The 72,089-nt window shown below is 46.8% G+C and overlaps 1 protein-coding gene across 1 annotated transcript; it reads right to left on the bottom strand.

Moving 5' to 3' along the window:
* Positions 1–22,158: 22,158 nt before the first annotated feature.
* On the bottom strand, positions 22,159–46,745 carry LOC138785113 (dynein heavy chain-like; the record flags this gene model as incomplete). The annotated part of the gene is made up of 6 exons (XM_069960689.1): positions 22,159–22,251; positions 22,452–22,505; positions 22,849–22,988; positions 26,966–27,191; positions 45,862–46,230; positions 46,380–46,745. Coding segments are annotated over 6 exons (1,248 nt in total), but the record flags the coding sequence as incomplete, so codon positions are not given.
* Positions 46,746–72,089: the final 25,344 nt, after the last annotated feature.

The following is a 72,089-nucleotide window of genomic DNA, read 5'->3' as shown; positions in this document are numbered from 1 at the left end:
GAACTGGGGTATATACAAGAACCCGGATATAACAGGGTGAACTACCGCCATATGACTCATGTTATTCTCTCAAAAAGACCAAATGTCGCCCTCCGCAGGGTATGAGGACTCCACCATTCTCTCTTAACAGATTACCTACAGTATACCAGGGCTGACATTGTCCAGCTACATGGTGCTCCGTGGTGTCCCCCAGCCTCCAGCTACATGATGTCCCCCAGCCTCCAGCTACATGGTGCTCCGTGGTGTCCCCCAGCCTTCAGCTACATGATGTCCCCCAGCCTCCAGCTACATGATGTCCCCCAGCCTCCAGCTACATGATGTCCCCCAGCCTCCAGCTACGTGGTGTCCCCCAGCCTCCAGCTACATGGTGCTACGTGGTGTCCCCCAGCCTCCAGCTACATGGTGCTTTGTTGTTTCCCCCAGCCTCCAGCTACATGGTGCTACGTGGTGTCCCCCAGCCTCCAGCTACATGGTGCTACGTGGTGTCCCCCAGCCTCCAGCTACATGGTGCTACGTGGTGTCCCCCAGCCTCCAGCTACATGGTGCTACGTGGTGTCCCCCAGCCTCCAGCTACATGGTGCTACGTGGTGTCCCCCAGCCTCCAGCTACATGGTGCTACGTGGTGTCCCCCAGCCTCCAGCTACATGGTGCTACGTGGTGTCCCCCAGCCTCCAGCTACATGGTGCTACGTGGTGTCGCCCAGCCTCCAGCTACATGGTGCTACGTGGTGTCCCCCAGCCTCCAGCTACATGGTGCTACATGGTGTCCCTCAGCCTCCAGCTACATGGTGCTACGTGGTGTCCCCCAGCCTCCAGCTACATGGTGTCCCCCAGCCTCCAGCTACATGGTGCTACGTGGTGTCCCCCAGCCTCCAGCTACATGGTGCTACATGGTGTCCCCCAGCCTCCAGCTACATGGTGCTACATGGTGTCCCCCAGCCTCCAGCTATATGGTGCTACATGGTGTCCCCCAGCCTCCAGCTACATGGTGCTACGTGGTGTCCCCCAGCCTCCAGCTACATGGTGCTACGTGGTGTCGCCCAGCCTCCAGCTACATGGTGCTCCATGGTGTCCCTTAGCCTCCAGCTACATGGTGCTACGTGGTGTCGCCCAGCCTCCAGCTACATGGTGCTACATGGTGTCCCCCAGCCTCCAGCTACATGGTGCTACGTGGTGTCCCCCAGCCTCCAGCTACATGGTGTCCCCCAGCCTCCAGCTACATGGTGTCCCCCAGCCTCCAGCTACATGGTGCTACGTTACGTCACCCAGCCTCCAGCTACATGGTGCTCCGTGGTGTCCCCCAGCCTCCAGCTACATGGTGCTACATGGTGTCCCCCAGCCTCCAGCTACATGGTGTCCCCCAGCCTCCAGCTACATGGTGTCCCCCAGCCTCCAGCTACATGGTGCTACGTGGTGTCCCCCAGCCTCCAGCTACATGGTGCTACGTGGTGTCGCCCAGCCTCCAGCTACATGGTGCTCCATGGTGTCCCTTAGCCTCCAGCTACATGGTGCTACGTGGTGTCGCCCAGCCTCCAGCTACATGGTGCTACATGGTGTCCCCCAGCCTCCAGCTACATGGTGCTACATGGTGTCCCCCAGCCTCCAGCTACATGGTGCTACATGGTGTCCCCCAGCCTCCAGCTACATGGTGCTACGTGGTGTCCCCCAGCCTCCAGCTACATGGTGCTACGTGGTGTCCCCCAGCCTCCGGCTACATGGTGCTACGTGGTGTTCCCCAGCCTCCAGCTACATGGTGCTACATGGTGTCCCCCAGCCTCCAGCTACATGGTGCTACATGGTGTCCCCCAGCCTCCAGCTACATGGTGTCCCCCAGCCTCCAGCTACATGGTGCTACGTTACGTCACCCAGCCTCCAGCTACATGGTGCTCCGTGGTGTCCCCCAGCCTCCAGCTACATGGTGCTACGTGGTGTCCCCCAGCCTCCAGCTACATGGTGCTCCGTGGTGTCTCCCAGCCTCCTCCATAATATTCAGCGCTGTATATTACATCTTCATGCACCCCTCTATAGTGCTTTGTTTCCCCAAAAATAAGAGAGTGTCTTATATTAATTTTTGCTCCCAAAGATGCACCAGGTCTGATTTTCAGAAAACGATGAGGAAGAAAAATTCCCAATTCACATGTGACATGCACAGCAGTGTGTACGGTGTACGGTATGGCGGCTGTTTGGGGGCGACCTTCTCCGCCGGCGGTGCTGGCCGGGTTCTGGTGTGGTGTTTTTGGGTCTGGTCCTGTGGCATGGGGGTCGCAGGGGCGTCCCACAGCCCCCGTTCCCTGACTGTGCACGCCTGCGGGGTTGGTGGCCACTGACTGGCACGGTGTGGACTTAGTGTAGGGACCCATGTGTATCAGATACCGGCACGAGGTACATGGGGCAGTATGGCTTGATCAATTCACATACAGAATTCTGATGTGTTTTTTTTATTTAGCCGAGAGGTACTAGTATCAGCCATAGGTGTGAGGTGCAGCGCTATTTTTCTTACCTGAACCGTTTTATATGGAGAATATACGGAGAATATATTATATGAAGAATATATGATATGGAGAATATACGGAGAATATATTATATGGAGAATATACAGAGAATATATTACATGAAGAATATACGGAGAATATACAGAGAATATATTATATGGAGAATATACAGAGAATAGATTATATGGAGAATATACGGAGAATATATTATACGGAGAATATACAGAGAATATACAGAGAATATATTATGCGGAGAATATACAGAGAATATACAGAGAATATACAGAGAATATATTATATGGAGAATATACGGAGAATATATTATATGGAGAATATACAGAGAATATATTACATGAAGAATATACGGAGAATATACAGAGAATATATTATATGGAGAATATACAGAGAATAGATTATATGGAGAATATACAGAGAATATATTATTTGGAGAATATACGGAGAATATATTATACGGAGAATATACAGAGAATATACAGAGAATATATTATGCGGAGAATATACAGAGAATATACAGAGAATATACAGAGAATATATTATATGGAGAATATACGGAGAATATATTATATGGAGAATATACAGAGAATATATTATATGGAGAATATACAGAGAATAGATTATATGGAGAATATACAGAGAATATATTATTTGGAGAATATACGGAGAATATATTATACGGAGAATATACAGAGAATATACAGAGAATATACAGAGAATATATTATATGGAGAATATACGGAGAATATATTATATGGAGAATATACGGAGAATATATTATACGGAGAATATACGGAGAATATATTATATGGAGACTGTAAGGAGATTATGTAAAAGTGACAGATTAACCCCTTCGTGACATTTAGGTCCTGACTGCTACAATCTATCTGCAGTCACTCTGGTGCCGTCACTTACCGCAACTGTCAATAACAACGGCAGCATCCATCGAGTTAGATGACAGTTTTAGCTACTATCCCCTCACTGTCATTAAAGCGACTCTGTACCCACAATCTGACCCCCCAAACCCCTTGTACCGTCAGATAGCGGCTTGTAATCCCAGATCTGTCCTGCGGTCCGTTCGGCAGGTGATGCAGTTATTGTCCTAAAAAACAACTTTTAACCTTGCAGCTCTGTGTCATATTGGGGTGGCCTAGAGTGTGTGTGCCCTGGGCCTGCACCGCCCTCCGTCCATCCTCCCTGCCCTCTTCATGATTAGGAATGCCACTGGGTAGGATTTCTTTGAATCATCACCAGTCTGAACTCCCATCCAGCCCATGTGCAGTGTTCAGAAAGGTGATAATTAGGAGAAATTCTACCCAGGGGCGTTCCAAATGATGAAGAGGGCGGGGAGGAGGGACGGAGGGGCGGTGCAGGCCCAGGGCACACACACTCTAGGCCACCCCAATATGACACAGAGCTGCAAGGTTAAAAGTTGTTTTTTTAGGACAATAACTTTGGCCTTGAAGACGACTTCCATCATTTCACAGAACATTCTAGAACAGACCCTGTGATACCTGTACAGAACCTGTTCAGACTCACATCACTAATTCCATGAGAACATTCTGGAACAGACCCTGTGATACCTGTACGGCTGCTGTAGGCCCCGGCATCGCTCCTTACTCACTACAGCAGGCGTTCCGGCACCGGCTCACATCTTTATTTCCACGAGAACAATCGGAAAGGTTACTGCAGCCTTTGTGTGCGCCGGTTACTATTTCGTCAGGTAACTATGTCCTTTGTTCTGAGGGTCTGTGAGGGTCCGCGCTTGTTCTGTTCCCCCATATGCCCTGTTAAATGAATATACTGAGGTCACGCATCATTACATTCTTCTTAATCGAATATTTTACCGACTACAGGAAGATTTTGTATTAATCCTGAAATGTAATGTAACGCTGGGAGGTTTCGTTTCCCCTTTAGTGATGGGGATTCGCTTCATACATTCGATAGGAAATCCACTCCCACTAACAATCTCATCACCCAGCGGCTCATGATGGTTTATAGATACTGGGAGGTGACTTCTAATATCGGAGAATAGTCCATAGAATTTTCTGTTTATCAGCCGGCACCAAAGTCTCTCTTAAAGGGCCGGTACTGGATTTGCTCTTAAAGGGCCGGTACTGGATTTGCTCTTAAAGGGCCGGTACTGGATTTGCTCTTAAAGGGCCGGTACTGGATTTGCTCTTAAAGGGTCGGTAACGCATTTGCTTGTGAAAATGAAGGCACCTTAAATCACTGGTGCAGGATTCACTCTCGAAGGGCTGGTATACATTTTGCTAATAGAAAAATGACATAAAATTAAGCTCTGTGTGTTCCAGAATAAAATGAAACTGAATGGAAAGAAACTTTGTAGCTTATAAAATCTGCTTGTAGTAAAAAAAAAAAGTCGCAAACGGTCTAGAAGTGGTAAAAACTAGAGATGATGGGACAGGGCCGAGGTTAAGGATCGTACAAACCCGAACCATCAGCATTTGAATCCCGCTGCCTGGGTAATAGGCTGTATCCCTGTTCTCCAGGCGGCACCCGGCCGTCTCCACCTTCCCCACGGAACGGGAAGACTGCGGGAGGCAAATGCCGATGGTTCGTGTTCGTACGATCCTGAACCTCGGCCGTGTTCGATCATCTCTAGTTAAAACCAGAAACCTTCGGCTCTCCAGCTAAAGATTTGGCTCTCCAGGCATGATGGGAGTTGTAGTTTTGCCACAGCTGGAGAGCTGAGGGTCCCCGTCCCTGTCTCAAGGTGTCAGGGTGTAATACAGTATACACACAGGTTTTAGTTGACCTTGGGTCCTAAATTACAGTCTATCCCCGCACCGGTCAGTCGGCCCTCCTTTGTTCGGTCCCTATGCTGCAGTATACATTGCTGTATCTCACATTTATATACTGTCGGCCGTCGTCATTACTGTAAAACCTGAACAATAAAAAGGCGTTTTCTTTCATTAGAGACGGTGGACTCACTCCTCTCTATAATAGATGGCCGTCTTTCATCTTCTATGATTACGCGGTAAATGAATGGGCAGCCTGATTATCCCTGATTAATAGAAGTTGTGTGTTTGTCGCCTCTATGATACAGAGTGATCACTTACGACTAATAGCGGAGACGGTAATTACAATGTGCTGGCGTCTCGTCAGCTGCTTCATTAGGACCATGGTCCCTGTAATGTGCCGACTCTCCTCACAATAAGAAGCTCTTCATCTCCGAGAGTTTCATCATGGACGGTCACAGAAGCTATTACTGATATACAACTGGAAAAGGAAGAAATCCCTCATATCCGACAGAGGAGGCTCCAATGGGTAAGTTACCATTACTGAAAGGAGACCTGCAGATATACCGGGTAACCGCCTGTGCGGCAAGCTATGAGGCAAGAGGCACGTGGCCGAAGAAAACTGCCGGGAGTTCTCTATGCTCAGAATTACCGGGGAATCGAGGCACACGGTGAATAATCCAAAGAATGAGAAGAAACAATTCACACCTGACAAATCTGCTGTACACCAAACCAAAAAGAAGGTGGAATGATACCCCCAGAAAACTAATGCAAGGAAATATATCATTTCTCTTTTAGTCACATATATGTAGAAAAATAATATACAAAATACTTTAAAAACAGTATAGGAGCTGATACATGAACAGATCCCCAGGAATTGGTGGTAGTAGATATATAAACACAATAAATATCCACGATACAAAAAATGTATACAGTAAATGGTTATTAATCTATATAGGCAGAGCACTGGGCATTGGGCATATTATATGAAGTGATATGTAAAACAAATACAAAACCAATGTCTATAGCCATAAATACTACCCATAGAAGTTGTCCTTAGTGCAATGACCACCATACCACTCACCTGACGCGCGTTTCGCGTATTAGCTTTATCGAGGGTGATGAAGTCTGCTGTACAATAAGATGCCAATAAATTATTAAAGGAGAAGTCCGGCAAAAAATTTTATTAAAATATTGTATTGCCCCCCAAAAGTTATACAAATCCCCAATATACACTTATTATGGGAAATGCTTATAAAGTGCTTTTTTCCCTGCACTTACTACTGCATCAAGGCTTCACTTCCTGGATAACATGATGATGTCACTTCCTGGATAACATGATGATGTCACTTCCTGGATAACATGGTGATGTCACTTCCTGGATAACATGGTGATGTCACTTCCTGGATAACATGATGATGTCACTTCCTGGATAACATGGTGATGTCACTTGCTGGATAACATGGTGATGTCACTTCCTGGATAACATGGTGATGTCACTTCCTGGATAACATGGTGATGTCACTTCCTGGATAACATGGTGATGTCACTTCCTGGATAACATGGTGATGTCACTTCCTGGATAACATGGTTGATAACATGATACAGTGCTCTCTGCTGCCACCTCTGTCCATGTCAGGAACTGTCCAGAGCAGCAGCAAATCCCCATAGAAAACCTCTGCTGCTCTGGACAGTTCCTGACATGGACAGAGGTGGCAGCAGAGAGCACTGTGTCAGACTGGAGAGAATAAACCATTTCCTGCAGGACATACAGCAGATGATAAGGACTGGAAATTTTTAAATAAGAGTAAATTACAAATCTATATAACTTTCTAACATCAGTTGATTTGAAAGAAAATTATTTTTCTGGAGTACCCCTTTAAGTTATAACTCTTATAATGTGACAATAAAAAAATGACGAAAACTGGGCTGTAAGACTGAATAGTCGGAGACCCCCCCTTCACACACACACACACACCTGTTATATGCTGAGGGTCTTTTACTGTGTCCAGAAAGTACAAATATATAGTACAAATAACTGAATCCTATAAGAAGGCGGCCATAATGGAGCCTGGTGTCAGTCATCCTATAGTTACACATGTTCCAGGATGCGGATTGTGTTTCCCTTGTTCTCTCAACCAGAAACATCCGAATAATTGCAATGATTTCATATGGAACTGGCTGCTGTGTGTGCAAATCCATGTAATGGGGAAATTAGACCGGGGCGGGGAGTGTGAATGCACAAGCTGCTCACTGCGTTATAGAATATGTCAGTACAGCAAAGCTTAAAGGGATAAAAGGGGATAAAAAAATTAATAATAATAGTAATAATAATAGTAATAGTAATAATAATAGTAATAATAGTAATAATAATAGTAATAATAATAGTAATAATAATAGTAATAATAATAATAGTAATAATAATAGTAATAATAATAATAATAATAATAATAATAATAATAGTAATAGTAGTAATAATAATAGTAATAATAATAATAATAGTAATAATAGTAGTAGTAATAATAATAGTAATAATAATAATAATAATAATAGTAATAATAATAATAATAATAATAATAATAATAATAGTAATAGTAGTAATAATAATAGTAATAATAATAATAATAGTAATAATAGTAGTAATAATAATAATAATAATAGTAATAGTAATAATAATAATAATAATAATAGTAATAATAATAATAATAATAGTAATAATAATAATAATAGTAATAATAGTAGTAGTAATAATAATAGTAATAGTAATAATAATAATAATAACAATAATAATAATAATAATAATAGTAATAATAATAATAATAATAATAATAATAATAGAAGTAATAATAATAATAATAATAATAATAATAATAATAATAATAACAATAATAATAATAATAATAATAGTAATAATAATAGTAATAATAATAATAATAGAAGTAATAATAATAATAATAATAATAATAATAATAATAAAGTAACCTCTATAAATTACACCTAATTGCCTAGTTTAACTATTAACACACTGAATTTGTGCAAAGTTAATAGTTCCGATGATGACTGATAAGCACGAGATTAAAATCATATAGAGAAAGAAGTCAAATTGAGCGATGAGCGATGCTTTTAAAATATTTCGGTTCAGCAGGTTCGGTAAACCTAGAAAACTGTGTAAGTGCAAAAAAGCCCCAAAGTGGGACCGGGGAGGACGTGGCCAAGGGAAAAGATGTCCACTCACCTCCCCGGTTCCAGCGGCAGGTCCCGCATCGCAGCGCTCCGGTTCCAGGCCGCTTCCGGGTGTCTGACGCGGGCTCAAGACGTGACGTCTCAGGTCCGCTCAGCCAGTCAGTGAAGGAGGCGGGATCCGTTTCAAGTCCGCTCAGATCCCGCCTCCTTCACTGACTGGCTGAGCGGACCTGAGACGTCACGTCTTGGGCGGCGTCAGACACCCTGAAGCAGCCGGGAACCGGGCAGCGGAGCATCGCGATGCGGGACCCGCCGCTGGAACCGGGGAGGTGAGTGGACGTCTTTTCCCCCCCACTGGACGTCCCAGCAAAAAAGTGCCCCCATGCTGGAGTACCCCTTTAAAAAGGTTTTACGCAGCAATAGAGCAATTTAAGCACATTTCTTTTAAAGGGAAATTCAGCAGGAAAAAACTAAATTTCAAATTAATTTGTACCAGAAAGTTATATAGATTTGTAATTTACTTCTATTAAAAAATCTCCAGTCTTCCAGTACTTATCAGCTGCTGTATGTCCTGCAGGAAGTGATGTAGTCTCTCCAGTCTGACACAGTGCTCTCTGCTGCCACCTCTGTCCATGTCAGGAACTGTCCAGAGCAGGAGAGGTTTTCTATGGGGATTTCGCTCTGGACAGTTCTTGACATGGACAGAGGTGGCAGCAGAGAGCACTGTTTTAATTTTTTAAAAGTAGTAAAATAAAATAAAAGATGTATAAATAAAAAAGTGCAGAAATAAAAATATGTGCTCAGTCCTTAAGGAGTTAAAGAAACTGCACCGTGAATGGGACCCACATTGTACAATCTGATGGCTATAGATGCCAGGATGGAGCAGGATGAGTTTCATGAACAGGTGACATTGCATTTTAGAAAAATTTTGAAAAAAAAAAATCAACCTAACACCCATGTTTTCCCAGTGAGTGGTTGACGTCTAAGCGGATGGGTCACATGGCTAATGGTTAATCGCTGACGTCTCTCTGCAGCGTATTAATTATGTATTGTGCCCCCAGGCTCTCGGTATATAAAATATATCAATTTCCTCCTCAGGAAGTCTTCATGTCAGATACAGAATACAGCGCTTATATTTTTAGTAACGTTCTTTACGTTTTATACGAGGCACAAAAACATCTAGAAAATATAGAACTGATAAATTATGTAAAAAAAAGAGAAAAATAAATGATTCCTTATGCAGTCTACTTTTCCTGACTGCGGCTTTTGTTGACTATTTTTTCGCCTCTGTTTTTTGATGGATCTGTGCACCAATGAGAGTTCTTTCTTTTTCAAATCTATGATCTTTCTCTTTACATCTTACACAAGCACTCCTCACCCACTCACAGCACACCTTACACATGCTGTAGAAAGGAAGTCACATGGGTAGAGGAAGTGTGAGGTCTTCTTGCCTTGGATTCTGTAGAGGAAAGAACGCAAGATAGGACGCTCCCTACAGCAGTCATGTTGGGCCCTGGCTCGTGACAGGTCCCCAGTGCAGAGGTTGTGGTCTAGATGTTGAGCAGAGCACATGTATAGGCGAGACCTAGACACAGTTTTCCCTCAAGCAACCTTATTACACACAATGCAGTTTTAAGTCACTACTAGATAGGACAAGTCAGGGATTATCCCAACCCACGCCGTGGACATCGTAACACAGTGCAGGACAGTATCCACAAGAAGTAAAGGAACTGACTTGGATAGAGCAAAGTTGCTAGAAGCCTAAGCACTCTATCTTGCAGCGCAGGTGTAATCAGAGAACTCTGACCACTCTGCTCATCCCAGGTAACAAGGTCTGGGGCTTGTGTCACCCACTAGGACGGGTCACCCAAAACTGGTGGGCAATAGGTGGTGCAAAGACCAAGGAATCAAAACATGGGCACAAGTATTCTCTCTACTGTAAAGTATTCTACTTATTCTACTTATAAAGTTCCAGCAGAGCACAGTACTACAGTACTACCTCTCTACTCTTCTGAGCTTCTTCTATCTCTCAGCATGCAATCCAGCCAGCACAGCTGTATCATCCTCTTCACTCTCAGTACAGTTCTGTTCCTGTTTCAAGTCTAAAAGTAACTTATCAAGACAAAAGTATACTGTACTCTTCGGTATCAAGTATCTTCACAGTAAACAAGAGTATATTTATTTTAACGGGACTCTGTGGTTCTTCATCAAGCACCAACACAGTAACCACACTTTCCTTGGGTCATCTCCCCTGTCTGTGGGTGGCAGTGCCAATAGTCCGGGTGGGTCACTACTCCACTCCAGACCACCATGACAAAGGGACCTCAAACAGCCTGGCAGGTCACTGTCCACAGGGGAACAGGTATAGCCAGCCCACTGGTGGTGCACCACATAAGCGCTTGCACCTGTGGGTTGCTGTTGCATTTTTTTTTTTTTTGTCTGTACTTAAGCCACATGCAGCGTGCAACCTACAGTGTGAACAGAGGCCGAGAGGTGCGACCAATTGCTGTTTTCTCTGGTTTTTTTTTTTCTGTTTTTCTTACTGGCATCATCCCTGCTGGTAATGATTGGCAGCAGCCGTTCTGTCTCGGTAGGTTTCACCGTCACTGCTGGCAGGGAGGATCATGGGAGTGTTGGCAGCAGAGCAGCAGGGGATTCAGCAGGTGGGTAATGTGTGGTTTTTATCTTATTACACATTCTGCTGGCAGCTTTATAATAAAATAAAATAAAAAATGTACTTCAGAAATGATGCAGACGGCACTGAGTCACGCAGCGGCAGACATCACCACCTCGTAGATGCCGCATGGCGCTCGCAATCGTCAGAAAACCTCCATGCCGAGACCCAGCGATAAACACCGAGTGACATTATTGTCAGGAGCCAATTACAAGGACTGGGTGTCAGACATGACGTCTGGGGTCAACAAACACGAATGTGCAGAGCCAACTGGTAGCGTCCGTACTGGTGCCACATCCTATATACTAACCCCGCGCCAAAGTACAGGGCTGAGAGGCGCAGACGCCATCACTCTGCTGGATGATACCTGATCCCTACAACTAATAGATTTCACTTGCCAGCTTCCCTGTGTACAAATATTCACTTGTTTCTACGTCCTATGCTTCATTACGTGCTGCACATTACCCAGCAGATCGCTCGCTTCTCATCCGCAGGATAAATGGCTGGAAAACGTAACGGCGGCTGCCAAATGTCCTCCCTATCAAATACGATCCCCATTGTGAGGATGAAATCTTTCTTATTGTTATGTCGGCCTCTGGGCGATTATAGACAAGAACTTCATCTCACGTTCTCTGAGTAGAGCGATGTCTTCATAACATCACATATACGGCCGCTGTAACGGCCGCCCAAACGTTTTATCGTTCCATCCAGTGAATTTCCAGTCACCGCGTAAAATAAAGGAATAAAACAGTGGAACAAACTTCTTATCGCCAAGGTGCCAGAATTCTGATGTAATTTGTCCCAAAACCCATAACTTGACTTATTATGATTTCTTATAAGTTTTGACCCGTTTTAGGTTCCCCCCCCCCCCTCCCCCTCCTCGCCTAATAACTGGGTGCAGCTTATTGGGAAAAAGGGAGTGTTAAAGGGAATCTGTCAGCAACAAATCATGTTACAAATTGCTGAAACTGTTAGATCAGGGAGACACCTGGTACCTCTCATATATCTGTCTGTGCTTCCTAAATACTAAAAATAAAATGTCAAAGAGGCTTTCCTGGGCTCCTGAAATGCAGCAAACTGTAACACCTCCTCCCTCCCCTTCCCATCCCTGACCCTGCTGTAACACCTCCTCCCTCCCCCTCCCATCCCTGACCCTGCTGTAACACCACCTCCCTCCCCCTCCCATCCCTGACCCTGCTGTATCACCTCCTCCCTCCCATTCCTGACCCTGCTGTAACTCCTCCTTCCTCCCCCTCCCATCCCTGACCCTGCTGTAACACCTCCTCCCCCCCCTCCCATCCCTGACCCTGCTGTAACACCTCCTCTCTCCCCCTCCCATCCCTGACCCTGCTGTAACACCTCCTCCCTCCCCCTCCCATCCCTGACTCTGCTGTAACACCTCCTCCCTCCCCTTCCCATCCCTGACCCTGCTGTAACACCTCCTCCCTCGCCCTCCCATCCCTGACTCTGCTGTAACACCTCCTTCCTCCCCCTCCCATCCCTGACCCTGCTGTAACTCCTCCTTCCTCCCCCTTCCATCCCTGACCCTGCTGTAACACCTCCTCCCTCCCCCTCCCATCCCTGACCCTGCTGTAACACCTCCTCCCTCGCCCTCCCATCCCTGACCCTGCTGTAACACCTCCTCTCCTCTCCCTCCCATCCCTGTTCCTGCTGTAACACCTCCTCCCTCCCCCTCCCATCCCTGACCCTGCTGTAACACCTCCTCCCTCCCCCTACCATCCCTGACCCTGCTGTAACACCTCCTCCCTCCCCCTCCCATCCCTGACCCTGCTGTAACACCTCCTCCCTCCCCCTCCCATCCCTGACCCTGCTGTAACACCTCCTCCCTCCCCCTCCCATCCCTGACCCTGCTGTAACACCTCCTCCCTCCCCCTCCCATCCCTGACCCTGCTGTAACTCCTCCTTCCTCCCCCTCCCATCCCTGACCCTGCTGTAACACCTCCTCCCTCCCCCTCCCATCCCTGACCCTGCTGTAACTCCTCCTTCCTCCCCCTCCCATCCCTGACCCTGCTGTAACACCTCCTCCCTCCCCCTCCCATCCCTGACCCTGCTGTAACACCTCCTCCCTCCCCCTCCCATCCCTGACCCTGCTGTAACACCTCCTCCCTCCCCCTCCCATCCCTGACCCTGCTGTAACACCTCCTCCCTCCCCCTCCCATCCCTGACCCTGCTGTAACACCTCCTCCCTCCCCCTCCCATCCCTGACCCTGCTGTAACACCTCCTCCCTCCCCCTCCCATCCCTGACCCTGCTGTAACTCCTCCTTCCTCCCCCTCCCATCCCTGACCCTGCTGTAACACCTCCTCCCCCCCCTCCCATCCCTGACCCTGCTGTAACACCTCCTCTCTCCCCCTCCCATCCCGACCCTGCAGCAATTGTACCACACGCAGGGGTTTTTTTTGCGTTTGATTTTCTGCGGATTTTCGTGTCTGTTTATAAACTGGGAGATAAAAACATAAAAAACAGCACCACAAACCAATAGTCATCGACTATGTAAAAAAAAGAAACCGTGTAATGTAAATGATAAATCACATAATGTCCTTCACAGGAAACGATATATAAAAACACGACAATACATCGTAGCGTCATATGTACGGGGGGGGGGGGGGGTGATTAATACGCAGACTGATCAGTCATAATGACTTCTCCAGAATGCAGATAATAACAATGACTAAACCCACGGCCAGTGATGGAACACGTGGGGGGGGGGGGGGGGACGCTGAATACATTGACGGGATTAATAAGGAATTAGCTAATATGGATATAAATACTCAGCAAATTAGATGCAAACAATAAATCCAATTTACATTTTAATAAAGAATTCTTCGATTCTATAAATGAGCGAAGCGAATACACAGCAATTAATTCAGAAATTTACTCAATATGGCGGCTGATTTGATGCCACTGATGAACGTCCACTACTGTCCATGGAGAAATGGAATGATTGACAGGATGATTGATATATTTTTTAAAATTGTGCTCAGCCAATCGCGGCTGAGCAGCTGATGAGGTGGCAGAGGACGGCTGGAGCGATAACGCTGTCGACACAAGATGGTGGCCAGAGTCGACAGCGAACACGTAAGTATAATGCAGCAACACTTCCGTGGTGGGGGGAACCCGGGGAAGGGGGCCATTCACCTAAATAACACACATTACAAAGTTGTATAACCTTGTAATGTGTGTTATTTAGTGAATAAATGTTACACACCGCACTACCCCTTTAAGCATAATCTTTGTAGACCACCTTTGAGGAGACAATGGCCTGAAGAGAGGACAACAATGGTGTCGGAAGCTTCCACACTTCTAGTGTTCAAGGGAAAGAAGATGGTGAGATCCAAATCACTGAGATTGTACAGAAATGGGGGAATACACGACATACAGGACGCTACTGGGTGACAAATTTCCTCATTTCTCCAATGTTCACAGATTTCTTTTATTAAACACCATCTGAGTAAACACAAAATGCAATGTTTAAAGGGGTATTCCACTCATACATAACTGTTGATATGTTTCTGCCCAAGGTGAGAGTAACAATTCCTTCCATACTTGTTATTTTCTGTTCAGTCTCCTTCCCCCAGTTCTCAGCTGCTGCTTTCTGCTGAAGACACAAAAATCTGTGTGTGAGCTTTTCTCTCTGTCTCCCCCTACCTTCTGAGACGGCTGATGTAAATAAGTCCCTGGCAGGCTGTATCTGCAACATTGTAGCTTCTTTTTAATGCTGGGAGGGTTATTCTGAGGTCAAGTTGCTAACGAACTCACTGTAATTAACCCTCCCAGCATCAAAATGAAATTACAATGTTGCAGATAAAGCCTGCCAGGGACTGAATTGCATGAGGAGGAGGAGTAGAATAGAGGATCAGAAGAGTAGAGAGGAGGATGACAAGAGAGTCCCAACCCAATGTAGTGTTGTGCTCTGCCGGAACTTCGGAGGTAGAAATAGAAGAATACTTAAGAGTAGAGAGAATACTTGTGCCTGTGTTTTGACTCTTTGGTCTTTGCACCACCTATTGCCCTACCAGTGTTGAGTGACCCGTCTTAGAGGGTGACACAAGCCACAGACCCTGTTACCTGGGATGAGCGGAATGCTGAGGGTACCCTGCTTACACCCACGCTGAGAGATAGAGTTCATAGGCTTCTAGCAACTTTGCTCTATCCGGATCAGCTCTTTAGTTCTTTGTGGATACTGTCCTGCACTGTGTTCCTCCTTGTCCACGGAGTGGGTTGGGTTGATCCCTGACTTGTCCTCTCTAGTGGAAGCTTAACACTGCATAGTGTGTCGTGAGGTTACTTGAAAGAATACTGTATCTAGCTGCATGTGCTCTGGTCTACGCCTAGACTGCACAACATAGACTTGGGACCTGGCAGGAGCCAGGGCCCAACATGACGGCAGTGGAGAGCGTTCTAGCTTGCGTCCTTCCTCTACAGAATCCAAAGGCAAAAAACCGTACACTTCCTCTACCCATGTGACTTCCTTCCTACAGCGCATGTAAGGTGTGCTGTGAGTGGGTGAGGAAAGCATATACAGAAGTAAAGAGAGAGATGATAGGTGAAGAGGAGAAAGAACTCTCATTGGTGTGCAGATCCATGTGGTACACAAACAAACAATAACCCTTTGGGTACTACAGCCGTGCAATATCTAGGCATACATACTTGTAGTAACGACATATTGTGGCAAAACTCTGGTACTACTACATCACCACTTACTCTGAAAAGTACATGCTTTTACGAAGGGTGTAACCAATAGCAACACCCGTGGTGGGACACCACTCATGACCTTATATGTTACCATGTAAAAAGTGCGCTGATCCCCATAACCATATTAGTAAGAATACGATTCAACTCAGGTAAGGGGGATGATATACACTGTATTTTGGGCTGAGCTGCTGCAGAACACAAAGGTGTCCAGGTGTCAAACTGCAGTCAACATCAGAGACTTAGGGCCCTACTCCACAGGACAATTATCGTTCGCGTAATCATTAACGATAAACGATCCAAACGACCGCTATTGTGAAAGACCTGAAATGACAATAATCGTTACTTATGATCGTTCTTGCGGTCGTCTTGTCGTTGCTATTGCGAATGACCAAACAACGTCTTATTCAATGCGAACAATTTGCGAACGAGCAACGATAAAACTAGGTCCAGGTTTTATTAAACGATCAACGATTTCTCAATCGGTCGTTAATCGTTAACTGCTATTCAACCGAACGATTATTGCTTAGATTCGAATGACTTAACGATAATCTGAACGATAATCGTCCCGTGGAATAGGGCCCTAAGGAAACCTGGCAATAACTTTTCCCTTAGATATAAGCAGTGTAATTCCATGTTCTTCTGGAGTTTTTGCGGTTTCACCAGCCTCCACCTCCTCATTTGTACATATACATTTTTTACATGGAAAGTAGAATTTTTATTATAATTATTATTATTATTATTGTTATTATTATTATTATTATTATTATGATATTGTCTCCGTAACATAATTACCTTATATCTATACAAAGTCTTCTGTAATAGACGGAGAAGATCCAGGAGATGTTACTAGAAGAAGAAAAGCTTTTTCCAATGAGAAAAGTTTTGTGACTTCGAAATTAGACCCAAGCGTTGTCCTATCGGAGGGATGATTCATGGCGGCACATTACCTGGATGCATCCAATGGGTTATATATAGAGAGCGATTCTCACACAGCAGAATAACAAGACCGACATGACATAATTCCTGCACACCGACAGCATTAAGACAATGTGCTTAAAAAAAAAGAAAAGGGACTTGCAGAGTTAGGAGCGCAGAGTTAGGAGCGCAGAGTTAGGAGGGCAGAGTTAGGAGGGCAGAGTTAGGAGGGCAGAGTTAGGAGAGCAGAGTTAGGAGAGCAGAGTTAGGAGCGCAGAGTTAGGAGAGCAGAGTTAGGAGAGCAGAGTTAGGAGCGCAGAGTTAGGAGAGCAGAGTTAGGAGCCCAGAGTTAGGAGAGCAGAGTTAGGAGCGCAGAGTTAGGAGCGCAGAGTTAGGAGAGCAGAGTTAGGAGAGCAGAGTTAGGAGAGCAGAGTTAGGAGCGCAGAGTTAGGAGAGCAGAGTTAGGAGCGCAGAGTTAGGAGAGCAGAGTTAGGAGAGCAGAGTTAGGAGCGCAGAGTTAGGACAGCAGAGTTAGGAGCGCAGAGTTAGGAGCGCAGAGTTAGGACAGCAGAGTTAGGAGAGCAGAGTTAGGAGTGCAGAGTTAGGAGAGCAGAGTTAGGAGAGCAGAGTTAGGAGAGCAGAGTTAGGCGCACAGAGTTAGGAGCCCAGAGTTAGGAGAGCAGAGTTAGGAGCACAGAGTTAGGAGAGCAGAGTTAGGAGCGCAGAGTTAGGAGAGCAGAGTTAGGAGAGCAGAGTTAGGAGAGCAGAGTTAGGAGCGCAGAGTTAGGAGAGCAGAGTTAGGAGCACAGAGTTAGGAGAGCAGAGTTAGGAGCCCAGAGTTAGGAGAGCAGAGTTAGGAGCGCAGAGTTAGGAGCGCAGAGTTAGGAGCGCAGAGTTAGGAGCGCAGAGTTAGGAGAGCAGAGTTAGGAGCGCAGAGTTAGGAGAGCAGAGTTAGGAGCCCAGAGTTAGGAGAGCAGAGTTAGGAGCGCAGAGTTAGGAGAGCAGAGTTAGGAGAGCAGAGTTAGGAGAGCAGAGTTAGGAGAGCAGAGTTAGGAGCGCAGAGTTAGGAGAGCAGAGTTAGGAGCGCAGAGTTAGGAGAGCAGAGTTAGGAGAGCAGAGTTAGGAGAGCAGAGTTAGGCGCACAGAGTTAGGAGCCCAGAGTTAGGAGAGCAGAGTTAGGAGAGCAGAGTTAGGAGCGCAGAGTTAGGAGAGCAGAGTTAGGAGCGCAGAGTTAGGAGAGCAGAGTTAGGAGCCCAGAGTTAGGAGAGCAGAGTTAGGAGCGCAGAGTTAGGAGAGCAGAGTTAGGAGAGCAGAGTTAGGAGAGCAGAGTTAGGAGAGCAGAGTTAGGAGCGCAGAGTTAGGAGAGCAGAGTTAGGAGCGCAGAGTTAGGAGAGCAGAGTTAGGAGCGCAGAGTTAGGAGAGCAGAGTTAGGCGCACAGAGTTAGGAGCCCAGAGTTAGGAGAGCAGAGTTAGGAGCACAGAGTTAGGAGCCCAGAGTTAGGAGAGCAGAGTTAGGAGCACAGAGTTAGGAGAGCAGAGTTAGGAGCGCAGAGTTAGGACAGCAGAGTTAGGAGCGCAGAGTTAGGAGCGCAGAGTTAGGACAGCAGAGTTAGGAGAGCAGAGTTAGGAGTGCAGAGTTAGGAGAGCAGAGTTAGGAGAGCAGAGTTAGGAGAGCAGAGTTAGGCGCACAGAGTTAGGAGCCCAGAGTTAGGAGAGCAGAGTTAGGAGCACAGAGTTAGGAGAGCAGAGTTAGGAGCGCAGAGTTAGGAGAGCAGAGTTAGGAGAGCAGAGTTAGGAGCGCAGAGTTAGGAGCGCAGAGTTAGGAGCGCAGAGTTAGGAGAGCAGAGTTAGGAGCGCAGAGTTAGGAGCGCAGAGTTAGGAGAGAAGAGTTAGGAGAGCAGAGTTAGGAGCGCAGAGTTAGGAGAGAAGAGTTAGGAGAGCAGAGTTAGGAGCGCAGTGTTAGGAGAGCAGAGTTAGGAGCGCAGAGTTAGGAGCGCAGAGTTAGGAGCGCAGTGTTAGGAGAGCAGAGTTAGGAGCGCAGAGTTAGGAGCGCAGAGTTAGGAGCGCAGAGTTAGGAGAGCAGAGTTAGGAGAGCAGAGTTAGGAGCGCAGAGTTAGGAGCGCAGAGTTAGGAGCGCAGTGTTAGGAGAGCAGAGTTAGGAGAGCAGAGTTAGGAGCACAGAGTTAGGAGCGCAGAGTTAGGAGCGCAGAGTTAGGAGCGCAGTGTTAGGAGAGCAGAGTTAGGAGCGCAGAGTTAGGAGCGCAGAGTTAGGAGAGCAGAGTTAGGAGCGCAGAGTTAGGAGAGCAGAGTTAGGAGCGCAGAGTTAGGAGAGCAGAGTTAGGAGCGCAGAGTTAGGAGCGCAGAGTTAGGAGAGCAGAGTTAGGAGAGCAGAGTTAGGAGCGCAGAGTTAGGAGCGCACTTAGTAGATTGCAGACATAGTGTGTCATTGGAAATGTCAGAGATGCGGCTGCAGCTGCACGGATGGGATTTGAACTCCCGGCTCATTATTTCCAGAAATATCTTCGTTGTACTTAAATTTCACATTTTCACAAACTACAGTCATTTCCATCCTTCTGTCTCATGCAAAGAAACTCACATGTATTGTGGTGCTCGACCAGTCACGTATTAAGGTGTTACTGGTGATGCCACTTCTGTGGTGGTTGGCCGGTGTAGTTGTACAGCTCAGAGATGTTATAGTCGTGGCGCCAGTGCTAGTCCAGCACACAGGTATGGTGTTGGTACCTGCTTTGTGTTGTGGCCGGCTGTATTGCCCAAAATAGTCGGTGACCTGCCGGGCTGTGATGGGTCCCTTGGGCTCCTGTCACGAGTGGCAATTGACCCACCTGGACTATCGGTACCGCCACCCACAGGAAGGGGAAAAATAACCCAAGGAGTGCGGCTAGTGTGTATAGGTGCTGGTGCGGAGGAAAGGATGACTGAGTCCCAGTGAAATAAATAGAACAGCTTTATTGTACAGTCTTTGAACAATATACAACACTTTGGCAGCAAATAGGTAATCTTGATACAGAGTTCAGTGCCTAACTGGGTTTGTGTTGTGGAGATTCTTGGAAGAGCAGGATATAGTAGAGGTAGTTGTAGCGGTGCTTGAATAGTTGAGAGTAGAGTGGAGCAGCATAGAGGAGAGGAGTTTGTCAAGGGAGTCCCAACCAGATGTAGCACTATGCTCTGCCGGAACTTTAGGAGAATACGTCAGAGTAAGAGAGATATTTGTACCTATGTTTAGACCAACGTCTGACCACCTTCTGCCCTACAGTGTCAAGCTACTTGTCCTACTAGGGTGATAGAAGCCTCAGCCGTGGTTACCTGGGTGAAGCTAAGTGTCCGAGAATGTTCCGGGCTTACTTGCACTGCGAGACAGAATACGTAGCCCTTCTGGTATCTTTGTTCTATCCAGGCTAGTTTCTTTGGTATTGTAGGAAACTGCCCTGCACTTTGTAAAGTGGTTTTTCGGAGTGGGTTAAGATTATGCCCGACTTTCTCCCTCTTGTAGTGAATAGCACTACATAGTCGATATAGTGAATAGAATGTAAGAACTGAGTGTCTCTGGTTGCTTTATACACGTGTCTAGGTTAGACTGTCCCGGACAAGGGACCTGGCAGAGCCAGGCCCTGACTTGGCTACAGCAGGGACGTCTGCCCTGTGTGTCCTTCTCCCACGAGTATCTGAATAGACCTGACGCTACACCTCCTCCCACCAAGTGACTACTTCCTACAGGAATGTGTAAAAGACCCTGTGAGTGATGGAAACGAATGTGTATATAAGTATATAAGATATAGGAAATAGTAACCCTTTGCTTACTTCAGCTGCGCAACAGAAAAGAGCTCATATAGAAAACACTTTGAGAAAAGAGCGTTTACGACAGGTGTGAAACACAAAACACCTGTGATGGCACACCGCAGTATAACGTTTCCTATCATAGACCTGTAGTAAATCAGAATGACGAAACAAACAAAATGCTGATAACTCAGTTTAAGGTAATCTGATTATAAACCAGGGCTTATAGTTTGTCTGACAATTCAGTTAATAGTCAGATGGCCGGGAAATTTCAATAATGGGAGAGAATTATACAGTCAGGGGGGAGAATGTTTTACACTGAGGGACATATATACCTTATACACCCCCCCCCCCCAGACTGTGTAATCCCACTCCAATCTGTCCCCTTCATCCATCTCCAATCACTCCAATTCATCATCCATCATCTGGGGATAAAGGGAGATCTTCATCCATCATCCACCCCCCTTCTCTTCATCCATCATCCACCCCCCCCTTCTCTTCATCCACCATCCACCCCCCTTCTCTTCATCCATCATCCACCCCCCTTCTCTTCATCCATCATCCACCCCCCTTCCCTTCATCCATCATCCACCCCCCTTCTCTTCATCCACCCCCATCCCTTCATCCATCATCCACCCCCTTCTCTTCATCCATCATCCACCCCCCTTCCCTTCATCCATCATCCACCCCCCTTCTCTTCATCCACCCCCCGTCCCTTCATCCATCATTTACCCCCCTTCTCTTCATCCATCATCCACCCCCCGTCCCTTCATCCATCATCCACCCCCCTTCTCTTCATCCATCATCCACCCCCGTCCCTTCATCCATCATCCACCCCCCCTTCTCTTCATCCATCATCCACCCCCCCCTTCTCTTCATCCATCATCCACCCCCCCTTCTCTTCATCCATCATCCACCCCCCCTTCTCTTCATCCATCATCCACCCCCCCTTCTCTTCATCCATCATCCACCCCCCGTCCCTTCATCCATCATCCACCTCCCCTTCTCTTCATCCATCATCCACCCCCCGTCCCTTCATCCATCATCCACCCCCCCTTCTCTTCATCCATCATCCACCCCCCGTCCCTTCATCCATCATCCACCCCCCCTTCTCTTCATCCATCATCCACCCCCCGTCCCTTCATCCATCATCCACCCCCCTTCTCTTCATCCATCATACACCCCCCTTCTCTTCATCCATCATACACCCCCCTTCTCTTCATCCATCATCCACCCCCCTTCTCTTCATCCATCATCCACCCCCTTCCCTTCATCCATCCTTGATTGAATTTGACAGCCATGTGTCTTTATTATTCATGTTCTCACAATGTAAAAATAAGGACAAATAACGGTTATTATTAATGATCACGATTACTAATAACGGACATTGTTTGCGATTATTTGCCCCTGAGCTAGTGGGTAAAAGCTAGTTATGGTAATGTCTCCCATACACCGCACACAGGAGAGAAGCTCCTGCTTCACTGTGTCTGTGTAGTATGCCCATAGGAGTATCAGCTGCATAGAGGACGTCATAGAGCAGAGAATCCAGAATTGTGGTGAGATACAATAGTACAAGTTGATGGAGTCTCTCCCTGTGTCCTTCTGCTGTTACTCCACCTTCCTGCTCCATAGACTTTCATGGGCAGCTATAACCTTATGCTTCAGTGACCTGATCCGTCTCAAGATGAACTTTCTGTCATTCTGGAGGAAGGGGATGTCTGTGATCTAAGATTTCTCACATTGCCTTGTACTATTATTGTGAAAGGTTTGTTGAAGGTTTATGTCTATTTATGATGAAGAATAATAGCGCTGGTTCATCAAATTTTAGGAGCTGAAGAAAATAGTGTTATTCAGCACTTCAAAGAATAAACCAAAATGATAATTTTTAGATACTGACTCACATATTCAAGATGGTAGAACTGATTGGGTCTCCGTGAGTCGGGATGATTCGCCTCCTTTAGAATAAAAACGGGAGAATGTATAATGAGTAACTCATCACCCGTCATTAGAGGCTACGGAGATGGGGAGGGGAGGACAAAGCGCTGCCTTCTACCATGGTAAGTACTCAGCCCTGACCATATAATCAGACCAGCAATCATGGAGGCAAATGGAACGTGTTGGTGCAGATTTATCATTAGATTTACTATTGTTTTTGGAATGTATACACTAAAAAATATAGGGGGGGGGGATTTACTAAGACCAACATCTAACACCCCGAGCTATAGTAAACTCCCACTGCCATTGAATTTAGCAAATTAAGAGGCGCGTGCCTTAATCCCTTCCTGCATAATCACTTACCGGCACGTCCATTTCCCATTCCCACATATGGATGTGCCGGTACGGCCTAAGATGAAACGTTGTAGCATGTATAAGGTTACCTGCTGAGATCCGAGTGTAGAAGGCGCTCCAACCACTATGGATGCTGTGGTCAGTGCAATCTATAGGGGAGAACAGAGGGAGAATTCTCCCACTGTTCACCATCGGGGCTCTGTAAAGTGATGGTAGCTATAACAACCAGGGGTCTCCAGTGTCACAGCTAGGGAGGCCAATGAGACTCTGCCCTAAAGCTGATCAGCTATGGCTATGTCAGGCATAACACATGGCAGCTGACATCAGCACTACGGTGTATTATGACTGGCATCAGGCAATCAGACTGGGAAATTCCCAAGGTGGGAAAGTAAAAAAAAAGGGAAAAGTAAAAAAAAACCCACAAAAAACATATCATGACAGTATCTAGGCTGTACTATGGACACTACACTAGTGCTGCCATAGTTACAGTAGGGTGGTGGGGCCCTGGCTTGGTGAACAGCCCAAGGCCTATGGTAAAGTTAATCCGCCCCTGAGCATGGGGGTGCAACAACAACTTCTTTCCCTCAGTATAAGCAGAGAATATGGTGGTGGCCGGGTCTTTCAGCTGACAATGACCCGAAACAGCCAGGACAACTAAGGAGGAAACACACAACCGGGACAACTAAGGAGAAAACCCACAGCCGGGACAACTAAGGAGGAAACCCCCCAGCCGGGACAACTAAGGAGGAGACACACAGCCGGGACAACTAAGGAGGAAACCCACAGCCGGGACAACTAATGAGCAAACCCACAACCAGGACAACTAAGGAGGAAACCCACAGCCAGGACAAATAAGGAGCAGACACACAGCCGGGACAACTAAGGAGGAAAACCCAGCCAGGACAACTAAGGAGGAGACACACAGCAGGGACAACTAAGGAGGAGACTCACAGCCAGGACAACTAAGGAGAAAACCCACAGCTGGGACAACTAATGAGCAAACCCACAGCCAGGACAACTAAGGAGGAGACACACAGCCGGGACAACTAAGGAGGAGACACACAGCCGGGACAACTAAGGAGGAAACACACAGCCGGGACATCTAAGGAGGAAACCCACAGCCGGGACAACTAAGGAGGAAACCCACAGCCGGGACAACTAAGGAGGAAACACACAGCCGGGAAAACTAAGCAGGAAACCCCCAGCCGGGACAACTAAGGAGGAAACCCCCAGCCGGGACAACTAAGGAGAATACACATAGCCGGGACAACTAAGGAGGATACACATAGCCGGGACAACTAAGGAGGAGACCCCCAGCCAGGACAACTAAGGAGGAAACCCACAGCCGGGACAACTAAGGAGGAAACCCACAGCCAGGACAACTAAGGAGGAAACCCCCAGCCGGGACAACTAAGGAGGAAACCCACAGCCGGGACAACTAAGGAGGAAACCCACAGCCGGGAAAACTAAGGAGGGAACCCACAGCCGGGAAAACTAAGCAGGAAACCCACAGCCGGGACAACTAAGGAGGAAACCCACAGCCGGGACAACTAAGGAGAATACACATAGCCGGGACAACTAAGGAGGATACACATAGCCGGGACAACTAAGGAGGAGACCCCCAGCCAGCACAACTAAGGAGGAAACCCCCAGCCGGGACAACTAAGGAGGAAACCCACAGCCGGGACAACTAAGGAGGAAAGCCCCAGCCGGGACAACTAAGGAGGAAACCCACAGCCGGGACAACTAAGAAGGAAACCCACAGCCGGGACAATTAAGGAGGAAACCCACAGCTGGGACAACTAAGGAGGAAACACACAGCCGGGACAACTAAATAGGAGACCCACAGCCGGGACAACTAAGGAGGAAACCCACAGCCGGGACAACTAAGGAGGAAACACACAGCCGGGACAACGAAGGAGGAAACCCACAGCCGGGACAACTAAGGAGGAAACCCACAGCTGGGACAACTAAGGAGGAAACACAGCTGGGACACTAAGGAGGAAACACACAGCCGGGACAACTAAGGAGGAAACACACAGCCGGGACAACTAAGGAGGAAACACACATCCTTGACAACTAAGGAGGAAACCCACAGCCGGGAAAACTAAGAAGGATACACATAGCCGGGACAACTAAGGAGGAAAAACACAGCCGGAACAACTAAGGAGGAAACCCACAGCCGGGAAAACTAAGGAGAAACCCACAGCCAGGACAACTAAGGAGGAAACACACAGGGCAACTAAGGAGGAAACCCCCAGCCGGGACAACTAAGGAGGAAACCCACAGCCGGGACAACTAAGGAGGAAACACACAGCCGGGACAACTAAGAAGAAAACACACAGCCGGGACAACTAAGGAGGAAACCCACAGCCGGGACAACTAAGGAGGAAACACACAGCCGGGACAACTAAGAAGAAAACACACAGCCGGGACAACTAAGGAGGAAGCCCACAGCCGGGACAACTAAGGAGGAAACACACAGCCGGGACAACTAAGGAGGAAACCCACAGCCGGGACAACTAAGGAGGAGACCCCCAGCAGGGACAACTAAGAAGGAAACACACAGCTGGGACAACTAAGGAGGAGACCCCCAGCCGGGACAACTAAGGAGGAGACCCACAGCCGGGACAACTAAGGAGGAGACACACAGCCGGGACAACTAAGAAGGAGACCCCCAGCCGGGACAACTAAGGAGGAGACACACAGCCGGGACAACTAAGGAGAAAACACATAGCCGGGACAACTAAGGAGGAGACACATAGCCGGGACAACTAAACACAAGGGGAGTGTGTAGTGTCCCAGCACAAGGTAAGTGTGTAGTGTCCCAGCACAAGGGGAGTGTGTAGTGTCCCAGCACAAGGGGAGTGTGTAGTGTCCCAGCACAAGGTAAGTGTGTTGTGTCCCAGCACAAGGTGAGTTTGTAGTGTCCCAGCACAAAGTGAGTGTGTAGTGTCCCAGCACAAGGGGAGTGTGTAGTGTCCCAGCACAAAGTGAGTGTGTAGTGTCCCAGCACAAAGTGAGTGTGTAGTGTCCCAGCACAAAGTGAGTGTGCATTGCAGTAATCTACATCTGCATCACTCTCCCAGATTATTCACAGCAAAAGGGTGGAACTTTTACATATACATAAGTCAAAAATAAGACATAAGACAAAAATATTGAGTAGGTGTCAAACAAGCCAAGTAACATAAAATGACGGATAACACTATAACAGCTGCTGTCCACCTCTGTTGGGAAGGACCCAAGTCCTGGAAAGGCCAGTCCCGAATGAAGACAGACCTTTAAGTCTGGTGCAATTTTGATCGCAAGTCATTAAGAGCTGCACAGCGGAGTTTACATACAACGTCCCTCATTATATGCTTAGACAATTTGCAAAACAATCTAGGATGAGCATGCCCAAAGGCGATGTGTAGCATGGTCAACAGCTAAACAGATTGACATCCAGTAACAATAACAATAAAGCTTCTTTCAATTGTAAAAACAGACAATTATTCTCGCTAACCCAGTGTGTGCCACAAGGGGGGGGGGGGAGCGGAAAAAGGGGGGGCAGCTAGTATTTCATGGTTGTGTCAGAATAGAAGCCCTATGAGTCATGGAGCCCGAGTTTTCTGAAACTTGGTTCTCGTATGGCTTAGTATACTTGTCAGCTCCTCTAAGCGACAAATTGGGGTAACCTTGTCCACCCATTGTCGCGACGGGGCCACCTGGCTCTGCAAGTGCAATAGGATCAGAAGTTTTGCTGCCGATAGTAAATGTGCCTGCAGCGAATTTTTATGGAGAGGAAAAGCCGAACTGGGAAGGCCCAGGGCGAGCAAATCCATATTTAACTTAGTCTGAGAAACCCATACTTTGTTTACTTCACCCTCAAACTGGGACCAAAAGGGGGCGATATCCGGGCATGACCACCAAATGAGGCCCATGCGATATAAGTGTTCTGGTGTTTTATACCACCTAGTTAGCTACTTATAGTGGTTTTCTTGAATCTTAACACACTTGGAGAAGCCATGAGAAATAGTCAGTATCGTAGCTCTCTCTCTCTGTAAATTATCTTTGTAAGTCTATTTCCCATGACAGGAGGAATAAGGGGGGGGGGGGTCCCTGGGAAAGTTCTAGATGGTCAACATACCTGTAGAGCTTATGCTTAGTGGTGACTCTGGAGGCGAGAAGGCGTTCCATCCAGTTGAGTTCTCTCCATTTAGTAAGATTTTGATAATGTGATGTGTTTGGAGGACATTTGGCTTAGGCAGGGATAGACGTGCTGGTAGGGCGTCTAGGGGTGGAGGTTCAGCGTCCTTGAGCAGGGTTCCGAGTGTAACATGATTCAGTCTGTCCCAAATTGTGTGACACCAGTTCTGGATAAACCAAATACGGCAATAGCGAACTCAGCGCCAATGAAGGAAGAGACGGCGAATGCGGAAGTGAGGAATGAGCGTTACCGTCTCTGCTTTTCTGCATGTTCCCAGGAGCAATGGTTTGCTGCACTTTCTGATGACTTCTGTGAGTTAGTGAGAACTTGCAGAACGATCTGAGTAGTAATATAAAGAAGGTCAGGGTCGGTGAGAAGGTCAGGGTCGGACTGGGCCACCGGGGGACCGGGGAAACCCCCGGTGGGCCCCAAGCAGGAGTAGGCCCTGCTCCCCAGTCAGGGAACACGCAGCAGGGGCCCCCCGTGCTCCTGGGCGGCCCACTCAGCCTCCGATTGCCGGCCCGCACCTTCCCTTTTAACTGCAAGCGATCGCAACGATCGCTTCCAGTTAAATCAAGCAGTGTTCCCAATGACAGGGCAAGAAGCCATAGGCTTCCCGCCCTGTCAATCACGGTTGTGACCGCAAGCAGCACCTTGCTTGCGATCACAAGCGTGCCGGTGCTGCCGCCGCCCGGACAGATAAACAGCTGCTTTTCCTGGCAGCGTCATCACCACTGAGCTCTGTGCGCGGTCCGGCAGCTGGGACTTCCGGTTCACGTAGCGCATACCGGAAGTCCCAGCCGCTGCGGCGCGCGCGCGAGCTCAGTGGTGATGGTGCTGCCCGGTACCAGGAGCTGCTCATCTGTCCGGGAAGAGAGGAGAAGAGGCCCGCGACCGACGGGGGAGCGTGGTGACAGGTGAGTTGGGTTTTGTTTTTTTTTCATAGGGGGGAGATGGACAACATGGGGGGGGGCTGGCTATGGGGGAGATGGACAACATGGGGGGGCTGGCTATGGGGGAGATGGACAACATGGGGGGGCTGGCTATGGGGGAGATGGACAACATGGGGGGGGGGCTATGGGGGAGATGAACAACATGGGGGGGGCTATAGGGGAGATGGACAACATGGGGGGGGCTATAGGGGAGATGAACAACATGGGGGGGGCTATAGGGGAGATGGACAACATGGGGGGGGCTGGCTATGGGGGAGATGGACAACATGGGGGGGGGGGCTGGCTATGGGGGAGATGGACAACATGGGGGGGGCTGGCTATGGGGGAGATGGACAACATGGGGGGGCTGGCTATGGGGGAGATGGACAACATGAGGGGGGCTATAGGGGAGATGAACAACATGGGGGGGGCTATAGGGGAGATGGACAACATGGGGGGGCTGGCTATAGGGGAGATGGACAACATGGGGGGGGCTGGCTATAGGGGAGATGGACAACATGGGGGGGCTGGCTATGGGGGAGATGGACAACATGGGGGGGCTGGCTTATGGGGGAGATGGACAACATGGGGGGGGGCTGGCTATGGGGGAGATGGACAACATGGGGGGGGGGCTGGCTATGGGGGAGATGGACAACATGGGGGGGGGCTGGCTATGGGGGAGATGGACAACATGGGGGGGCTGGCTATGGGGGAGATGGACAACATGAGGGGGGCTAAGGGGGGAGATGGACAACATGAGGGGGGCTATGGGGGAGATGGACAACATGAGGGGGGCTATGGGGGAGATGGACAACATGGGGGGGGCTGGCTATGGGGGAGATGGACAACATGGGGGGGCTGGCTATGGGGGAGATGGACAACATGGGGGGGGGGCTGGCTATGGGGGAGATGGACAACATGGGGGGGCTGGCTATGGGGGAGATGAACAACATGGGGGGGGGCTATAGGGGAGATGGACAACATGGGGGGGGGCTGGCTATGGGGAGATGGACAACATGGGGGGGGGCTGGCTATGGGGAGATGGACAACATGGGGGGGCTGGCTATGGGGGAGATGGACAACATGGGGGGGCTGGCTATGGGGGAGATGGACAACATGGGGGGGGGCTGGCTATGGGGGAGATGGACAACATGGGGGGGGGGCTGGCTATGGGGGAGATGGACAACATGGGGGGGGGCTGGCTATGGGGGAGATGGACAACATGGGGGGGCTGGCTATGGGGGAGATGGACAACATGAGGGGGGCTATAGGGGATGGACAACATGGGGGGGGCTGGCTATGGGGGAGATGGACAACATGGGGGGGCTGGCTATGGGGGGAGATGGACAACATGGGGGGGGGCTGGCTATGGGGGAGATGGACAACATGGGGGGGGCTGGCTATGGGGGAGATGGACAACATGGGGGGGGGGGGCTGGCTATGGGGGAGATGGACAACATGGGGGGGCTGGCTATGGGGGAGATGGACAACATGGGGGGGCTGGCTATGGGGGAGATGGACAACATGGGGGGGGCTGGCTATGGGGGAGATGGACAACATGGGGGGGCTATAGGGGAGATGGACAACATGGGGGGGGCTGGCTATGGGGGAGATGGACAACATGGGGGGGGCTGGCTATGGGGGAGATGGACAACATGGGGGGGGCTGGCTATGGGGGAGATGGACAACATGGGGGGGCTGGCTATGGGGAGATGGACAACATGAGGGGGGCTATAGGGGATGGACAACATGGGGGGGCTGGCTATGGGGGAGATGGACAACATGGGGGGGGGCTGGTTATGGGGGAGATGGACAACATGGGGGGGCTGGCTATGGGGGAGATGGACAACATGGGGGGGGCTGGCTATGGGGGAGATGGACAACATGGGGGGGCTGGCTATGGGGGAGATGGACAACATGAGGGGGCTGGCTATGGGGGAGATGGACAACATGGGGGGGCTGGCTATGGGGGAGATGGACAACATGGGGGGGGCTGGCTATGGGGGAGATGGACAACATGAGGGGGGCTATAGGGGATGGACAACATGAGGGGGCTATATGGGGGAATGGACAACATAAGGGGGATATCTATATTGAAGAAGGACAACAAGAGGGGGCTATATATATGGGGATGGACAACATAAGGGGGTACCTATATGGGGGATGGACAATATGGGGTGCCATTTATAAGGGGGACAACACAGGGGAGGCCATCTATAATGGGGACAACACAGAGGGGACCATATACTGTAAGGGATATTATATATATATACTAGAGATGAGCGACCCTGGAGCAGCTGGAGTCCATCCGAACCCAAACGTAGCAGTGGCTGCTGAAGTTGGATAAAGCCCTAAGGCTATGTGGAAAACATGGATATAGTCATTGGCTGTATCCATGTTTTCCAGGCAACCTTAGAGCTTTATCCAAGTTCAGCAGCCCCCGCTAATCAAATGCCGAGAGTTTGGGTTCGGATGGACTCGAACCCGAACCCGGTTCGCTCATCTCTAATACATACATAGTGTCAGGGCTGCCGACTAAATGAGGGTGTAAAGGGGCCAATACAGATGTGCAGTGTGTAGAGAGATGAGGATGGTGCCGGAGTGAGGAGCCTAATATATTTCTCTAGCAGATTCTGTGGCTTCGTGGCTCATAGAAGTTCTCATAATGGCCCAGGACAGATGGAGAAGAAGATGAAAATGGAAGAACTCTGATCAGAGAAGACGTCCCCTGTGAGTCACCTGATATAACTGCACTGTAATGTATATGGTGTATAGAACCTGTGTACAGCTGCATCCACCTCTATATGACTGGATGAGGTGATGGTGATCTGTGTACAGTGGATTATTCAGTAGCAGTGGTGGTGTTAGTCAGTATGTGGTGGTGTTAGTCAGTAATGTGGTGGTGTTAGTCAGTAGCAGTGGTGGTGTTAGTCAGTATGTGGTGGTATTTGTTGCTTGTAATCCGGTACTGTGTTTTATTGGTCTTAGTATACTGGATTTGGTCAGTAACAATATAGTGATGGTATTGGTTGTGGTGTGGCGGTAATATTTCCCCCTTGTATACTGCTATTATTGGTAATATTGGTATACAGGATTTGGTCAGTAACAGTATGGCGGTAATATGTATGGTGATAATATTTCCCTCTGATATACTGGTAATATCACTCTCAGTATACAGGATTTGGTCAGTAACAGTATGGCGGTAATATGTATGATGATAATATTTCCCTCCTATATAATGGTATTATTGGTAAAATCAGTCTCAGTATACAGGATCTGGTCAGTAATAGTATGGCGGTAATATGTGTGGGGATATTTCCTGCCCTGCTGATTAGCAATCATTTGCAACCCTACACTGCCCCATATCACACCGTGTTAATGGACCCTTATTAATGTTACCATAGATAAGTGTGGTGGCTGAAGGGTGGGCCCCAAGAATGATTTCCCCTGGTGGGCCCAAGGCACTCCAGTCCGACACTGGAGAAGGTTATGTATCCTCGGATATCTACGCTGCTCTCTGCAATCTTACAACTTTCTGTCACTGCTGCCTCTGCTGCCTCTGCTGTCACTGCTGTCTCTTCTGTCACTGCTGCCTCTGCTGTCTCATTGTCTCCTATGTTGCTGGGATTAGTTTATAGTTTATATTATATCATCGCTGATTGTGTTAGTTTTAGTTTTTACTAAAGAACAGAATCCTTTATCGACTGTAACCGTTTTGTCTCTGTGCGCGGACGTTCTATAAATCTCCAGAAACGGGAGGAATTATTGCCGCAATAAAAGACATCTCATTGTTTCTTAATGCACTCGGAAGCTCTTAGTCGGCCCAGTTGTTTGCAAATACTATAATAATGGGATAATGAAGAGATCTCCAGTCATCGCCACATCTATCGCTATTAATGCTATGAAGCTTAAATCAGTTTTATTTATTATTATTATTTTATTTCTGTTTTAATGTGATGCACATAATTAATGTAATATAGATTTATATTTATTTATTGGGGGATATTTTGTTATTTTGTAAGGTGGAATTTCATATTGCAGTATAGTTGCTTATTAAGTCAGCAGTGTAAACTACGTACAACATGGAATTCATATGTTTTTCTATATATTTTTATATGTGGATAAGCAATACAATAGCATGGCTGTGGAGAGAACGGAGTCATACGGGAACAAAGCCCTATAGCTACAGCTACTAACACAACCTCCCAGCGGAGCAGACGCCCGAGATGGAGTCACCCCACTCCCTACTCAGTTCTTTCTATATAGATGACTGTGGTCATTGTCTCCTATGTATGTGTCCATGCTAGGTTTCTGTTAATATCCCGGGTGGGGACGGCAGGGACACCTTTCTAATAGCTGATAATTCTCACAGACAACAGTTCCTTTGTACACATTGATGTCGCGGGAGCTGTGTCTGCGCCATCTCACATGGCGATCGGCTGTATTATAAACCAATGCTCTCTGCTCTCCATTCTGACTATTCAGAAGAATTATCATTATAAAAGCTCACAAAGCTCCTAGAGAAGAGTCTGACAATAAACTTTTAAACAATTTTCAAACAGCAGAATTGTGAGTTCAGCTCTGGACTGGGTTATGTGTGGTGTACTACTGCATGGGTCCCTTGGGCTCTTGTCACGGGGGGTCCTAAGTGGAAAAACGACCCACCGGCACTATCGGTACGGCCACCTACAGAAAGGGGAAAATAACCCAAGGTGAGTAGTGGAGGTGTGTAGGTGCTGGTGCAATGATGACCGAGCCCCAGTAGAATAAATATAGCGGCTTTACTGAACAGTCTCTTGGAATACAGGACACTTTGGCAGTAAATAACTTCTCTTGATACAGACTTGTGTTCACCGAATCTGTGCTTGGAGATACTTGTAAGTGCTGATATAATAGAGGTAGATGTAGCGGTACTTGTATAGCTTAGAGTTGAGCAGTGAAGAGAAGAGGAGAGGAGGTTGTCGAGGAAGCCCCAACCCAATGTAGTTGTGTGCTCTGCCGGATCTTTAGACAGAAGTACACTTGAGAGATACTTGAGAGATACTTGTGCCTGTGTTTAGACTATGTTGTCTGACCACCTGTTGCCCTACAGTGTCGGGGTACCCGTCCTTCTAGGGTGACACAAGGCCCAGTAGTGGTTACCTGTGCGAAGCTAGGTGTCCAAAATTATACCTAGACCTTCTTAACGGTAACTTTGCTCTATCCGGGTCAGTTCCTCCTTAGCTAGGATACTGCCCTGCAATTTTCAGAGACGTTCTCGGCATGAGCTACGTTATTCCCCGACTTTTCCTCCTCGTAGTGTCATAGAATGAAAGAGTAGGTAGACTGAAGAAGTGGAGTGTCTGTCATTGCTTCATACATGTATGTCTTGGCTCACTTACACAGCTGGACTGTTCGGAACAGGGGTCCTGGCAGAGCCAGGCCCTGGGTTAACTACAGCAGGGATGCCTACTGTGTGTATGTCTTCCACCCATGAGAATCGGAGGGAATTTACACTAAACTTCCTCCCACCAAGTGACTTCTTCCTTCAAGGGTGTGTAAGAGCCCCTGTGAGTGGTGGAGAAGAGTGTGTGCAAAGAGAAAGAAGAATAGGGATAGGCAGAAGAGAAAGAGGTATCTCCATTGGACAATAAATACAGAAGGAGCAGTAACCATTTGTGGCAGCAGAGAGCACTGTGTGAGACTGGAGAGAATACACCACTTCCTGCAGGACATACAGCAGCTGATAGGTACTGGAAGACTGGAGAACAATACAGGTGACTGTCCACCATCACAGGGAGAGTAGAACAATACAGGTGACTGTCCACCATCACAGGGAGAGGAGAACAATACAGGTGACTGTCCACCATCACAGGGAGAGTAGAACAATACAGGTGACTGTCCACCTTCACAGAGGGAAGAGAATAATACAGGTGACTGTCCACCATCACAGGGAAAAGAGAACAATACAGGTGACTGTCCACCATCACAGGGAGAGGAGAACAATACAGGTGACTGTCCACCATCACAGGAAGAGGAGAACAATACAGGTGACTGTCCACCATCACAGGGAGAAGAGGACAATACAGGTGACTGTCCACCATCACAGAGAAGAGAACAATACAGGTGACTGTCCACCATCACAGGGAGAACAGAACAATACAGGTGACTGTCCACCATCACAGGGAGAGGAGAACAATACAGGTGACTGTCCACCTTCACAGAGGGAAGAGAATAATACAGGTGACTGTCCACCATCACAGGGAGAAGAGAACAATACAGGTGACTGTCCACCATCACAGGAAGAGGAGAACAATACAGGTGACTGTCCACCATCACAGGAAGAGGAGAACAATACTTGTGACTGTCCACCATCACAGGGAGAAGAGAACAATACAGGTGACTGTCCACCATCACAGGAAGAGGAGAACAATACTTGTGACTGTCCACCATCACAGGGAGAAGAGAACAATACAGGTGACTGTCCACCATCACAGGGAGAGGAGAACAATACAGGTGACTGTCCACCATCACAGAGAGTGGAGAATAATACAGGCGACTGTCCACCATCACAGGGAGAGGAGAACAATACAGGTGACTGTCCACCATCACAGGGAGAGGAGAACAATACAGGTGACTGTCCACCATCACAGGGAGAGGAGAACAATACAGGTGACTGTCCACCATCACAGGGAGAGGAGAACAATACAGGTGACTGTCCACCATCACAGAGAGAAGAGAACAATACAGGTGACTGTCCACCATCACAGGGAGAGGAGAACAATACAGGTGACTGTCCACCATCACAGGGAGAGGAGAACAATACATTTGGACTGTCCTTTCCACCCATCACAGGAGAGGAGAACAATACAGGTGACTGTCCACCATCACAGAGAGAAGAGAACAATACAGGTGACTGTCCACCATCACAGAGAGAAGAGAACAATACAGGTGACTGTCCACCATCACAGGAAGAGGAGAACAATACAGGTGACTGTCCACCATCACAGAGAGAAGAGAACAATACAGGTGACTGTCCACCATCACAGGGAAAAGAGAACAATACAGGTGACTGTCCACCATCACAGAGAGAAGAGAACAATACAGGTGACTGTCCACCACTGCAGGGAGAGGAGAACAATACAGGTGACTGTCCACCATCACAGAGAGAAGAGAACAATACAGGTGACTGTCCACCATCACAGGAAGAGGAGAACAATACAGGTGACTGTCCACCATCACAGAGAGAAGAGAACAATACAGGTGACTGTCCACCATCACAGAGAGAAGAGAACAATACAGGTGACTGTCCACCATCACAGGGAAAAGAGAACAATACAGGTGACTGTCCACCATCACAGAGAGAAGAGAACAATACAGGTGACTGTCCACCATCACAGAGAGAAGAGAACAATACAGGTGACTGTCCACCATCACAGAGAGAAGAGAACAATACAGGTGACTGTCCACCATCACAGAGAGAGGAGAACAATACAGGTGACTGTCCACCATCACAGGGAGAGGAGAACAATACAGGTGACTGTCCACAATCACAGGGAGAGGAGAACAATACAGGTGACTGTCCACCATCACAGGGAAAAGAGAACAATACAGGTGACTGTCCACCATCACAGGGAGAAGAGAACAATACAGGTGACTGTCCACCATCACAGAGAGAAGAGAACAATACAGGTGACTGTCCACCATCACAGGAAGAGGAGAACAATACAGGTGACTGTCCACCATCACAGAGAGAAGAGAACAATACAGGTGACTGTCCACCATCACAGAGAGAAGAGAACAATACAGGTGACTGTCCACCATCACAGGAAGAGGAGAACAATACAGGTGACTGTCCACCATCACAGAGAGAAGAGAACAATACAGGTGACTGTCCACCATCACAGGGAAAAGAGAACAATACAGGTGACTGTCCACCATCACAGAGAGAAGAGAACAATACAGGTGACTGTCCACCACTGCAGGGAGAGGAGAACAATACAGGTGACTGTCCACCATCACAGAGAGAAGAGAACAATACAGGTGACTGTCCACCATCACAGGAAGAGGAGAACAATACAGGTGACTGTCCACCATCACAGAGAGAAGAGAACAATACAGGTGACTGTCCACCATCACAGAGAGAAGAGAACAATACAGGTGACTGTCCACCATCACAGGGAAAAGAGAACAATACAGGTGACTGTCCACCATCACAGAGAGAAGAGAACAATACAGGTGACTGTCCACAATCACAGGGAGAGGAGAACAATACAGGTGACTGTCCACAATCACAGGGAGAGGAGAACAATACAGGTGACTGTCCACCATCACAGGGAAAAGAGAACAATACAGGTGACTGTCCACCATCACAGAGAGAAGAGAACAATACAGGTGACTGTCCACCATCACAGGGAGAGGAGAACAATACAGGTGACTGTCCACCATCACAGGGAGAGGAGAACAATACAGGTGACTGTCCACCATCACAGAGAGAAGAGAACAATACAGGTGACTGTCCACCATCACAGAGAGAAGAGAACAATACAGGTGACTGTCCACCATCACAGAGAGAAGAGAACAAAACAGGTGACTGTCCACCATCACAGAGAGAAGAGAACAATACAGGTGACTGTCCACCATCACAGAGAGAAGAGAACAATACAGGTGACTATCCACCATCACAGGGAGAGGAGAACAATTCAGGTGACTGTCCACCATCACAGGGAGAGGAGAACAATACAGGTGACTGTCCACCATCACAGGGAGAGGAGAACAATACAGGTGACTGTCCACCATCACAGGGAGAGGAGAACAATACAGGCGACTGTCCACCATCACAGGGAGAGGAGAACAATACAGGCGACTGTCCACCATCACAGGGAGAGGAGAACAATACAGGTGACTGTCCACCATCACAGGGAGAGGAGAACAATACAGGTGACTGTCCACCATCACAGGGAGAGGAGAACAATACAGGTGACTGTCCACCATCACAGGAAGAGGAGAACAATACAGGTGACTGTCCACCATCACAGGGAGAAGAGGACAATACAGGTGACTGTCCACCATCACAGAGAAGAGAACAATACAGGTGACTGTCCACCATCACAGGGAGAGGAGAACAATACAGGTGACTGTCCACCTTCACAGAGGGAAGAGAATAATACAGGTGACTGTCCACCATCACAGGAAGAGGAGAACAATACAGGTGACTGTCCACCATCACAGGAAGAGGAGAACAATACTTGTGACTGTCCACCATCACAGGGAGAAGAGAACAATACAGGTGACTGTCCACCATCACAGGAAGAGGAGAACAATACTTGTGACTGTCCACCATCACAGGGAGAAGAGAACAATACAGGTGACTGTCCACCATCACAGGGAGAGGAGAACAATACAGGTGACTGTCCACCATCACAGGGAGAGGAGAACAATACAGGTGACTGTCCACCATCACAGGGAGAGGAGAACAATACAGGTGACTGTCCACCATCACAGGGAGAAGAGAACAATACAAGTGACTGTCCACCATCACAGGGAGAGGAGAACAATACAGGTGACTGTCCACCATCACAGAGAGTGGAGAACAATACAGGTGACTGTCCACCATCACAGGGAGAGGAGAACAATACAGGTGACTGTCCACCATCACAGGGAGAGGAGAACAATACAGGTGACTGTCCACCATCACAGGGAGAGGAGAACAATACAGGTGACTGTCCACCATCACAGGGAAAAGAGAACAATACAGGTGACTGTCCACCATCACAGAGAGAAGAGAACAATACAGGTGACTGTCCACCATCACAGGGAGAGGAGAACAATACAGGTGACTGTCCACCATCACAGGAGAGGAGAAACAATACAGGTGACTGTCCACCATCACAGGGAGATGAGAACAATACAGGTGACTGTCCACCATCACAGGGAGAGGAGAACAATACAGGTGACTGTCCACCATCACAGGGAGAGGAGAACAATACAGGTGACTGTCCACCATCACAGAGAGAGGAGAACAATACAGGCGACTGTCCACCATCACAGGGAGAAGAGAACAATACAGGCGACTGTCCACCATCACAGGGAGAGGAGAACAATACAAGTGACTGTCCACCATCACAGGGAGAGGAGAACAATACAGGTGACTGTCCACCATTACAGGGAGAGGAGAACAATACAAGTGACTGTCCACCATCACAGAGAGAAGAGAACAATACAGGTGACTGTCCACCATCACAGAGAGAAGAGAACAATACAGGTGACTAATATACAAGCAGAAGGAGGAAAGCAGGCACTACGACATTCAACACACTCCAACAGTCCAGCGTTCCATGTGGCACATAGCCGCTCAGGTGGTGCTCGTTGCTGAAGACCAAAGTCCACTGTACAACTGAAGACAAGTAGAGATACAACGGCAACTCACCAAAGTAGAGCGAAAATCAGATGCTTTATTTCAGGGACAGAGCAGTGTACAAACAAGCGGTGCGTTCCACAGATAAGAGCAACGACGTTTCGCGCCTGCGCGCTTCAACTGGCTCACATAATCTACGTCATACGGCTGGCGCAGCTTTATGCGTGTGCTTAAGCCGTTGCTATAGTTACCATATTAACTCCATATGTAACGATACAAAAGACCGCGTGAACACACAAAAAAATGCATACATAAAGGAAACATACAGTTAAAACCATAACATACAACACAACAACAATGAACTTGCAATTATATGAAAACACTCATATCATTTTTATCATTTAAACCCAGAGCCCCTAAGGCTCCTGTTTTCATGATCCACCAGGAAGAGGAGAACAATACAGGTGACTGTCCACCATCACAGGGAGAAGAGAACAATACAGGTGACTGTCCACCATCACAGGGAGAAGAGAACAATACAGGTGACTGTCCGCCATCACAGGGAGAGGAGAACAATACAGGTGACTGTCCACCATCACAGAGAGAAGAGAACAATACAGGTGACTGTCCACCATCACAGGGAGAGGAGAACAATACAGGCGACTGTCCACCATCACAGGGAGAGGAGAACAATACAGGCGACTGTCCACCATCACAGGGAGAGGAGAACAATACAGGCGACTGTCCACCATCACAGGGAGAGGAGAACAATACAGGCGACTGTCCACCATCACAGGGAGAGGAGAACAATACAGGTAACTGTCCACCATCACAGGGAGAGGAGAACAATACAGGTGACTGTCCACCATCACAGGGAGAAGAGAACAATACAGGTGACTGTTGACCATCACAGGGAGAGGAGAACAATACAGGTGACTGTCCACCATCACAGGAAGAGGAGAACAATACAGGTGACTGTCCACCATCACAGGGAGAACAGAACAATACAGGTGACTGTCCACCACTGCAGGGAGATGAGAACAATACAGGTGACTGTCCACCATCACAGGGAGAAGAGAACAATACAGGTGACTGTTGACCATCACAGGGAGAGGAGAACAATACAGGTGACTGTCCACCATCACAGGAAGAGGAGAACAATACAGGTGACTGTCCACCATCACAGGGAGAACAGAACAATACAGGTGACTGTCCACCATCACAGGAAGAGGAGAACAATACAGGTGACTGTCCACCATCACAGAGGGAGGAGAACAATACAGGTGACTGTCCACCATCTCAGGGAGAAGAGAACAATACAGGTGACTGTCCACCATCACAGAGAGAGGAGAACAATACAGGTGACTGTCCACCATCTCAGGGAGAAGAGAACAATACAGGTGACTGTCCACCATCACAGAGGGAGGAGAACAATACAGGTGACTGTCCACCATCACAGGGAGAAGAGAACAATACAGGCCATTGTCCACCATCACAGAGGGAGGAGAACAATAAAGGTGACTGTCCACCATCACAGGGAGAAGAGAACAATACAAGTGACTGTCCACCATCACAGGGAGAGGAGAACAAAACAGGTGACTGTCCACCATCACAGGGAGAGGAGAACAATACAGGTGACTGTCCACCATCACAGGGAGAAGAGAACAATACAGGTGACTGTCCACCATCACAGGGAGAGGAGAACAATACAGGTGACTGTCCACCATCACAGAGAGAAGAGAACAATACAGGCGACTGTCCACCATCACAGAGAGAAGAGAACAATACAGGTGACTGTCCACCATCACAGAGAGAAGAGAACAATACAGGTGACTGTCCACCATCACAGAGAGAAGAGAACAATACAGGTGACTGTCCACCATCACAGAGAGAAGAGAACAATACAGGTGACTGTCCACCTTCACAGAGGGAAGAGAATAATACAGGTGACTGTCCACCATCACAGGAAGAGGAGAACAATACAGGTGACTGTCCACCATCACAGGAAGAGGAGAACAATACAGGTGACTGTCCACCTTCACAGGGAGAAGAGAACAATACAGGTGACTGTCCACCATCACAGAGAGAGGAGAACAATACAGGTGACTGTCCACCATCACAGGGAGAAGAGAACAATACAGGTGACTGTCCACCATCACAGAGAGAAGAGAACAATACAGGTGACTGTCCACCATCACAGGGAGAGGAGAACAATACAGGTGACTGTCCACCATCACAGGGAGAAGAGAACAATACAGGTGACTGTCCACCATCACAGAGAGAAGAGAACAATACAGGTGACTGTCCACCATCACAGGGAGAGGAGAACAATACAGGTGACTGTCCACCATCACAGGGAGAGGAGAACAATACAGGTGACTGTCCACCATCACAGGGAAAGGAGAACAATACAGGCCATTGTCTACCATCACAGGGAGAGGAGAACAATACAGGTGACTGTCCACCATCACAGGGAGAAGAGAACAATACAGGTGACTGTCCACCATCACAGGGAGAAGAGAACAATACAGGTGACTGTCCACCATCACAGGGAGAAGAGAACAATACAGGCCATTGTCCACCACTGCAGGATGAGGATTCCTGTGTTATGTGCATAGACAATAGAAGTTCCTCACCTTTCTGTTTGCTGAAACAATATAATCCTATTGTCTTTTCTGTCCATCTTTCCCTATGAAGAAATATTCAATACAGAGAACGGACAATGCTGACAGAGAACGGACAATGCTATTACCTGCTGTAATAAAACTGGCCAAGACCTGATAGTTATTGGGCGCAGAGGTCTCGCTCCTCATATTATTTAAGGGTTATTGTCCTTGTATTGTTATTTCTTATCGTTCTACCGGATCCGATCCCACAGAAAAGAACAATCACCATATTGTGGAGGCCGTAATACAGAGGGAGGGGGTGGAGGCTACGACCTTCCCCGAGACCTAAATATAGATGTGTCCGGTAAGTGACAGCTTTATGGAGCAGAAGTAATATGCCGCCATACTCAGCGCCGAGAACCATTGCAGTCTATTGACTTTATATTTCTAGAGTTATCAAAACCATCAATCCCATCCATAACACTGGAATAAGCCGCCAAAGAAAAGGACGGGGTTCTGCCACACAAATTCTCCCCGTTCTCCGTCATCTTCTTGGTCTTTGTGTCATAAATATTAATAGTCCCAGTAATAAGAACCCACAGCATCTTCTCCATCTTCCACAGACTGTAACATAAATGGAATATTCAAGTATTGGAGTAGAAGCTCTTCCTTATCCTTGACTTAACATGCTGGGTCATTGGGAATTATCAGTGTGGTGTCCCACCACGGGTGTTATTATTTTACACACCCTTCGCAAAAGCCTGTACTACAAGTTAACATGGTAATGAAGTGATACTTAAGTTTTACCACTAGATGTCGCTATTATCTGTATATGCACTTGTATATTGCACAGCTGTAGTGAACAAAGGGTTATTGCTTGTTATAATCTGCGCACCAATGAGTGGACAGACACACATGGGAGACTGAGAGACTTTTCTTTTAGAAAATACCTTTGGTCCAACTATGTAGTGCTAAACTACTCAGGAGAGGACAAGTCAGAGAACACCCCAACCCACACCGTGCACACTTCTAAAAGGGCAGGACATTATCCTGAAACAAGAGGAACTGATCCGGATAGAGCAAAGTTGCTACAAGCCTATGTACTCTATCTTGCAGCACAGGTATAACCAGGTAAACTTGGCCAGCTTGCTCAACTCAGGTAACAAGGTCTGGGGCTTGTGTCAACCTAATAGGATGGGTCACCTGACACTGTAGGGCAACAGGTGGTACAGCGACAAGAAAGGTCAAAACACGGGCACAAGTATCTTTATACTTTCAAGTATTCTTCAGTATTCTACTGCCTATAGAGGTGTACTGTATATAGAGATGTATTGTATAAAGAGGTGTATTGTATATAGAGGTGTATTGTATATAGAGGTGTACTGTATATGGAGGTATATTGTATATAGAGGGGTATTGTATATGGAGGTGTATTGTATATAGAGGGGTATTGTATATAGAGATGTATTGTATATGGAGGTGTATTGTATATGGAGGTGTATTGTATATAGAGGGATATTGTATATGGAGGTGCAGGCCCGCTTCTGCCATGAGGCGGAATGAGTATTCCGCCTCAGGCGGCAGATTTTGCGGTCCTGCAGGGGGCGGCACTGGGCCGGCCAGATTATCAGTTGTAGGGCCGCCTGCCGGGCCCCTCCAGAACATACACTACTGCCCCCACCTCCCTGGAACACCCAGGGGATGCGGCCGCCGTAGCTCTTCAAGGCGGATCTGCCCCTTTAAAAGCAGGGGGCTCCGCTACCACTAGCTGTTCAAACCAGTCCATTGAGCTTCCGGGACAGGTCACCTGATGCACGCCGGCCCCGTAAGCTCACCGGTCCAGCGCCCTTGCGCCGCACCTCTCCCGCGGTCCTGTGCGGTCAGCTGTTACATGTATGCCACTGAGCAGGAGAATAGAGAGGTGCGGCGCACAGGGCTGGAGCTGTGAGCTTACGGGGCCGGCGTGCATCAGGTGACCTGTCCCGGAAGCTCAATGGACTGGTTAGAACAGGTAGTGGTAGCGGAGCCCCCTGCTTTTAAAGGGGCAGATCCGCCTTGAAGAGGTCCGGCGGCCGCGGCCCCTGGCTGTTCCAGGGAGGTGGGGGCGGTAGTGTATGTTGGTGGTGGGCTTGCCGCGGGCCCGCGCGCGCGGTTGGGGGGGGGGGGTTGTTCGAGTGCCAGTGAGGGGGGCGGCGGCCTGAGGTTCGCCTCAGGCGGCACAGACCCCAGAATCGGCCCTGTGGAGGTGTATTGTATATAATGGTGTATTGTATATAGAGGTGTATTGTATATAATGGTGTATTGTATATAGAGGTGTATTGTATATAGAGGTGTATTGTATATAGAGGTGTATTGTATATAGAGGTGTATTGTATATAATGGTGTATTGTATATAGAGGTGTATTGTATATAATGGTGTATTGTATATAGAGGTGTACTGTATATAATGGTGTATTGTATATATAGATGTATTGTATATAGAGGTGTATACTATATAGAGGTGTATTGTATATAGAGGTGTACAGTATATAATGGTGTATTGTATATAATGGTGTACTGTATATAGAGATGTATTGTATATAGAGATGTATAGTATATAATGGTGTATTGTATATATAGATGTATTATATATAGATGTGTATACTATATAGAGGTGTATTGTATATAGAGATGTATAGTATATAATGGTGTATTGTATATAATGGTGTATTGTATATAGAGGTGTATTGTATATAGAGGTGTATTGTATATAGAGATGTATAGTATATAATGGTGTATTGTATATAGAGGTGTATTGTATATAGAGATGTATAGTATATAATGGTGTATTGTATATAATGGTGTATTGTATATAGAGGTGTATTGTATATAGAGGTGTATTGTATATAGAGATGTATAGTATATAATGGTGTATTGTATATAGAGGTGTATTGTATATAGAGATGTATAGTATATAATGGTGTATTGTATATAATGGTGTATTGTATATAGAGGTGTATTGTATATAGAGGTGTATTGTATATAGAGATGTATAGTATATAATGGTGTATTGTATATATAGATGTATTGTATATAGAGGTGTATACTATATAGAGGTGTATTGTATATAGAGGTGTACAGTATATAGAGGTGTACTGTATATAGAGGTGTACTGTATATAGAGGCCAGGGGCGTAGCTAATGTCTCCTGGGCCCTGGTGCGAGAGGTCAACTTGGGCCCCCCCCCTTTCACGACCAAGTGATGCTACTGGTAGGTGTATGTGTGTGTATGTGTATGTATATATATATATATATATATATATATATACACACACACTCCAAGACAGATATTACCAATAACACCAGCATATAGGAAGTGAAAATATTATCACCATATATATTACCGCCATACTGTTACTGTATACTGAGACCAATATTGCCAATAATACAAGTATACAAGGGGCAAATATTAACGCCACACCACAACCATCACCACCATATTGTTACTGACCAAAACCAGTATACTGAGACCAATAAAACACAGTACCGGATAACAAGTAACAATATTACCGCCACATACCGACTAACACCGCCACATACCGACTAACACCGCCACATACTGACTAACACCACCTCTGCTACTGAATAAGATCCACTGTACACAGATCACTATCACCTCATCCAGTCATATAGAGGTGGACGCAGCTCCACACAGGTTGTATACACCATATACATTACAGTGCAGTTATATCAGGTGACTCACAGGGGACGTCTTCTCTGATCGGAGTTCTTTCCTTTTCATCTTCTCCATCTGCCCTGGGCCGTTATGAGAACTTCTCCGAGCCACGAATCCACAGAATCTGCCAGACAGACATATTAGTCTCCTCACACTGACACCATCTCCATCTCTATACACACTGCACATCTGTACTGTCCCCTTTACACCCTCATTTAGTGGGTAGCCCTGACTCTATGTGACCCCCTTATAGTATATATAGATGGCCCCCACTGCATGTTGCACCCCCCTTCCCCTTATAGATGACCCCCTCTACCCCATTATAGATGCCCCCTCTCTCCCCCCATTATAGATTCCCCCCTCCCCTTAATAGATGGCCCCCAATCCCCCCCCCCCCCCTTGAAGATGGCCCCTCTTCTCCCCCCCTTATAGATACCCCCTCCCCTTATAGATGGCCCCCTCTCCCCCCCCTTTGAAGATGGCCCCCTCTTCTCCCCCCCTTATAGATACCCCCTCCCCTTATAGATGGCCCCCTCTCCCCCCCCTTGAAGATGGCCCCCTCTTCTCTCCCCCCACTTATAGATACCCCCTCCCCTTATAGATGGCCCCCCTCTCCCCCCCTTGAAGAATGGCCCTCTTCTCCCCCCATTATAGATGCCCCCCTTCTCTTCCCCCCATTATAGATGCCCCCCTTCTCTTCCCCCCATTATAGATGCCCCCCTTCTCTTCCCCCATTATAGATGGCCCCCCCCCCCCTTTCCTCTATGCTAAGCAGTATTTAAAAAAAACAAAACACACAAACTCACCTGACAACCCGCTCCCCCGGCGATCCTCTTCTTCTTCAGGCGCTGTCCCCGGCTGATACGTGGCTGCCGGGGGTGTCCCGTCCTATCCCCGGCAGCGCGGCGCATCAGTGAGCTCCCTGTACGCCGGGGATGGGACTTCTGACACAGGAAGCGTCTCTGACGCGCGCTTCCTGTGCCGGAAGTCAGGGCCCCAAGCAGCTCACTGATGCGCCGCGCTGCCGGGGATAGGATGGGACACCCCCGGCGGCCGCGCATCAGCTGGGGGCCCGGACGAGCACGCTCTTGTGACCGCAAGCAAATCAATGCTTGCGGTCACAAGAGTAATTTAAGGGGGGAGCAGTGCAGTGGCAAGGGGGGGCCCTCGCGGGACCCCCCTCGTAGCGGGCCGGGTCGCAGCGGCGACCGCTGCGACCCTGGTAGCTACGCCACTGATAGAGGTGTATTGTATATAATGGTGTATTGTATATAATGGTGTATTGTATATAGAGGTGTACTGTATATAGAGGTGTATTGTATATAATGGTGTAGTGTATATAGAGGTGTATTGTATATAATGGTGTATTGTATATAGAGGTGTATTGTATATAATGGTGTATTGTATATAGAGGTGTACTGTATATAGAGGTGTATTGTATATAGAGGTGTACTGTATATAGAGGTGTATTGTATATAATGGTGTATAGTATATAGAGGTGTACTGTATATAGAGGTGTATTGTATATAGAGGTGTACTGTATATAGAGGTGTACTGTATATAGAGGTGTATTGTATATAGAGGTGTACTGTATATAGAGGTGTATTGTATATAATGGTGTATAGTATATAGAGGTGTATTGTATATAGAGGTGTACTGTATATAGAGGTGTATTGTATATAGAGATGTATTGTATATGGAGGTGTATAGTATATAATGGTATATTGTATATAGAGGTGTATTGTAAATAGAGATGTATTGTATATAACGGTATATTGTATATAGAGGTGTATTGTATATAGAGGTGTACTGTATATAGAGGTGTATTGTATATAATGGTGTATAGTATATAGAGGTGTATTGTATATATAGGTGTATTGTATATATAGATGTATTGTATATAGAGGTGTACTGTATATAGAGGTGTACTGTATATGGAGGTGTACTGTATATAGAGATGTATTATATATATAGGTGTATTGTATATAATGGTTATTGTATATATAGATGTATTGTATATAGAGGTGTATTGTAAATAGAGGTGTATTGTATATAATGGTGTACTGTATATAGAGGTGTATTGTATATAATGGTGTATAGTATATAGAGGTGTATTGTATATAATGGTGTATTGTATATAATGGTGTATTGTATATATAGATGTATTGTATATAGAGGTGTATTGTATATAGAGGTGTATTGTATATAGAAGTGTACTGTATATAATGGTTATTGTATATATAGATGTATTGTATATAGAGATGTATTGTATATAGAGGTGTATTGTATATAGAGGTGTACTGTATATAATGGTTATTGTATATAGAGATGTATTGTATATAATGATGTATTGTATATAGAAGTGTATTGTATATAGAGGTGTATTTTTATAGAGATGTATTGTATATAATGGTGTATATTGTATATAGAGGTGTATAGTATATAATGGTGTACTGTATATAGAGGTGTATTGTATATAATGATGTATTGTATATAGAGGTGTACTGTATATAGAGGTGTATTGTATATAGAGGTATATTGTATATAATGATGTATTGTACAGTATATAGAGGTGTATTGTATATAATGGTGTATTGTATATAATGGTGTATTGTATATAGAGGTGTATTGTATATAATGGTGTATTGTATATAGAGGTGTATTGTATATAACGGTGTATTGTATATAATGGTGTATTGTATATGGAGGTATGTTGTATATAACCGTGTACTCTATATTAAGCTGGATGGATTGCAGCTGGGTCTGCGCTCCTGACTACGCTGGACGATTTATTTATTCTTCGGTTTTGGTCGTGTCAATTTAATAACAAAGAAGAATGGCGGCAGCAGCAGGAGTTCAGCGAGGTCCCCGGAAACCGTTCTACATCTGCAGCACGAGAGAAGGATTGCCGGGCCAGAAACCTTGGATGGTTCAGGCATCTTACATTAATTTAGCCTTCCCTCAGCTTCTCCATTGCTGCAGTGGTCACACGGTATGGCGGAGCACTCAATCACCTGGAATTACTGGATGAATCGCTGTACAGTAAATCAGGGAGGGAGTATGGCGGCGGCGGCGGCACGGGCTCCTCGCTCCATAAATCTTTAAGGATAGTGTGGTGTCCCACTACCGGTGTTCTTTTCTCTTCTCTTTTGCACCTGTCGCAAAGGTTTCTTTCTCCATTTTAAGTGGTGATGAAGGGTACTTTGCAGTTTCACCACTAGATGTCAGTATTTTGTATTTCTATGTATTGCACGGCTGAAGGAAGCTAAGGGTTACGATCTGTGTTGCTTTTGACCTTTAAGAGGTGCTTTCTACTTCTGACCTATCTCTTTCTCTTTCTTATACTCACACACATATCCCCACCACTCACAGGATAGATAACTTTGCCCCTGTAGGAAGTTAATTACTTGGTGGAGGAAGTACAGTGCAGTTCTAGTCACATTCTAGTGGGCGAAAGCAACACAGACCAAACGTCCCTGCTGTTGCCAAGCCAGGGCCTGGCTTATGTCAGGACCCTTGTCCAGGACCAAAGAGTAGTCTAGTCTAAGACATGAGTGTGTACGGATGCAGCTAGAGACAACCAGTTCTTTATTTACTTATACTATATCCACTATGCAGAGTCTAGGAACATCCTAACTCACGTCTAAAAGGTGCAGGGCAGTATCCTAAGAACGAGAGGATCTAGCCTGGATAGGACAAAGCTACCAAATAAAGGTTTACATATACTATCTTGCGGTGCAGGTAACTGGGAAACCCCCGGAAACTTAGTCTCACCCAGATAACCATGGCTGGGGATTGTTTCACCCTATTAGGACAGGTCACTTGACACTGTAGGGCACAAGGTGGTCAGACACAGTCTACAAGGGTACAAGTAAACTCTTCACTCTACAAGTATTCTCTAAAGTTCTGGCAGGGTACATTGCTACACTGTGTTCGGACTCCCTCAGCAAACTCTTCTCCTCTATTCTCAACTTTCCAAGCACCACTACAACTACCTCTCTTCTACTCTACTTCTTCAAGCACTTCCTCAGGCACAACCAAGTTAAAGCACCTTTGGATAGCTGCTTTTAATCCAAGATCTGTCCTGGGGTCCGTTCTGCAGGTGATGCAGTTATTGTCCTAAAAAATACTTTTAAACTTGTAGCCCCGTGCCCTACGGGAGTATCTGTGCCCTAACTTTGCACCCCCCCCTCCGTCCCTCCTCCCCACCCTCTTCATCATTAGGAATGCTCCAGGCAGATTGCCTCCTATTCCTCACCTGTGTCAGCACGGCACATGGGCTGAATGGTTAAGGATCTGTGCAATGTTCAGCATGGAGAAAATGTTTCAGTGGCATTCCTAATGATGAAAAGGGTGGGGAGGAGGGATGGAGGGGGGTGCAAAGTTAGGGCACAGATACTCCCGTAGGGTACGGGGCTGCAAGTTTAAAAGTATTTTTTAAGACAATAACTGCATCACCTGCCGAACGGAGCCCAGGACAGATCTTGGATTAAAAGCAACTATCCGAAGGTACAAGGGGGGGGGGGGGGGGTCAGATTGTGGGTACAGAGTCACTTTAAGCACTAGAGTCTATGTGAAGATCTATCTATTCTACTGAAGTGTGTTGTACTCCTGAAAGACTTTACACTAAAGCTGTTCTATTTTAACATCACTGGGACTCCGTCATTCTTCCTCAGCACCGGCACCTATACACACTAGCCGCACACCTTGGGTTATTCTTCCCCTTTCTGTGGGTGGTGGTACCAATAGTCCGGGATGGGTCAGTTGCCACTCAGGACTATGGTGACAAGAGCCCAAAGGACCCATCACAGCCCGGCAGGTCACCGACCATTTGGGGAATACAGCCACAACACAAAGCAGGTACCAACCTCCCACCTGTGTGCTGGACTAGCACCGGCGTCACCAATATAAAGAGCTGATATAAAACCTAGCAGGTCACCACAATAGGGAGACGCATATACACACAGAGAGGTCTGGAGTGAGGACAGACTCCTCTATGTAAGGGACATTTTTCATTATAAATACATTCACAGTAAGGCAATGTTCACACAACGTACATTTTATGACAAGAACGGACATTGTTTTCATATTGAAATGTGTTGCATTAAAGTCAATGCAAACAATAACTGACTGAAAAATGAATTGAACAACGGCCATTGTTTGATACTGTGGTGGGCTCGGTTGGTGTTTGTGTCAGCTCAGCCAGTGATGTCGTGTCCAGCTCTCAGCAGTCTAACGTTCCAGCTGTTTCATGTGTGTGCACACTTCTCCGCTGCAAGACTCCTTACCTCATGTTCATGTATCACTAGGGAGTGTGTGTGTCTGTGTCTATCTGTGTGTGTGTGTCTGTGTGTATCTGTGTCTGTCTGTGTGTGTGTGTGTCTGTGTGTGTCTGTGTGTGTGTGTGTCTGTCTGTGTCTATCTGTCTGTGTGTGTGTGTGTCTGTCTGTGTCTATCTGTCTGTGTGTGTCTGTGTGTATCTATCTGTGTCTGTCTGTGTGTATCTATCTATCTGTGTCTGTCTGTGTGTGTGTGTCTGTCTGTGTGTGTGTGTGTCTGTCTGTCTGTATCTGTGTGTGTCTGTCTGTGTGTATCTATCTGTGTCTGTCTGTGTGTGTGTCTGTGTGTATGTGTCTGTCTGTCTGTGTGTATCTATCTCTGTGTGTGCGTGTGTGTGTGTGTGTATCTATCTGTGTCTGTCTGTCTGTTTTGTGTGTGTATGTGTGTCTGTCTATCTGTGTGTATCTATCTGTGTCTGTTTGTGTGTGTGTGTGTCTGTGTGTGTGTGTGTCTGTCTGTGTGTATCTATCTGTGTCTGTCTGTCTGTTTGTGTGTGTGTGTGTATGTGTGTCTGTCTGTCTGTGTGTATCTATCTGTGTGTGTCTGTCTGTCTGTTTGTGTGTCCCTTCTCCTGTTCTGAACTACAAGTCACAGCCTGAGAGGGACCTTCTAGACCTGCTGGGACTTGTAGTGTTGCTTAGACCGTATTCACACAGTGTATTTCTGTACCCATAAAATAACCAAACACGTCCCCTAACAGCCCCTCATTATATACAGAAGTGCTACTGAGTTCATCTGTTACTATTTTGTGCTCATTTTCCTTCATCTTTATGTTTGTTACTTTTGGATGCCATTTTCTATAGAGTTATAGACTCAACGTTCAACGTACAACGGCCGCCCTAGAACCAATCCCTATTGTGTGTTGAGGGGTCGCTGTATATTAGAAGGACGACCACGTGCAATGCTGTGTGACCATTGGAGGTGCAGTATACTGTATACAGCTACTCAGTAGAGAGAAACCACAATACAAGAAAACAGACGAGACACGGCCGCACATGTAATACAATCCTCCTCCACCTACAAAAACGAATCTGACTGATGGCTCCAGACTCCGGCTCCGGTATAAGTCTATGGAACCTGAATCCTGCTATCAGTCAGATCAGACACCCAGCCGGGGAGTGAAGCTCCTGGGCTCTTTCCCCAACCTTGGACACGTCTAAAGGATTTGTGATAAGTTAATAGAAATGATATAACGCTTTAATATTGGGGCCAACGCTTTATATAACGTCCGGATGGTGAAGACTCAAACACTTGTCCATTACAAGAATCATAATTATGTGATGAATTAGAATGAAATGACCCCAGAACGTCCATCAACGTCCTGCAGAATTCTCCGACCTCTAATGTTTCCTTTCATTAGACTTCTAGGTTACTGGACGTAATAGACAGAATGTGATGAGGATTCCCGGCCTCCTTGTACATTGATTCCTGGCGATGAATAATTACTAAGAAGAGAAGGATCAGCTGTAATTTACTGATCCCCCCGACACCCCAATCTTACAGATTCATTTCAGCCGAGGCAGCGAAGCAAACGGGAGTCGCTTCACCCACAATGCAATAGGATGGAAGGAATGACTGCGTTCTTATTCTGCAATCGATTGTTGATGTGGGGGAGGAGGGAAGCAAGTATATACTATATATACTGTACGCTATACACTGTATATACTGTATACAGATGGAGGAGACCTCATTAGGAACTTGCAGCATAAAGTCGTTTTCTTACTTTTCTTTGATATTTACTTTTTTCTATTTCTTCCATGAAATTAATGGAGAACCAGGGAATCCCCCAACGCTTGTGTCAGAGTGACGGTGCGAGAAGAAAAGATCTGATACAATATTTCCATATGGATAATCATAGAGGACTGTGGGTAACGACACCTGGAATTCTCATCACCTGAATAAACTCCTATACAGCCGTCCGATCACTTCCAGCAGGATACATGACGTATACCAGTATATAGGGCTCTGGGAGCCGGAACACAGCAATCTGCATTACGGCTGCGCTTACACTTAGTATTTCCGTCCGTAATTTGGAAAGTATTTTAACTAGAGATGAGCGAGTAGTGAAAGATCCAAAAGATCAAAATTCGATTCGAGTAAAGCGTGATGCTCAACTATTCGATCAAATATCAAATCCCATTAAAGTCTATGGGAAACAATACTGGTGACTTGGTGATCTACAAGTGGTCGAATTTAGGTTTCCAAGTCCACCATGACACCTGCGGAAATGGATACAGCTGCGGACACCCCTGGATACAGCTGCGGACACCCCTGGATACAGCTGCGGACACCCCTGGATACAGCTGCGGACACCCCTGGATACAGCTGCGGACACCCCTGGATACAGCTGCGGACACCCCTGGATACAGCTGCGGACACCCCTGGATACAGCTGCGGACACCCCTGGATACAGCTACGGACACCCCTGGATACAGCTGGGACAGCAGGGGAAGCATGGCTGGCTGCATCTAACACGCCTGAGCCGCAGCTTTACGCCACTATCACAGCCTCTCAGCTATACACCCCGCTGTACACCCCGCTATATACCCCGCTATACACCCCGCTATACACCCCGCTATCACAGCCTCTCAGCTATACACCCCGCTATATACCCCGCTATACACCCTGCTATACACCCCGCTATACACCCCGCTATACACCCCGCTATACACCCCGCTATACACCCTGCTATACACCCTGCTATATACCCCGCTATACACCCTGCTATACACCCTGCTATATACCCCGCTATATACCCCGCTATACACCCCGCTATATACCCCGCTATACACCCTGCTATACACCCCGCTATACACCCCGCTATCACAGCCTCTCAGCTATACACCCCGCTATACACCCCGCTATATACCCCGCTATACACCCTGCTATACACCCTGCTATATACCCCGCTATACACCCTGCTATACACCCCGCTATACACCCCGCTATACACCCCACTATCACAGCCTCTCAGCTATACACCCCGCTATACACCCCGCTATACACCCTGCTATACACCCCGCTATACACCCCACTATCACAGCCTCTCAGCTATACACCCCGCTATACACCCCGCTATATACCCCGCTATACACCCTGCTATACACCCTGCTATATACCCCGCTATACACCCTGCTATACACCCCGCTATATACCCCGCTATACACCCTGCTATACACCCCGCTATACACCCCGCTATACACCCCACTATCACAGCCTCTCAGCTATACACCCCGCTATACACCCCGCTATACACCCTGCTATACACCCCGCTATACACCCCACTATCACAGCCTCTCAGCTATACACCCCGCTATACACCCTGCTATACACCCCGCTATATACCCCGCTATACACCCTGCTATACACCCCGCTATACACCCTGCTATATACCCCGCTATATACCCCGCTATACACCCCGCTATACACCCCGCTATACACCCTGCTATACACCCCGATATACACCCTGCTATACACCCTGCTATACACCCCGCTATACACCCTGCTATATACCCTGCTATATACCCCGCTATACACCCCACTATCACAGCCTCTCAGCTATACACCCCGCTATACACCCCGCTATATACCCCGCTATACACCCTGCTATACACCCCGCTATACACCCCACTATCACAGCCTCTCAGCTATACACCCCGCTATACACCCCGCTATATACCCCGCTATACACCCTGCTATACACCCTGCTATATACCCCGCTATACACCCTGCTATACACCCTGCTATATACCCCGCTATATACCCCGCTATACACCCTTCTATACACCCCGCTATACACCCCGCTATACACCCCACTATCACAGCCTCTCAGCTATACACCCCGCTATACACTCCGCTATACACCCTGCTATACACCCCTCTATACACCCCACTATCACAGCCTCTCAGCTATACACCCCGCTATACACCCCGCTATACACCCCACTATCACAGCCTCTCAGCTATACACCCCGCTATACACCCCGCTATATACCCCGCTATACACCCTGCTATACACCCCGCTATACACCCCGCTATCACAGCCTCTCAGCTATACACCCCGCTATACACCCCGCTATCACAGCCTCTCAGCTATACACCCCGCTATACACCCCGCTATATACCCCGCTATACACCCTGCTATACACCCCGCTATACACCCTGCTATATACCCCGCTATACACCCTGCTATACACCCCGCTATACACCCCGCTATCACAGCCTCTCAGCTATACACCCCGCTATACACCCCGTTATACACCCCGCTATACACCCCACTATCACAGCCTCTCAGCTATACACCCCGCTATACACCCCGCTATACACCCCACTATCACAGCCTCTCAGCTATACACCCCGCTATACACCCCACTATCACAGCCTCTCAGCTATACACCCCGCTATACACCCCACTATCACAGCCTCTCAGCTATACACCCCGCTATACACCCCGCTATACACCCTGCTATACACCCCGCTATACACCCCGCTATCACAGCCTCTCAGCTATACACCCCGCTATACACCCCGCTATATACCCCGCTATACACCCTGCTATACACCCTGCTATATACCCTGCTATACACCCTGCTATATACCCCGCTATATACCCCGCTATACACCCTGCTATACACCCCGCTATACACCCCGCTATACACCCCGCTATATACCCCGCTATACACCCTGCTATACACCCTGCTATATACCCCGCTATACACCATGCTATACACCCTGCTATATACCCCGCTATACACCCTGCTATACACCCCGCTATACACCCCGCTATACACCCCACTATCACAGCCTCTCAGCTATACACCCCGCTATACACCCCGCTATACACCCTGCTATACACCCTGCTACACACCCCACTATCACAGCCTCTCAGCTATACACCCCGCTATACACCCCGCTATATACCCCGCTATACACCCTGCTATACACCCCGCTATACACCCCGCTATCACAGCCTCTCAGCTATACACCCCGCTATACACCCCGCTATACACCCTGCTATACACCCCGCTATACACCCCGCTATATACCCCGCTATACACCCCGCTATCACAGCCTCTCAGCTATACACCCCGCTATACACCCCGCTATATACCCCGCTATACACCCTGCTATACACCCTGCTATACACCCTGCTATATACCCTGCTATACACCCCGCTATACACCCCGCTATCACAGCCTCTCAGCTATACACCCCGCTATACACCCCGTTATACACCCCGCTATACACCCCACTATCACAGCCTCTCAGCTATACACCCCGCTATACACCCCACTATCACAGCCTCTCAGCTATATACCCCGCTATACACCCCGCTATACACCCCGCTATCACAGCCTCTCAGCTATATACCCCGCTATACACCCCACTATCACAGCCTCTCAGCTATACACCCCGCTATACACCCCACTATCACAGCCTCTCAGCTATACACCCCACTATCACAGCCTCTCAGCTATACACCCCGCTATACACCCCACTATCACAGCCTCTCAGCTATACACCCCGCTATACACCCCACTATCACAGCCTCTCAGCTATACACCCCGCTATACACCCCACTATCACAGCCTCTCAGCTATACACCCCACTATCACAGCCTCTCATGTATACACCCCACTATCACAGCCTCTCAGCTATACACCCCGCTATACACCCCACTATACACCCCGCTATACACCCCGCTATACACCCCACTATCACAGCCTCTCAGCTATACACCCTGCTATACACCCCGCTATATACCCCGCTATACACCCTGCTATACACCCCACTATCACAGCCTCTCAGCTATACACCCTGCTATACACCCCGCTATACACCCCGCTATACACCCTGCTATACACCCCGCTATACACCCCACTATCACAGCCTCTCAGCTATACACCCCGCTATACACCCCGCTATATACCCCGCTATACACCCTGCTATACACCCCGCTATACACCCCGCTATATACCCCGCTATACACCCTGCTATACACCCCGCTATACACCCCGCTATATACCCCGCTATACACCCTGCTATACACCCTGCTATACACCCCGCTATACACCCTGCTATACACCCCGCTATCACAGCCTCTCAGCTATACACCCCGCTATCACAGCCTCTCAGCTATACACCCCGCTATACACCCCGCTATATACCCCGCTATACACCCTGCTATACACCCTGCTATACACCCCGCTATACACCCCACTATCACAGCCTCTCAGCTATACACCCCGCTATACACCCCGCTATACACCCCACTATCACAGCCTCTCAGCTATACACCCTGCTATATACCCCGCTATACACCCCACTATCACAGCCTCTCAGCTATACACCCTGCTATATACCCCGCTATACACCCCACTATACACCCCACTATCACAGCCTCTCAGCTATACACCCCGCTATACACCCCGCTATACACCCTGCTATACACCCCGCTATACACCCCGCTATACACCCCACTATCACAGCCTCTCAGCTATACACCCCACTATCACAGCCTCTCAGCTATACACCCCGCTATACACCCCACTATCACAGCCTCTCATGTATACACCCCGCTATACACCCCGCTATATACCCCGCTATACACCCCGTTATACACCCCGCTATACACCCCACTATCACAGCCTCTCAGCTATACACCCCACTATCACAGCCTCTCAGCTATACACCCTGCTATATACCCCGCTATACACCCCACTATCACAGCCTCTCAGCTATACACCCCACTATCACAGCCTCTCAGCTATCCACCCTGCTATATACCCCGCTATACACCCCACTATCACAGCCTCTCAGCTATACACCCCGCTATACACCCCACTATCACAGCCTCTCAGCTATACACCCCACTATCACAGCCTCTCAGCTATACACCCTGCTATATACCCCGCTATACACCCCACTATCACAACCTCTCAGCTATACACCCCACTATCACAACCTCTCAGCTATACACCCTGCTATACACCCTGCTATACACCCCGCTATACACCCCACTATCACAACCTCTCAGCTATACACCCTGCTATACACCCCGCTATATAACCCGCTATACACCCCACTATCACAGCCTCTCAGCTATACACCCCGCTATACACCCCGCTATACACCCTGCTATACACCCCGCTATACACCCCACTATCACAGCCTCTCAGCTATACACCCCGCTATCACAGCCTCTCAGCTATACACCCCGCTATACACCCCACTATCACAGCCTCTCAGCTATACACCCTGCTATATACCCCGCTATACACCCCACTATCACAGCCTCTCAGCTATACACCCTGCTATATACCCCGCTATACACCCCACTATACACCCCACTATCACAGCCTCTCAGCTATACACCCCGCTATACACCCCACTATCACAGCCTCTCAGCTATACACCCCGCTATACACCCCGCTATACACCCTGCTATACACCCCGCTATACACCCCACTATCACAGCCTCTCAGCTATACACCCCACTATCACAGCCTCTCAGCTATACACCCCACTATCACAGCCTCTCAGCTATACACCCCACTATCACAGCCTCTCAGCTATACACCCCACTATCACAGCCTCTCAGCTATACACCCCGCTATACACCCCGCTATATACCCCGCTATACACCCCGCTATACACCCCGCTATCACAGCCTCTCAGCTATACACCCCGCTATATACCCCGCTATACACCCTGCTATACACCCCGCTATACACCCCGCTATACACCCCGCTATACACCCCGCTATACACCCTGCTATACACCCTGCTATATACCCCGCTATACACCCTGCTATACACCCCGCTATACACCCCGCTATATACCCCGCTATACACCCCGCTATACACCCCGCTATCACAGCCTCTCAGCTATACACCCCGCTATACACCCCGCTATATACCCCGCTATACACCCTGCTATACACCCTGCTATATACCCCGCTATACACCCTGCTATACACCCCGCTATACACCCCGCTACACACCCCGCTATACACCCCACTATCACAGCCTCTCAGCTATACACCCCGCTATACACCCCGCTATACACCCTGCTATACACCCCGCTATACACCCCACTATCACAGCCTCTCAGCTATACACCCCGCTATACACCCCGCTATATACCCCGCTATACACCCTGCTATACACCCTGCTATATACCCCGCTATACACCCTGCTATATACCCCGCTATATACCCCGCTATACACCCTGCTATACACCCCGCTATACACCCCGCTATACACCCCACTATCACAGCCTCTCAGCTATACACCCAGCTATACACCCCGCTATACACCCTGCTATACACCCCGCTATACACCCCACTATCACAGCCTCTCAGCTATACACCCCGCTATACACCCTGCTATACACCCCGCTATATACCCCGCTATACACCCCGCTATACACCCCGCTATACACCCAGCTATACACCCTGCTATACACCCCGCTATACACCCTGCTATACACCCTGCTATACACCCCGCTATACACCCTGCTATATACCCCGCTATATACCCCGCTATACACCCCGCTATACACCCCGCTATACACCCCACTATCACAGCCTCTCAGCTATACACCCCGCTATACACCCCGCTATATACCCCGCTATACACCCTGCTATACACCCCGCTATACACCCCACTATCACAGCCTCTCAGCTATACACCCCGCTATACACCCCGCTATATACCCCGCTATACACCCTGCTATACACCCTGCTATATACCCCGCTATACACCCTGCTATACACCCTGCTATATACCCCGCTATATACCCCGCTATACACCCTTCTATACACCCCGCTATACACCCCGCTATACACCCCACTATCACAGCCTCTCAGCTATACACCCCGCTATACACTCCGCTATACACCCTGCTATACACCCCGCTATACACCCCGCTATACACCCCACTATCACAGCCTCTCAGCTATACACCCCGCTATACACCCCACTATCACAGCCTCTCAGCTATACACCCCGCTATACACCCCGCTATATACCCCGCTATACACCCTGCTATACACCCCGCTATACACCCCGCTATCACAGCCTCTCAGCTATACACCCCGCTATACACCCCGCTATACACCCCGCTATACACCCCGCTATCACAGCCTCTCAGCTATACACCCCGCTATACACCCTGCTATACACCCTGCTATACACCCCGCTATCACAGCCTCTCAGCTATACACCCCGCTATACACCCCGCTATATACCCCGCTATACACCCTGCTATACACCCCGCTATACACCCTGCTATATACCCCGCTATACACCCTGCTATACACCCCGCTATACACCCCGCTATCACAGCCTCTCAGCTATACACCCCGCTATACACCCCGTTATACACCCCGCTATACACCCCGCTATCACAGCCTCTCAGCTATACACCCCGCTATACACCCCGCTATACACCCCGCTATACACCCCACTATCACAGCCTCTCAGCTATACACCCCGCTATACACCCCGCTATACACCCAGCTATACACCCCGCTATACACCCCACTATCACAGCCTCTCAGCTATACACCCCGCTATACACCCCGCTATACACCCTGCTATACACCCCGCTATACACCCCGCTATACACCAGCCTCTCAGCTATACACCCCGCTATACACCCCGCTATATACCCCGCTATACACCCTGCTATACACCCTGCTATATACCCCGCTATACACCCTGCTATACACCTGCTAATATACCCCGCTATAATACCCCGCTATACACCCTGCTATACACCCCGCTATACACCCCGCTATACCACCACCGCCTATATACCTGCCCGCTATATACACCCTGTGCTCATACACCCTGCTATCTACCCCCGCTATACACCATGCTATACACCCTGCTACATACCCCCGTATAATCTACCCCGCCTATACACCCTGCTCATACACCCCGAACTATACACCCGCTATACACCCCACTATCACAGCCTCTCCGCTATACACCCCGCTTATACACCCCGCTATACATCCACTGCTATACACCCTGCTACACCACCCCACTATCAGCCGCCTCGCAGCCCTTACACCCCGCTATACACCCCGCTATACTATACCCCGCCTAACACCCCGCTATACACCCTGCTATACACCCGGCTACACACCCACTATCACAGCCTCTCAGCTATACCCCCCGCTAGTACACCCCGCTATATACCCCCTATACACCCTGCATACACCCCGCTATACACCCCGCTATCACAGCCTCTCAGCTATACACCCCGCTATACACCCCGCTATACACCCTGCTATACACCCCGCTATACACCCCGCTATATACCCCGCTATACACCCCGCTATCACAGCCTCTCAGCTATACACCCCGCTATACACCCCGCTATATACCCCGCTATACACCCTGCTATACACCCCGCTATACACCCTGCTATATACCCTGCTATACACCCCGCTATCACAGCCTCTCAGCTATACACCCCGCTATACACCCCGTTATACACCCCGCTATACACCCCACTATCACAGCCTCTCAGCTATATACCCCGCTATACACCCCACTATCACAGCCTCTCAGCTATATACCCCGCTATACACCCCGCTATACACCCCGCTATCACAGCCTCTCAGCTATATACCCCGCTATACACCCCACTATCACAGCCTCTCAGCTATACACCCCGCTATCACAGCCTCTCAGCTATACACCCCGCTATACACCCCACTATCACAGCCTCTCAGCTATACACCCCGCTATACACCCCACTATCACAGCCTCTCAGCTATACACCCCGCTATACACCCCACTATCACAGCCTCTCAGCTATACACCCCACTATCACAGCCTCTCATGTATACACCCCACTATCACAGCCTCTCAGCTATACACCCTGCTATACACCCCGCTATACACCCCGCTATACACCCTGCTATACACCCCGCTATACACCCCACTATCACAGCCTCTCAGCTATACACCCCGCTATACACCCCGCTATATACCCCGCTATACACCCTGCTATACACCCCGCTATACACCCCGCTATATACCCCGCTATACACCCTGCTATACACCCCGCTATACACCCCGCTATACACCCTGCTATACACCCCGCTATCACAGCCTCTCAGCTATACACCCCGCTATCACAGCCTCTCAGCTATACACCCCGCTATACACCCCGCTATATACCCCGCTATACACCCTGCTATACACCCCGCTATACACCCCACTATTACAGCCTCTCAGCTATACACCCCGCTATACACCCCGCTATACACCCCCACTATCACAGCCTCTCAAGCTATACACCTGCTATATACCCGCTTATAACACCCACTATCACAGCCTCTCAGCTATACACCCTGCTATATACCCGCTATACACCCCACTATACACCCCACTATCACAGCCCTCAGCTATACACCCGCTATACACCCCGCTATCAACACCCTGCTATACACCCGCTATACACCCCACTATCACAGCCTCTCAGCTATACACCCACTATCACAGCCTCTCAGCTATACACCCACTATCACAGCCTCTCAGCTATACACCCCACTATCACAGCCTCTCAGCTATACACCCCACTATCACAGCCTCTCAGCTATACACCCTGCTATATACCCCGCTATACACCCCACTATCACAGCCTCTCAGCTATACACCCCGCTATACACCCCACTATCACAGCCTCTCAGCTATACACCCCACTATCACAGCCTCTCAGCTATACACCCTGCTATATACCCCGCTATACACCCCACTATCACAACCTCTCAGCTATACACCCTGCTATACACCCTGCTATATACCCCGCTATACACCCCACTATCACAACCTCTCAGCTATACACCCCACTATCACAACCTCTCAGCTATACACCCTGCTATACACCCCGCTATATAACCCGCTATACACCCCACTATCACAGCCTCTCAGCTATACACCCCGCTATACACCCCGCTATACACCCTGCTATACACCCCGCTATACACCCCACTATCACAGCCTCTCAGCTATACACCCCGCTATCACAGCCTCTCAGCTATACACCCCGCTATACACCCCGCTATACACCCCACTATCACAGCCTCTCAGCTATACACCCTGCTATATACCCCGCTATACACCCCACTATCACAGCCTCTCAGCTATACACCCTGCTATATACCCCGCTATACACCCCACTATACACCCCACTATCACAGCCTCTCAGCTATACACCCCGCTATACACCCCACTATCACAGCCTCTCAGCTATACACCCCGCTATACACCCCGCTATACACCCTGCTATACACCCCGCTATACACCCCGCTATACACCCCACTATCACAGCCTCTCAGCTATACACCCCGCTATCACAGCCTCTCAGCTATACACCCCACTATCACAGCCTCTCAGCTATACACCCCACTATCACAGCCTCTCAGCTATACACCCCACTATCACAGCCTCTCAGCTATACACCCTGCTATATACCCCGCTATACACCCCACTATCACAGCCTCTCAGCTATACACCCCGCTATACACCCCGCTATCACAGCCTCTCAGCTATACACCCCACTATCACAGCCTCTCAGCTATACACCCTGCTATATACCCCGCTATACACCCCACTATCACAACCTCTCAGCTATACACCCTGCTATACACCCCGCTATATAACCCGCTATACACCCCACTATCACAGCCTCTCAGCTATACACCCCGCTATACACCCCACTATCACAGCCTCTCAGCTATACACCCCGCTATCACAGCCTCTCAGCTATACACCCTGCTATACACCCCGCTATACACCCCGCTATCACAGCCTCTCAGCTATACACCCTGCTATACACCCCGCTATATAACCCGCTATACACCCCACTATCACAGCCTCTCAGCTATACACCCCGCTATACACTCCAAACACAATATAACCTCTATGTAACCTTCTTCCCTCTACATTATCATGGACAGAAAGCCAAAGTGTAAGCAAAAGAAACATTTTCCTGCACCCCTTTAAATCTCGTTGCCTATGACAACTACAGATGGCAAAGGGGGGAATCAAAGAGCCCCCACCGCTAACTGTCATTGTGTGATGTGTGTGTGATGTGTGTGATGTGGTTAGATGCCTCCTCTTTAACCCCTTAAGGACGGGGCCAATTTTGATTTTTGCTTTTTCGTTTTTTCCTCCTTGTGTATATACGGCCATACATAGCACTTGCATTTTTCCACCTAGAAACCCACATGAGCCCTTATTTTTTGCGTCACTAATTGTACTTTGCAATGACGGTGGAATTTTTGCATAAAGTCACTGCGAAACCAGAAAAAAATTCAAAGTGTGGTGAAATTGAAAAAAAAACGCATTTCTTTTATTTGGGGGAAATGTGTTTTTTACGCCATTCGCCCTGGGGTAAAAACTGACTTGTTATGCATGTTCCTCAAGTCGTTACGATTACTATGATATATAACATGTATAACTTATATTGTATCTGATGGCCGGTAAAAAATTCAAACCATTGTTAACAAATATACATCACTTAAAATCGCTCCATTCCCGGCTTATAGCGCTTTTATCCTTTGGTCTATGGGGCTGTGTGAGCTGTCATGTTTTGCGCCATGATGTGTTCTTTCTATCGGTACCTTGATTGCGCATATATGACTTTTTGATCGCTTTTTATTAAATTTTTTCTGGATTTGATGCGACCAAAAATGCTCAATTTTGCACTTTGCGATTTTTTTCCGCTGACGCCGTTTACCGCGCGAGATCAGAAATGTGATTAATAGTTGGGGCGATTACGCACGCGGCGATAGCAAACATGTTTATTTATTTATTAATTTATTTGTTTACTTTTATTTATAACCTGGGAAAAGGGGGTGATTCAGACTTTTATTAGGGGAGGGGGCTTTTACTATAAACAACACTTTCTTTTTTTACTTTTACACTTATACTAGAAGCCCCCCTGGGGTTACGTTTATTCCCCCCTGGGGTTAGGGTTATTCCCCCCCTGGGTTAGGGTTATTCCCCCCCCTGGGGTTAGGGTTATTCCCCCCTGGGGTTAGGGTTATTCCCCCCTGGGGTTAGGGTTATTCCCCCCTGGGGTTAGGGTTAGGGTCATTATGACTCTTGAGAAAGGAGCCGGTGCGGTTCTGAAACGAGTCGCGTCTCAATAAATATATATTTTATACGTTAATTTATTCCATTCTTCCCGAACCTGCGCCCTTTGATCCGTGTTTCGTTGGTGTTGGAGGTTTTTATGCATATCATTCCTTTGGGATAGCGGGAGTGGCTGCGGTCCTTTATACATGCTTTGACGAGTGTTGTGCCTCTACCTATAGCACAACCCCACCAGGTGAGGGTCTCCGTACACGCTGTCTCCTCCCTGTCTGTTATACCTTTGATCCGCGGAAAAATCTTTTGCGATCGTTTTGTGATCGCGCGCCCGCAGCCTGGCCCGCAGCCTGGCCCGCCCCCCCCGCTCACAGCCCGGCCCCCCACTCATCCGCAGCCCGGCCCTCCGCTCGCAGCCCGGTCCCCCGCTCATCCGCAGCCCAGCCCCACTGTCAACCACAGCCCCCAGCGCCGCCCCGATCGCCACCCCCGCTGCCGCTCTGATTGCCACCCCCCCCCCCCCGATCGCCACCCCCCCCCCCGCAGCTTCGATCGCCACCCCCCTGCCGCCGCTCCGATCGCCACTCCCCGCCGCGGGGGGGCCATCGGAGTGGCGGCGGGGGTGGCGATCAGAGCGGCGGCGGCAGCAGGGGTGGCGATCGGAGCGCCGGCGGCGATCAGAGCGGCGGCGGGGGTGGCGATGGAGCCGGCGCAGGGGGCTGCGGGCGGCACGCGGCCGGACTATCGCGCGACGACTGTTTACACGGAACGATCTGCAAGTTTTTTGCGAACGGCGAACGACGATTTAAGAACATGTTAAAACATCAAAATGAACGATTTATTGATCGTTCGCCGCATTTACACGTACGATTATCGTTCGAATTCGATCGTTATCGCAAAAATTTGCCCGATAATCGTTCCGTGTAGACGTAGCATCAGGCTTGTGCATGTGGGGAGTTGAGGCGTACTTCTGGCGGCAATTGAATGCTTGGGAAATGGACAACTGATGGAATGAGGTGGATGATGGTGCAGGTGAAGGGGTGGACACAGGCAAAGGGGAGGCTGAAGGCAATGCAGCGGAAATGGCAAAGGGGCTGCTGCAGAGGCAGATGTGCAGGTGTCCTGGCTGGTGGACTGGACTGCAGTGGCTGCACACAAAAGGGAAGAAGAGGCAGTGGTGGCACAGACTGGCACAAGTTGGTGGCTGTTGGCTCTCTCGAGTCGAATTTTTACTGCGTATTTGTGTATGCTCGATCGAAAACGAGTATTTGGGAATAGTGTAGTATTCTATTGAATACCTACTCAATCAAGTACTACTCACTCACCTCTAATTGTAACCAAAACTAGGGATGGGTAAAAAGCACAAAAGGATAGAAATATTTCCATTGTAGTTTATCTCAGTTGTTTTCAATTCTAGTTTTGGCTAAAGAATACTGAACGTAACATTATGTAGGAACAGAGCCTTAAGGAGCTGTGATTGCCTGGACAGTGATACTCGGCCAGTAGTGTTGATGTGATTTTGGTGTGACGCCAGCACTGTAGTAGTACACAGGTGTGATGCTGATACCTGCTTTATGGCCAGTTTATGTCCCTAAATGGTCCCAAGGTGTATGGTGGTGTGTGTATTGGTGCAGGTGCAAACAGAGGGTGCAGGTGTATGGGTGCAGGTGCACAGCAGAGTCCCATGCGTTTTGTATAAAAATAAAACAGTTTACAGAATGTAATTTCCAGAGAACAGTACACTCTTTACAGATAGCAAACCTTGACACAACTAGGGTAGGGATAGGTGCTTTGTAGAGGTAGAGAGAAGAGGAGAGAAGTTGCCAGAGGAGCCTTGCCCAATGTAGATCCTGTACTCTGCCGGAACTGTAGTGTATATATAGAAGTAGATGGTTGATACTCGTACTCATGTTTAGACTAAGTCTGACTGCTTTCTGCCCCCTAGTATCAGAGAACCCATCCTAGGAAAATAGCACAAGCCCCAGTCGACGGTTATCTGAATATCGCAGACTTCCAAGATTACCCGGTTGTCCTGCACTGTGCAGTAGGATACGTAGACCTTTACTTTTAGTAGCTTTGTCCTACTGGGATGAGTCCTCTTGCTTTTAGGAGATTGCCCTGCACTTTTTTGAGAGGTTCCTTGCATGGGCTAGGGTGTTCTACTTCTCTCCCCTACTTGGACATACCACTGCACAGTGAAAGTAGTGGTTGCTTGCATAAAAGAAATATCTCTCAGCATCTGTCTTTGGTCCCTTTCAGGGGTCCTGACCACAGCCAGGCCTTGGCTTAACTTTTGCAGGAACTGGTTTTGTGGTGTCCTCTCTCACTAGAAACTAGACTTAGATTGCACTCACTCCCTCCACCAGGGTAATTCCTCCTACAGGGGCATTTGTGTCCCCTCCTGTGAGTGGTGGGGCTGAGTGTGTGTTAGAGAGAGGAAGAAGAGCATAGAATAGAGAGAAAGAGCACCTGTGAGTGGTCAGCACATGAACACATGACATAAACAATGAACCCCTTTGCTCTTCAGCTGTGCACGTAAAACACAAAGACAGTGGTGCCACCTAGTGGGGAAAACAAGGTACTTCATCACCCACTTTTACCTGAGTGCACAACTTACTGGGGTGCATATACATCAGCTGTGGTGGGACACCACACTTACTACCACCATGGTGTGAGCTCCTCCAAGCAGCCGGGACACTCATACAATCATCTGAGCATCTGACATGTGTCCTGGTTACTTTTTCATGTCATTAGATTCTCTATATTTTGAGCTTTCCACCTTCTCAGCTTCTGCCCAATTAGAAAATCTCTGAGACTCTGCAGTATATAAGTATATATATTTCTGTCAATTATAGACACAATACACAGGTCTATCTGCTGTGCGGAGCCGACAATAAGGAGCGGTAACACGGCTGCTGTTCTGCATAAAAGATACAATTATTTCTGCTTATTGTCTTAGTAAACGATCAGTGTTATAGAGCGGTAACGCAGCGAGCGGCTCCTCTAATCTCTCCTATCACTTCTATCTTTCATCAGGAGAAGTAGTAATGGAAACAATTGTTCATCCCCCGACGTTTATTATCGGAGCTTCAGTCGCTTTGTAATACGGATCTGAACTTTTTTTGCTGTGAGGAATCTGCTGATCTGTTAGCGCTAATTCTCTGCGTCCGCTGGGATTGAGTTTTCTTCTATTTTCTCTTTTTATGATGATGATTATTATTATTATTATTATTTTTATTATTAATATACCGACTTTGTGATAGAAATAATATCCATGTGTTTCAATGACAAACATACTGGACCGTGGACAGAGAATTATTTCAGACAAAAAAGTGGAAATCTGCCAAACGTAACCAAACAGATGACACTTTTACTAGAACTATCTACTGACTTGATGCTGTGGGAAACACTTCCGTCCATCATAAATGAGGCTCATCCATACATTACCTTATAATATAGATTATACAGGTTAGTACCTGGATGACTTATAAGATTATTATTCTATACTGAACATACTGCCTCTGTAACAGTGACAGACTCCTTACATCAGAAAGAAATTCTAATTTTGAACATTTAAAGGGGTACTCCGCTTAAACATAACTTGTGATATGTTGCTGCCCAAGGTGAGACTAACAATTTATTCTATACTTGTTCTTATCTATTCCGTCTCCTTCCCCCAGTTCTTAGCTGCTGCTTTCTGCTGAAGACACAAAAATATGTGTGTGAGCTTTTCTCTCTGTCTCGTGCTCCTCCCCCCTCCCTTCTGAGACAGCTGATGTAAACGAGCCTGGCAGGCTTTATCTGCAACATTGTAGCTTCTTTTTAATGCTGGGAGGATTAATCACAGTGAAATCATTATTAACTTTACCCCAGAATAAGGGCCCTATTACACGGAGCGATAATCAGCTGAATCGGGCCAATAGTAGGGTAGAAAGAAGTGTCAGTACATATAGTATAGTATAGTACAATAGTGTCAGTACATATAGTATAGTATAGTAATAGTGTCAGTACATATAGTATAGTACAATAGTGTCAGTACATATAGTATAGTAATAGTGTCAGTACATATAGTATAGTAATAGTGTCAGTACATATAGTATAGTATAGTAATAGTGTCAGTACATATAGTATAGTATAATAGTGTCAGTACATATAGTATAGTAATAGTGTCAGTACATATAGTATAGTAATAGTGTCAGTACATATAGTATAGTACAATAGTGTCAGTACATATAGTATAGTAATAGTGTCAGTACATATAGTATAGCTATAGTAATAGTGTCAGTACATAGATTATAGTATAGTAATAGTGTCAGTACATATAGTATAGTACAATAGTGTCAGTACATATAGTATAGTATAGTAATAGTGTCAGTACATATAGTATAGTATAGTAATAGTGTCAGTACATATAGTATAGTACAATAGTGTCAGTACATATAGTATAGTATAGTAATAGTGTCAGTACATATAGTATAGTATAGTACAATAGTGTCAGTACATATAGTATAGTATAGTAATAGTGTCAGTACATATAGTATAGTATAGTACAATAGTGTCAGTACATATAGTATAGTATAGTAATAGTGTCAGTACATATAGTATAGTATAGTACAATAGTGTCAGTACATATAGTATAGTATAGTAATAGTGTCAGTACATATAGTATAGTATAGTAATAGTGTCAGTACATATAGTATAGTATAATAGTGTCAGTACATATAGTATAGTACAATAGTGTCAGTACATATAGTATAGTATAGTACAATAGTGTCAGTACATATAGTATAGTAATAGTGTCAATACATATAGTATAGTATAGTAATAGTGTCAGTACATATAGTATAGTATAATAGTGTCAGTACATATAGTATAGTACAATAGTGTCAGTACATATAGTATAGTACAAAAGTGTCAGTACATATAGTATAGTAATAGTGTCAGTACATATAGTATAGTAATAGTGTCAGTACATATAGTATAGTAATAGTGTCAGTACATATAGTATAGTACAATAGTGTCAGTACATATAGTATAGTACAATAGTGTCAGTACATATAGTATAGTAATAGTGTCAATACATATAGTATAGTATAGTAATAGTGTCAGTACATATAGTATAGTATAATAGTGTCAGTACATATAGTATAGTAATAGTGTCAGTACATATAGTATAGTATAATAGTGTCAGTACATATAGTATAGTATAGTAATAGTGTCAGTACATATAGTATAGTATAGTAATAGTGTCAGTACATATAGTATAGTATAGTAATAGTGTCAGTACATATAGTATAGTACAATAGTGTCAGTACATATAGTATAGTATAGTAATAGTGTCAGTACATATAGTATAGTATAGTAATAGTGTCAGTACATATAGTATAGTACAATAGTGTCAGTACATATAGTATAGTATAGTAATAGTGTCAGTACATATAGTATAGTATAATAGTGTCAGTACATATAGTATAGTATAGTAATAGTGTCAGTACATATAGTATAGTATAGTAATAGTGTCAATACATATAGTATAGTATAGTAATAGTGTCAGTACATATAGTATAGTATAATAGTGTCAGTACATATAGTATAGTAATAGTGTCAGTACATATAGTATAGTATAATAGTGTCAGTACATATAGTATAGTATAGTAATAGTGTCAGTACATATAGTATAGTATAGTAATAGTGTCAGTACATATAGTATAGTATAATAGTGTCAGTACATATAGTATAGTACAATAGTGTCAGTACATATAGTATAGTATAGTAATAGTGTCAGTACATATAGTATAGTACAATAGTGTCAGTACATATAGTATAGTATAGTAATAGTGTCAGTACATATAGTATAGTATAATAGTGTCAGTACATATAGTATAGTATAGTAATAGTGTCAGTACATATAGTATAGTACAATAGTGTCAGTACATATAGTATAGTATAGTAATAGTGTCAGTACATATAGTATAGTATAATAGTGTCAGTACATATAGTATAGTATAGTACAATAGTGTCAGTACATATAGTATAGTAATAGTGTCAATACATATAGTATAGTATAGTAATAGTGTCAGTACATATAGTATAGTATAATAGTGTCAGTACATATAGTATAGTATAGTGTAATAGTGTCAGTACATATAGTATAGTATAGTAATAGTGTCAGTACATATAGTATAGTATAGTGTAATAGTGTCAGTACATATAGTATAGTATAGTAATAGTGTCAGTACATATAGTATAGTATAGTGTAATAGTGTCAGTACATATAGTATAGTATAGTAATAGTGTCAGTACATATAGTATAGTAATAGTGTCAGTACATATAGTATAGTACAAAAGTGTCAGTACATATAGTATAGTAATAGTGTCAGTACATATAGTATAGTAATAGTGTCAGTACATATAGTATAGTAATAGTGTCAGTACATATAGTATAGTACAATAGTGTCAGTACATATAGTATAGTACAATAGTGTCAGTACATATAGTATAGTAATAGTGTCAATACATATAGTATAGTAATAGTGTCAGTACATATAGTATAGTATAGTAATAGTGTCAGTACATATAGTATAGTAATAGTGTCAGTACATATAGTATAGTATAATAGTGTCAGTACATATAGTATAGTACAATAGTGTCAGTACATATAGTATAGTAATAGTGTCAGTACATATAGTATAGTATAGTAATAGTGTCAGTACATATAGTATAGTATAGTAATAGTGTCAGTACATATAGTATAGTATAATAGTGTCAGTACATATAGTATAGTATAGTAATAGTGTCAGTACATATAGTATAGTAATAGTGTCAGTACATATAGTATAGTATAATAGTGTCAGTACATATAGTATAGTACAATAGTGTCAGTACATATAGTATAGTAATAGTGTCAGTACATATAGTATAGTATAGTAATAGTGTCAGTACATATAGTATAGTATAATAGTGTCAGTACATATAGTATAGTATAGTACAATAGTGTCAGTACATATAGTATAGTAATAGTGTCAGTACATATAGTATAGTACAATAGTGTCAGTACATATAGTATAGTAATAGTGTCAGTACATATAGTATAGTAATAGTGTCAGTACATATAGTATAGTACAATAGTGTCAGTACATATAGTATAGTAATAGTGTCAGTACATATAGTATAGTACAATAGTGTCAGTACATATAGTATAGTAATAGTGTCAGTACATATAGTATAGTAATAGTGTCAGTACATATAGTATAGTACAATAGTGTCAGTACATATAGTATAGTACAATAGTGTCAGTACATATAGGGTATAGTAATAGTATTCATACATATAGTATAGTATAGTAGTAATAGTGTCAGTACATATAGTATAGTATAATAGTGTCAGTACATATAGTATAGTAATAGTGTCAGTACATATAGTTTATAGTAATAGTGTCAGTACATATAGTATAGTACAATAGTGTCAGTACATATTAGTATAGTACATAGTGTCAGTACATATAGTATAGTATAGTAATAGTGTCAGTACTATATATAGTATAGTAATAGTGTCAGTACATATAGTATAGTATAGTAATAGTGTCAGTACATATAGTATAGTACAATAGTGTCAGTACATATAGTATAGTATAGTAATAGTGTCAGTACATATAGTATAGTATAGTAATAGTGTCAGTACATATAGTATAGTATAATAGTGTCAGTACATATAGTATAGTACAATAGTGTCAGTACATATAGTATAGTATAATAGTGTCAGTACATATAGTATAGTACAATAGTGTCAGTACATATAGTATAGTAATAGTGTCAGTACATATAGTATAGTAATAGTGTCAATACATATAGTATAGTAATAGTGTCAGTACATATAGTATAGTATAGTAATAGTGTCAGTACATATAGTATAGTACAATAGTGTCAGTACATATAGTATAGTATAGTAATAGTGTCAGTACATATAGTATAGTACAATAGTGTCAGTACATATAGTATAGTATAGTAATAGTGTCAGTACATA

The sequence above is a fragment of the Dendropsophus ebraccatus genome, chromosome 3 (assembly GCF_027789765.1).
Source record: "Dendropsophus ebraccatus isolate aDenEbr1 chromosome 3, aDenEbr1.pat, whole genome shotgun sequence".
Lineage (NCBI taxonomy): Eukaryota > Metazoa > Chordata > Amphibia > Anura > Hylidae > Dendropsophus > Dendropsophus ebraccatus.
This window is presented reverse-complemented; position numbering and strand designations above follow the sequence as displayed.